This window comes from Thamnophis elegans, chromosome 3, assembly GCF_009769535.1.
Source record: "Thamnophis elegans isolate rThaEle1 chromosome 3, rThaEle1.pri, whole genome shotgun sequence".
Classification (NCBI taxonomy): Eukaryota; Metazoa; Chordata; class Lepidosauria; order Squamata; family Colubridae; genus Thamnophis; species Thamnophis elegans.
In genome coordinates, this window is record NC_045543.1 from 131135448 (window position 1) to 131207536 (window position 72089).

The following is a 72089-nucleotide window of genomic DNA, read 5'->3' on the forward strand; positions in this document are numbered from 1 at the left end:
CTGAAATGTTTTGGGCGGTATCATAATCTTCACTTAAGTCAGTCTGCTCTGTGAGGTAACCTGTCACCTATTTCTATTCCTGGAACCCACAGTGATGGTGCTTGTGTACAAATCAACTTTAGTTCCATGAGTGTCCGTGTATTCTTGAGAATATAAGCATATATATGTATGCACATATGCAGGAAGGGTTATAATTTTGTTTATACCCTGAATGACGTATTAGTGGCTAGATGACATTACTTTACAAATGTAGGTAGAAGTATCTCCTGTCCAGTCATATCTGATTCTAGAGGGAGTCATCTCAGTTTCTTAGCGGAGGGAGCCAGTGATGTCCAAAAATGCTTCCGCGTGTCAAGTGGCCAGCAGGATTTTCCTTGTTTTCTACTCACATTTTCAATTACTGCTACATTGGCAGGAACGGGAGCTCACCTCATTATGCAGCATTGGGGTCTCATAATGGGCTGTTAGTTTTCCAGCTGACAAACTCAAGTGTCTTTAACTGCTGAGCCATTGCGCCCTTCTATTTTACATGCATAGAAGTATTCAAAACAAACCACAATCTCTTTATATGAAGAGAGCTTGCAAAGATAAAAAAAATTATAATCATTTTCATTTTCTGATTTTTTTCAGGAACAGGGAAAAAAATCAGTTGTGACACCAATTGCTAGTTGTAAAGTTCTTCTAGAACAGAAGTACAGAATTTAAGAAACAATTGATGATTGTTCTATTTGTTTGTCTCTTGGCTTCAGTCTGAGAGAATAATCTTCCCTTTCCTTTTACTTGCTAGGTAACTCAAGGCAGCAAACACACTCCTCCCTGCTCCTTTCCCCCTTCACAACAACCCTGTGAAGTGGATTGGCCTGAGAGTTAGTGACTCGCCCAAGGTCACGCAGCCAGCTTTCATGACTAAGGCACATCTAGAATTCAGTGTTTTCTGATTTCTACCCTGGTGCCTTAACCACTAGACCCAACTGTACTGCCAATTCTGTCTTGTAACGTGGTTTCATGTGATGGTCCGTAATATTGCAAAATCTGCACAAGGCAGAACCCGAAAGAAGCCAAAACTGGGACCACCTCAGTATCTTTTCTTTAAAGTTAGTTTCAGGTGGGTAAAAATAAGAGGAAGTCAGGAGAATCTCAACTGGATGGCAAAGACCTCTTCACCTTTTGCCGATACCTAAACAAGACTACAGGTAGTCTTCAGCTTATGACCACAATTGAGCCAAAAATGTATGGCGCTGAGAAATTTATTAAGTGAGTTCTGCCACTTTTCTTGCCACAGTTGTTAAGTGAAGCACTTCAGCTGTTCAAAGTAATATGGTTGTTAAGTGAATCTGGGTTTTCCCATTGACTTCGCTTGTCCGAAGGTTGCACAAGGGGATCTTAGGACTTCAGGACACTGCAATCGTCATAAATACGAGCATCCGAATGTAACCACACGGCCATGGGGATGCTGCAACGGTCAAAAGTGTGAAACATGGTCCAAAGTCACTGTTTTCGGTGCCGTTGTAACGTGGAACGGTCACTAAACGAGGAGTACTGGTATTAAAAAGAAAAGCCAAGAATGATCGCCGGCCAGTATTTTGCATTTCTCCCACCCAGATTAATTGACTCCACGGGCATCCTTTTCCCTTGCTCGGCTTCTTTTGCCCCCTCGGTCGGGGCTGCTTTTCCTGCGTTTCGCAGGATGTTGTCTCCCTGGAGAACACGGCAACCTCGGTTAACAAGACCCCCGGGAGCCTCACGTTTTCCACATCCTCTCAGCAGCCCCGCTCCCTCCGGGGAAGGGCGGAGCGACACGGCCACGTCGGCCATGCAGGGCCGGCGGGCGGGCGGGCTTTGAAAAGCCGGCCTCCCTCCCTTCCCTTCTCTCTCCGCCTCTTCTGCCACATCCTCCGCCTCCGCCGCCGTCGCTGCTGGCGTCAGCCGAGGGAGTCCGCGCCGCCATATTGGAGGAGACACCGCCGAAGTCGCCCCCGCCGCCGCCGCTTTGAGTTGCCGCAACAGGCGGAACCGGCCCGCCCATCCCGTCTCTGGCCTGCCGGCGACGGCGGGCCTGCGCCCTGCCTGCGGGAACGGAGGGAGAAGGCCGCGGCCTCCCGGGGCTCCTGCCGCTTTCCTCCCGCCGAGCGGGGCCCTCAGGGGTCGCAGGCTCCGTTCTCTTGCCGCCGCCCCCGCCGCCGCCGCGCGATGACTTCGCTGACCCAGCGCAGCTCGGGCCTGGTGCAACGCCGCACGGAGGCTTCGCGCAGCGCGGCCGACAAAGACCGGGGGGCCGGCGGCGGCAATGGCGGGGGCGGCGGCGGCGGCGGGCCGGAGGAGGAAGGCCGGCGAGACGAGCAAGGGGAAGAGGAGAAGGGGGACTCCAAGGAAACGCGGCTCACGCTCATGGAAGAGGTGTTGCTGCTGGGCCTCAAGGACCGGGAGGTGAGGGACGGCGAGCGGATTATGAGGGAACAAGGGGCGGGTGGGGAGGGGAGGGGAGGGAGGTTGAAGAGGCCGTCGGGGTGGACATTCCCGGTACAGCGCCGTCCCGATGTGTTTGGACTAAAGCCTAGCTTCCGCAGCCGGCCTAGTTGGGAAGAATGGGTTTTGGAGTCTCCTGGAGCCTTAAATGGAGGGTGTGTGGGGGGGGGGTCTTGAGAGAGCCATTGAAGAGGCAAGAGATTGATATTGCAGGAGGAAAAGGAATCCTCACCCCAGAGTTATTGGGGTAGTGAAGAGAAACCATTATAGGAGGATTACTGGTTTAGTCTAGCAAGTCATCTGGAATCTGGTAGCACTTTTCCAGATTTTGTTTTACTTTTTTTTTGGGGGGGGGGCTGCAGCTCCTTCCTCTGATGTTCTACAGCAGTGGTCCCCAACCTTTTGTCCGTGCCCCACCTAAGCATCTTTAAAATCCTGATTCCCCCCTCCCCCACGCACATATAATTTTTGCTTTATTCAAAAAGTGAACTCTGCTCATATGGAGGAAGCCTAAAAAGGCTGTTAACTTGGTTTAAACCAGGTTCAGATTGCCCCCATTAAAAATCTTTTTGCCCCCCTGTGGGGTATGAACCCCACGTTGGGAACCATTGCTCTACAGTCTACACAGCCTCTAAGGAAGTCAGCTCACAAAAGCGTCTCTCTTTTAAATTTAAAAAAAGGTGCTACTTGTTTTTTTCAGGGTAAAGGCTCAGGATTTAGAAGTCCATGGGCTCTTGAGTGTTTCAGTTTGCACAACACAGTTCATTGAACTGACCCAAGTTGTTTCCTCTTTTACACTTCATTGGGCCATAGATTGGTGAAGGGCATGCTGTGCCACAAACTGGCCACATTTTAGCCATTAAGGAACCCAGATAACTTGAAGTGCCATTCTCCTTGCAAAGCTCTTCCCCTTCATTTTGCTTGTTAGAGTAAAATCCTTTAAGAGATGACTTAAAGAATTGAAGAATAATTACAATATAATGAATGTGTGTCTACATGTAGAGATATATGGGTATGCGCATGGATGGATGGATGGATGTAGAGGTATATGGGTATGCGCATGGATGGATGGATGGATGGATGGATGGATAGATAATAGATAGATAGATTGTTTTCCCGAAAATAAGACCTTCCGGGATAATAAACCCAATCGGGCTTTTAAGCACATGTGCTAAAATAAGCCCTCCCCCTAAAATAAGCCCTCCCCTCAAAATATTGCAACATAGCAGCAGCCATGGGGTGACCACGCTTGTTGCCAAACACTTATTTTGGGAAAACACAGAGAGATGGATGGATGAAAATCTAAGGAAATTAAAGAAATAGTATGATAAAAAGAATGGAGCAGTTGATGCCATTTGAAGATCAGCTAGCAGGAAAATTCACATTCTTGTTCAAGCTTTTTTTTCAAGCAGCTATAATTGTCTGGAATAGAGAAAGCAATTTAGAAATGTATTTAAAGAGAGTTTACAATGGGGATAAATGTGTTTACCATTATATTGGGGAAGGGGTTCCCAGCTCTAAGCTTTGGAAATATACTGTAACAGAAAAATTCAACAAGGGCTCTAATTAGAAAGTATTTTAGCCTCAAATTTCCTCAGAAAAGTGTTTGCTTATGTGTGCCTGAGGGAGAGGGGAAGAGAGACAGCGAGAGAGAGAGAGATGATTATTTTATATGTTTCTTATTTTAGTTGTCTTCAGGGGTGGGTTTCAGGCGGTTCGCGGCGGTCCCCGCGAACCGGTTGGTCTGCAAACCCGGAAGTAAGTAACTTCCGGGAACGCCGAAAGATCCGCCCGCCCGCGTTTCTTACCCGGTTTTGACGAGTTCTGCGCTTCCACGCATGCGCAGAACGCGTACAGCGCCTGCACAATCCTCCAGGAGCAGCTGGAGCATCGCACAGGCGCTAGTATGCATGCGTGCACTGCGCGCGTGCACGAGGAGGACGCCGACCCCGTTCCAACCGAACCGGTTGGAACGGGGCGAGAAACCCACCCCTGGTTGTCTTCCACTATTCAAAATTAACACAGTTTTTGCTCTGACATGCTAGTACAAGCCATAACACTTGAGACAATAAATTCACTATTTGTATGTCCCTTTCTTACTCAGTCTCTTTTAATTGTATAGATCCCTTAGAATTGTGAGATAGAAGTTGGCACTTTGTTACACTAATGTAATTAGTGTGCCTAAGAAAAAGAACAGAACAGTTGGAAATTATATGAACAAACTTAATCATTAAACAATTAATTACATTGCTATTTAGATATGTAGAAAATGCCACAAACCTCATATGCTTTTCTTAGAAAGGAAAGTTTTATTAAGTATATTTACAATTTATTAAAGTTATATTTGAAAAAGCAAATCTGGAACCTGTTGCATTAAACCTAACTTAATAATAATGTCTTGTTGGTATCTTTATAATACATTTTTAATGGTACAAGCTTCATGGATAAGAATCAACTTCTTGTGATGAGGTAGGGTGTAGGCTGCAGTCTTATGCTATGATATCATTTGTTGTTAGGAAATTCAATTCCACTTCAATAAAGGCAAACAGTATGTCTTGCCATGTCACCTTGATTTGAAGATGGTAAAGATTTCCAAATCTAAGCTGGAAAACTTAATTGTCTCCTCTGAGTTACAACTTTAACAATGGATAGTGTTCTGTAGCTACCAAATAATAGTCCTGCTGGAAAGAGGCAGCCATGTTTGTCAGATAAGGTACAAATTGAAGATAAAGCATTATCTTCAAAGAGCTGTTACTGTCTTGCTTAAAAGATGACTGACTCAATAATTGTTGCTGCTTACAGATATTCTCAAAAGATAGACAACTATAAACCAAGGGTATCCAAACTATATATAGTTTTCTGAGGTTTTCGCGGGTGTTAGTATGTAGGTCTCTAGTTATTCGGGTTTTCTCCCGGGTAAAATTGGAGATGTCTTGGCGACGTTTCAACGAAGTTTCATTCGTCATCTTCAGGCTTGGTGCTTCCAGGAGCAATGTGAGATCTCGGTTGTTTCTTCCTTTTAACTGCCAGTGGAGGTTTGAACTGATTGGGTGGGAGCTTGGCTGTGTCCTGATTGGGTGGAGGTGTGTCCTGAATATATATATATAATAGTTGTGGATTTCAACTCCCAGAATTCTCCCCAGAATTCTGGGAGTTGAAGTCCCCAAGTCTTAAAGTTCCCAAGTTTGGACACCCCTGCTATAAACCATTGATACTCATCTGAATTTAGATCAAATTAATGTATGATAAAGCTCCACTCTTTTTATAGTTCTCATACGAGTATTTAATTTTATTTCTGATCTGTTGTTTTGCAAGACTAGCTGCAGTACCATTAACAACAAAGATTCACAAAAGCAGTCTTAGCTGCAGAGTTTTCATCCAGGTGTGATAGAAGGATTCCTGGTGTGAACCTTCGGTACCTATGATGAGTTTAGCAGTAATTCTGAATATGGAATCAGAATGTAATGTTGTTTGATTAAAACTTCTGATATAGTATATAGTATTGATGTAGTCATGCAAGATTTTAGATATACATCTAGTGGAATGGAGAACACTTTTTGTTCTTTTGTCAACTTTTGTGCAGGCAAGATAATGTTTAACATTCTGCATCATATATATAAAGTTGTTATTACACTTTTGCCTTAAAATTAATTGCTTTGCAATTTAATATTGAATTACATTTAATATGTAAAAGTAAAGGCTCCTTCTCTTTTCTCACAGTAAATAGTATTTATAAAGCACAGTTAAATATTCTGGAGTTCATAATTTTAAAAGCATTTGTAAATGAAAATTTTCAATAGATACATATTAAAATACAGTTGCTCACTAAGCTCTCTTGGGATATAAATTTCATTATGTTTGAAGTCGCTATAGAAATTTTAACTTCCATAATGTAGAATAATCCTCAAATGGCTAATAGTAATGCAAGTAGTCGTTGACTTAGGACTGTAATTGATCTCAAAATTATAGTTGTATTTTGTTCCAGTTGTTAACAAGTCACCATGTGACTATATCCACTTTTATAACTTTGCAGGAGTTGTTAAGTAAATGCTGCAATTAACATTAACATGTTTGCAGTTCCATTGTCCGCAATGTACATGGAAGTAAATGCCAGTCATGTGACTGCAGGACACTTGCAAACAGAACTAAATATGGGTCAGTTGCTGAGCACCCAAAATGCAATCATATACCCTGGGACAAGGGGACCTGTGGAACTTAGAATCCAGGTCTTTGAGTAACCCTGAGGAGTCCATTGTAAATTTGAACATTTACTGAGCAGCTAATCATACGTTAAGGACTACTGTAATGAAAAATAAGTATCATTTAATTTATAGACTTAGTCAGCCATACACCCTTAAAACTATTGTCTATATGGTCACACACCTACCATAGGTGTGTGAAGTAACAAAATATTTTAAAGTCAGTGCTTGCATATAACCCAGAAAATAATAGAATAATCTTAATTTGCATCTAAGGCAAGCCAATCAGTATTACACTGATACTTAAATCACAGATGCTGGAAAGTAGAAACCGAATAACTCTGACGACTTGAATCATTTTGCTAGCACAACAGTCAAAAAAGATGTTATGTAAGATGGAAATGCTACCGTGGAAGTAGAATAGCATCTGGGCTAAGAGGAACATTTAGCTCTGTACAAAACCAATAGAATTTGCCCCCCCCAAAAAAAACCCAGTGTTACAGCAAATGCCTTTTTCAGAAACTCTGCTGTGACTCTACACAGATGGACAATACTGAAATCAGATTGATTATTAACTGCAAGCAAAGATAAAGAGGCTCTATTTAGTCAGCAGAAAGACTATGGCTCAGAATTATGAAACCACCTCTTACAAAATTACAGCTAAAAAAATAAAGGCTAAGAAGATAAAACTTCAGCAAATTATCAATTGAAGGTAAAGAATAGATTTAATAGATTAGACATGACACAAGTACTTGAACAACTCTAAACTACAATTTAAAGCATAATTAAAAATGAAGCAAACAAAAATATGGGGGGGAATGAGTAAAAATTGCTGTCTGGTGGAGTTTTGAAAACTGTTGCAAAAGAGACAATAAAATTTGTGTAAACTGAGTTTAAAAGAAAATCAACACAAGAGAAGAAGTTACATTTAAATATGCAATGTACAGTAATAAAAATAGCAATTGAAGAGGAAGTACAAGAAGTTTTAAAAAAGACTACAGAAATGAAAGAAAGCAAAAATTACTGGAAATGGTATAAAAGAATAAATATTAGTATATGGGAAAATTAATAAATGTGAAGTTTTATACACGGACTAAAACCAGACATTGATTGTAATTAGAAAATATTACTAGCATCAAAACTGATTTAATTGATGAAATACCAGGATATTTGTTTAAAATCCTACAGTATGATGCAGCTGAAGTGGTACTTGACGTTTTCGAGCATGTATGGAAAACAGTTAAAAAAGATAGATGTATATTCCAGTTACAAAAAACAAAAAAGGACAGCATAAAATGCTAATCCTTTATTGATTATATGTAGAGTTTTGATTCTTTCAATCACAACAAATTGTGGACCAGGCTTTTATTATATTTCATATAAAATTGAATTATTTCTTCTTGAAGTATGAAATATTCTCAATTTTCTCCATCATTACTAAAAAGCTATCAGTACTCATTTCTCTGTTAATGTTATTTCTCTGCACTAAATATTTTGTCTAGATGTGTCATAGCCTTTCTCCCACATAGAAAAATCTCCCAAATTGAAGATCCCTTGTGAATCTGTAGCTTAGGAAGATAAAAGCCTAGAATAAATTCAGTTTCTTCTCTGCCTATTTGTATTATGTGGATACTTCCTGCTGATATTATCTTAGTTTGTTAACATTAAGCAGCACAGCACAGTGACTTTTGTACTTGTTGATCTAATTTTTCTTCTAATTATTTATTCTAGCCCAGTATTATATGATATGCTTCCTGACTATCACAAGTGTGCAGATGCAATAGCTCAGTCCATTTTTATCACCTAAGTGGGGTTCAGAACAGAAGTAGTATTCAGCCCTCCCCTTCAGGACACACCTCCACCCAATCAGGACACAGCCAAGCTCCCACCCAATCAGTTCAAACCTCCACTGGCAGTTAAAATGAAGAAACAACCGAGATCTCACATTGCTCCTGGAAGCACCAAGCCTGAAGATGACGAATGAGACTTCGTCGAAACGTCACCAAGACATCTCCAATTTTACGTGGGAGAAAAACCGAATAACTAGAGACCTACATACTAACACCTGTGAAAACCTCAGAAACACACACACACACACACACACACACACACACACACACGTCACAATCCCTGGTATGCCCCAGTTATGGGAGGAAGCTAACTGCTTCCATTATCTGTCCATCGGCTCATCATAAGAGACCATCCAGACAGAAACCCAATATTTTTACTGTTGCCTTTTTGTTACATTTGTGTTGTATTTTGTGCTGATAAATAAATAAAGGGAGACTTTATTTATTTATTATATATTATATATAATAATATATATTATATATAATATATAATAAATAAATAAAGTCTCCTTAATTATAGATAGATAGATGATAGATAGATAGATAGATAGATAGATAGATAGATAGATAGATAGATAGATAGATAGATAGATAGATAGATAGATAGATGATATAAAATTCTGCAATAACATCTTGCATTTTACTATTTTGGCTTGTTTCTTTTTTACATATGCAAGAATATGTTTCTCATGTTGTAGCTTTATATTGGGTGTCAAACTCGATTTCATTGAGGACTGCATCAGAGTCGTGTTTGATCTCGAGGGGGCATGGCCAGCTTGATGTCACTCGTGTTGGGGGCGCCTGGGTGGGGGTGGGGAACCCATTTTCGGCAACCACAGCCTCCTCCAGCACTCTGCCAACAAAACAGCTTGTGAGGGGTGCGCACAGTCGGTCTGAGCTCCGTTTTCGGTTACCCCGGCCTCCTACAACACATTGCCAGCCGCCCCAGGTTGTAGATCAGTACCTGGTTGACCTGGGATGGGCCAAGGCACCGGTGGACAGTCCTTCGCTCTTTTCAGGGTAGTCCCGTGGGCCAGATCTAAGTTTGACACTCCTGTTTTATATTATAACATTTGTGTAGAAAAATGAAAGAGTAAATATAGTTTATTTTAGAGATGAATGATTTATGTAAAGGAGTTTTTCCACCCCAACAGGTTATGATTATACCTACTTAAAGTAAAACCATTTTTCTTGGTTTGTTTCAGATTAAAACTTGCCTTTAGATATCTTAGATATCTTCGGATATACAATTCAGTTTATTAATATTATTTCAGTAGTGATGTGCTAGTTGTTTCTAATACAAACAAATTCAGTTTTTTTGTGCGTTAAAGCCATTTTGAGTTCAAAATATAAACGATCACTGTTATATTTAAGATAATTTAATATTGTTGGATGTTACTGTCATGTCAGTACGTGAAAAGTTGAAATGCTTGTTCCCAAATTCAGGACTCAATATTTGTATGTACATGTTGTATCAAAGTGAAGCTTCTAATGTCTTGTCAGTTCACAGCAGGAAGTAGGACTAAAATTAGAAGATGAAACTTTGTAACATATTAATAAGTACAGGTAGCATTCCGGTTACAACAGCATTTGGGGCTGGGATTTCTGAAGCTAAGTGATGTCATGAATGATTGTAAAGTTTGATGACCGTAAAGTCTATGTGCTTATCAAGAGCAGTCCTTGCACTCCTGGCTGCCATTGTAATCCTCGAACTGTGCAGGTTGCTAAATGGGAAGAGGTGGGAGTCCCAGGCATGTAGTGAAGAGGTAAATGTGGGTGCTGCAGGAGGGTCTTTCAGGCAGACACTATGGAGCTGAAGGGATGCTGTGAGCAGGGGCTAGGAGGTACAAGTGGACTGGGTAGGGACTCAGGTGAGTGCTAGGCAGCATGAACTGGTGAGGGGGGCACTGAAGGCAGGCACGCACTAAGGCAGTGATGGCCAACCTTTTTGTCCTTACATGCCAAAATCTTGCATGTGTGACAACGTATGTGCCCATACCCATAATGCAATACACCCCGCCCTCCTGTGCATGCACACACACCCCCCCCCCCCCCGTGGTTCCCTGTCCACCCACCTTTCATGTGTGCAATCCACCCACCCCTTTTTGGGCCTAGTAGGCCTCCCTGAAGCCTCCTCCAAAAATGGGCTGCGGGGGGGGGAGCACCCCCTGTGCATATGCGTGCAACCTTCCCCCCCACTCCGCATGTGCGCGCGTTTCCCTCATGCATGACAGAGATACAAAAATCAGGCATGCCTGGTGGAGCTGGGCTGGGCAACGGCTCGCGTGCCTGCAGAGAGGGCTCCACGTGCCAACTGTGGCACATTTGCCATAGGTTCACCATCATGGCACTAAAGAGTGCAGATAACCACTAGCAAATGCAGATTAGAAGTTGTTACAGAGAGTACATATTGTAGTAGGTCTCCTCAGGATAAAAAGTGGTGAAAGCAATTTACAACCTTCCCTGCTGGCTTCCCTATTGGTTGTTGTGGAAAAGTCGCAGGGAAAGTTGCAAATGGTGATCAGGTGACTGAGGGATACTGAAACCTGTCAAAAATGGGTACCAGTTGCCGGGCACCCAAATCCTGAGCACATGGGCCATGGGGCAATGCAACAGATGGAAATTTGAGTACTAAATACCACTTGTTCAGTGCTGTTGTAACTTTGAATGACTGCTGAACAAGTGGTTGTAACCCGAGGACTGCCTGTAGTGTGTTTGCTTTCAGAACTATGGCCAAAAAAACCCCTCCCAATTGATTATGCAATTTGTTATATATTTCCCGTGTGTTGTGGAATTCTAAGTTTGCTTAAAATTAGTCTTAAAAGTTATAAAAATACTTGTGGCATTATTGAGTCAGGTCCTTTTTTTCCCTTCCGGTTTCTTCTGATTCTGAGAAAAAAAATTCTGTCATCAATCCAGATGGCTACTGTTCTGCAGTGTAAACATGCTTAACAAATATTAAATACTTAGGTTTCTTTCATTTCTATATGAATGATATGAATTAATAGGTACATTTGTTTTATGAACCAGTTTATCCCTTGCTGTGTTAATTCTTTGTCCAATTATCTGAGAGGAAATTACCTGATTGGACTTATTTCCATATTACGTTTACAGGAGAGCACTGTAAGTCACCGACCATAGGAAGAAACAAATTAAGTGGAATTCCTGGGTCTCATTATTTATCTTCTGTGTGTGCGTGTGTGCACATGTGTGTGTATACCTACCTACCTCTCGGTTTTCCCTACTTTATGTTCAAATATTAGATTTTAAAATGTGGTATGAAACATCTAACAGCAAATCATCTACAGTTACAGACTTGTGGCTTTATATTTTTTAGACATTTAGATTTTTTTATACCTTTTTGTATTGTATTACAATTGTATTGTGATTCGTAAGCAAATTAGGTGATTTATAACTTTATTCAAATTGTAATTGGGCCTTTGCTCAACTTTATGTTGCTTGGCACCTATGCCCTTTTTCAGACAGCTCTTAGCTTACTCACACACTCTCTGGTCCCCTTCCATCTAGATCAGGGGTGTCAAACTCATAGCCCGCGGCCCTAATGCGTCATGCTCTGACCACGCCCATGCCTGGTTTAGCGGAAGGAGGAAAAGTCAAGATACGTCACGTGATGACACCTTGATGAAGCGAGTTTGACACCCCTGATCTTGACTATTGTAATGCACTCTTCATGGAGCCACCCTTGAAAAGTATCCAGAAGCTTCAGCTGGTACAGAATGCGGCCAGACAAGCAATCTTGGGCACCCCAAGGACAATGCATGTAACACCTCTGTTGCATCTGCTGCATTTGCTTCTGCCCCCAATTCAAGGTGCTGGCTATGACTTTTAAAGCCCTACCATCTTTGCCCCATTACATTCGCCTGTCCCATTCGGTGAGGAAGGAAAGGTACGGTATGTTGCAGCCCCCCCCCCTTAAAGAATTTGCCTGGTGGGGTCTAGAAAGGAGCCTTCTCTGCCCATGATCCCACCCTTTGGATCCACCCATGCTCTTTCCCACCCATCATGGATCCGCCCCCTTGACCCCCTATCCATATGCGAGTTCAGAGGAGGAGGAGGAGGAGTTTGAGTCTGCAGAGGAAAGTTTGGAGCTGAGTATTGTTCAGGGTCAGGACTCAGAGAATGCCAGCCTGATGGAGCAGCCTCAACTGGGTCAATTGGATGAGCAACAGCTGAGTGAGGTGAGCCACAGCTCCAGGAAGTTGGCCAGGAGTCTCCAGACCAGGACCGAGAGCAGCTGCCACCCGTTATCAATGCGGTGGAGGTTGAGTCCACACCACCTCCTCCTGATCCTAGGACATGTAGAGGAGACTGTCACAATGCCGGTCAGCTAGGCTACTCGCAAGTAGGCTACCTCAACTCTCATGAAGAGCTTGTACCAGCATTGCCTACATAACCTTGCCCTGAGGACTTGAGTGTTGCTGGAGCAACATGCTCAGTCCCGTGCTTTGTGTTCCTGTGCTGTGCATCCTGGCCTATTTCATTCCTGGCCTGCTTTCCTTGGACTCAGTAACCCAGTGACTCTTGCTGGACTGACCTCGGAATCTGGACCTGTGCAAAAGGGGTGCTTTCTGAGGACCTGTTTGGGGGGTTTGAATAGACACCTGTCTTGCCATAAGTGGACATGGCGGGGCAGGGAGCTGGGCAAGTGAGGCAGGCCCCCACTTTCTTGACCTTGGAAGTGTCTAAATACCTTTCTCTGTTGACTTGCATGGGGCCCACGGAGGAGCATGCAGTCATGAGGCTGGTTAGGCCTTGAAGGCTCTTCCCCCGCTTTTTTAATGTTTAATTTTCATTATTCTCTCCTTGTTTTAATTGCCTACTAATATAAAATATACATACAACTTTGGATATTTTATCTCATACTTGTATACTACCCAGAGTCATTCTGTGAGGGACGTGGGTGATTTCTAAATGTGATATGCAATATAATTCAGTTAATAGAAGAGATGTACATATGTTTATTATTGAAGCATTCTTTTGAAAATATATGAGCAAGTATTAAAGTTCATAGTTTTCCAGAGTTATTTTATAGTGCTTAAAGAAAGACTATTATATTTAATATTTTCCATTCCATTTTTTTTAATGCCTCAGAACCAAAATAGCTTTGAATGTTCTTAATTAAAACTAATGATAATTTTATTTGGTAAGTAAAGATTGGTGTCCTAATTTTATTTTTTCAATTCCTTTTGTCTGGATTCGCCTTTATTTAGAAGAAAGGGCTTCCTCCATTTGTGGAAGAGCCTGTGATTTTTTATATTCATTACAAGTTGGAGTAACTTTTCAGAAGCAGAGAAATTGGTGCAGGTGAATTATGAATTATTATATCTTGTCTCTTCTTTTAGCAGTTACAGGCTAAATATGATTAGACCAGTGTTTCCCAACCTTGGCAACTTGAAGATATCTGGACTTCAACTCCCAGAATTCCCCAGCCAGCATTTGCTGGGGAGTTTAAGTCCAGACATTTTCAAGTTACCAAAGTTGGGAAGCACTGGCTTGGACATATGTTTTACACAAATATAAATATTTATAAAGCTTTCTTAATAGTTATATAATGAATAACTATGAATGGAGATATCAAAACTGCATTTTCAGTTCCAAATTAGAGAAAAGAAAAGGCTTTTTCAGCAGTATTTCTCTAATATAAAGATAATGTAGAACAAGCTAGGAAAAAAGGGGAGAAAAGTGGAAACATTTGTTATATAAGGGAGTAAGAAAATTATCTAGAACTTGTTGATGAGATTATCCTTTTTACTGTTTAATAATCTGTTTAGTTAATTTGAAACTTTAATAGAATTTGTATGCCGCCCACTCCCTAGGGCAGTGTTTTTCAACCACTGTGCCGTGGCACACTAGTGTGCCGTGACATAGTGTAAGGTGTGCCGTGGGAGAATTACTTTATATATAGTCAATATAGGCACAGAGTTAATTTTTTTTAACATTTTCTAATGGTGGTGTGCCTCGTGATTTTTTTCATGAAAAAAGTGTGCCTTTGCACAAAAAAGGTTGAAAAACACTGCCCTAGGGACTCTTTATGGGTACACATACATGCGTGGAAACCTCAATATACAAGTAATTGTGGCAAGAGTGGACTTTGTATGTATCACAGTCCCAACTTAAGAACATTCCTGTAAAATTCTCAACTCTCCAAATCCCGCCCTCATAATGGAAAGAAAAATGGAAGAAAATACTTCTTCATTAGTATTTAATTTATTTTTGTTGCAACCATTTTGTTGTATTAGAAAACAACAGAATTTTTTATCTTGGGGTTGTATATTTGTACTTATTCTTGTAATGCATTTACAAAAAAAAATCAGTTATACATTTTCTCCCCTTTAGGGTTATACATCGTTTTGGAATGATTGCATTTCATCTGGGCTCCGTGGTTGTATGTTAATTGAATTGGCACTGAGGGGGCGTCTTCAGCTTGAAGCATTTGGAATGAGACGTAAAAGTTTACTATCTAGAAAGGTAAGAGCAGTAAAGTAAACCTCTGTACTTATCTAAAATCTTTTCCCCTTACATTTTTACATATGGTAATATTTATGAATCTAGATATTTATATCAGCATTTCTAAAGACACTGCAAGAAGGCTAATGGCTAATCAACAAGTTCGGTACTTTTAATTTGCATAGCTCAAAAATTTGGGCAATCTTATAAAAGTACTTAGCATATGAAATTTGTTAAATCCAAGGTCTAGTTAGGGAATGAATCACTCAGTGTTGCTCTTTCAGTTTGATTTTATTGGCATTATATAAAGACAGTCCCCCTCCCCCCCTTCTTCCTGGAGAGATTTTGTGAAAAACACTCACTTCATTCTCTACCACAAATCTGGTTGCATGGGCAAACTGCTCTGTCAATATAACATTTGAATCACCTATGTGAAAAGCAGGTTTCAAAAAATTCCACACTACTCCACTGTTCAGAATTAAGCTTTGCACAGCAGACATATTTCTTATGTACAGCTGTGCTTAGTTGTGATTAATTTTAAATGTATTTCTTTCTCCTTTACAGAACACAGAAAATTCATAGATTTGCCAAAAATGCAGGAATGTTCCTTGAAATTCAACAGCTGTACAGTCATAACTTAGATGTACTTTTCTTTTTTTATTTTGATACTATATCCAAGGAAGACTTTATGTTTAGACAATACAGCAAATAACTTGGTTCAGAGATAACAGAGTAGAAACCTGTGGCCTTTAAATTACACCTTTGTAGATGCCTAATTATTGGCTGTGCTAGTTGGGCCTGTTGTACTTTAGCAATACTTTGGTTTCTAAAAGATTAAGTCTTTACAGTCATTTAGTATTTATGGGTTTCAACCTAGTGTTTGTTATATGAACTTTTAATTGCAGTTAGAGATTATTTTGAATTAACTATTTCCGGAAAGTTGCAAAGTACTTACTAATCTAGCAGCTCTTAATATTGTATTAAACTAGGAATGGGAAATTTGATGGAAGTGGAGTATAAACTAGGCTCTTCTTTTTCAAAAATAAGTCCTTAGTTGAAAAAGGTTGGGCAAGAATATAATCTTAAGATTTTATTTATTTTTTTACTTTTTCACTTTGGGGGAGCTTTTAAAGAACTATTCTAGGTGTATTAATTGCACCCATGATATAATTCATAATTTATTCTAATTTTTCCAGTAGCCAAAATATTGGTTATAAGATGGGCAGCTATATAAATATTTTAAATAAAACAAATGAATATTTGTGTCTGATGCCAACATTTAAGGAAATTTTTGAACTGCCAGTCACTCACCGTTAAAAACAATTTGTTTTAATTGTGATTTTAATTAACCATTGCCTTAGCGATCAAGTTTACATGTAACAAAAGTATAAAGCAGGTGTTTACACAGTATAATCAAACAATGGACAGCTATATTACAGGACTTTTCCATTATCTGTATCAGTGGTGAAATTCAATTTTTTTTACTACCAGTTCTGTGGGCGTGGCTTGGTGGGTGTGGCAGAGGAAGGATACTGCAAAATCTCCATTCCCACCCCACTCTGAGGCCAGCCAGAGGTGATATTTGCCAGTTCTCGGAGCTACTCAATGTTTCCACTACCAGTTCTCCAGAATCTGCTGAATTTCACCCCTAATCTGTATGTTACCTTTAAAATGGGTGTCCAACTTTGATGTCGAGCTTATAAGAATTATTGTAGTGTTTAAATTCAGTTACTGTTCTCATTCCTTCTTTCTTTTTAACACCCAGTACTGTTTGAAGTACCTGCAGTGTTGACTGCTTTTGGTCTGATAGTTCAAAGTTCCACCTTAAAGAGTTATTCCACTCTTCTCCAAAACAACCTGTCCTTCTGGGATCCTCAGTGGATCTGCCTCCTCCTTGGTTATCATTTACATCTGTAATCATTCATCTTTTCATGTAGACTTTCCTTGTAATGTTTGTAATGTTTCTTTCTGGCCTTAACCTACTTCCTTTATATTGAGTCTATCTATTTTTTCCACTTTCCTTGTAAGCATTTACAAATATTCTATTCATATTTGGGTTCATTTAGTATGGCCTGAATCTGTTCTGGTAAGCCCAGGAGGAAAAGTGATTCTGCAGTGGACAATAATTGTTTTAATTATAAATTGTTGAGGGACCTCAATAGTCAGCAGTATTTTTAATTAAACTAAATGCCATGCATTTTCATTAGAGTTGTAATTCTCTAGAAGTGTGTTAAATACACCATCCTTGAAGCAGGTCTCTCTCAGCTGCTGCAATTCTATTTTGTTCCAACCTCAGAACAAAGTTTGATCATTTTAAGTGTTTCACCTTGAGGATTGCAGTTAAACTTTTGTGTTGAAGCTTTAAAAAAAACATATACAAATATAGTAGTTTTGTTTTTTCTAATCAATTTTCAGTGTCTGTTCTAATCCTGATGTATGTTTAATGTATTCTAAAATACTCCCCTCACTTAATTTGGAGCTAGTTGTTTAAGTGCCTGCTAAATAGCAGCCCAAGATTGTGAACTCACTTACCTCGGTGGCTCTGGAATAAAGAACAAAATACTTGTTTTGCATTCTCTGTTTTTTTCCCTATAGCTGGAATGCTTAAAATATTTTGAATTTTATTTAGCTGGAATGCGGTCTCAAAAATCTTCAGGTATTATTGCTTTGGTTTTGAGTTTGAAGCAAAATGTTTTGTTTGGTGGGTACTTTTTCATATATCATGCATTCCATTCATGCCCTCCGTTTTATAATCCCTCAATAGTTCCAGCTGATGTTGCAGTTTGCTTTTTAAATCTCTCTGCTTGTATCCATTTTTTTGTATCCAAAAGCCCCCTCCCCCCTTTGTAGTGAGAGTACACCTTCTTGTACTGAGGGGGAAGATAAGTTCTTCCTTTCTCCGTATTTGCCATCCTGAGAAATACTCTGCCTATATCACTTGCTGCTTTTTAGAAGTTTAACTGGACTTTTAAGTGAGATTATAGAATGTGAAATTAACAACTGATCAGATACAACAGGGGTGTCAAACTCATGTCATCTTGGCAGCGTCATGTGACGTATCACAACTCCCCCCCCCCTTTGCTAAACAGGCATCGGCATGGCCAGCACGTGATGCACCCAACCAGCTGGCCGCGAGTTTGACAACCCTGAGATACAAGATATTTATTTAGGAAGAAAGATTGGCCCCATCAAGAATGTTTATGAGCTCTGTTGGGATCTCTTTGATCCTATTCACCCTGTTGGAACTGTACATCCTCTATATTTGGTGTAATAGTATGAGAATGAGAATTATAAGAATGAAAATTACCTTAGAAGACAGGAGGAAAAGCTGTAGAATAGATAGGACAACCATTATGCAAAAGGTATTGCACTCTACAGAAGGGGGGGAGGCAGCATCTTAGAAAAGACTGCCCCCCCTCCCCCATTTTTTGGGAAGTGTTGGTAATCATGATTGGTGCTTCTTTTATGGACTACCTCAAACAGTTGACACTTGTCTAATATCAAACGGAGAGTGGATTTGGCATTGAACAGATTAAGCAAGAGCCATTATCCATAGTTGCTTTTCATTCTCTTTCCAATTACTTACATATTCCTTTTAAGATCCATACAATTGTTTTTTGCATTTATCAGTAATGTTCTCTGCTTTTTTAAAATCTGCGCTGACTAGATAGCAGTGGCTTTAATTGCTTTGCTTCCTGACACCTTTTTTGTTTGATCAACACAGGGATATATCTGAAAGACTCATACTGAGTTTAATTATCCTAACCATTCCTTCCTGTGTCTCTGCATTGACATGGATTTCTGTTTCTCTGTGATTGTTAATACCACCCTCTAGTAATCTGGAATAATTATTCTTCATTTAAATTCTTCATATGATCTACAGAATTGTGTCATGAATTTCATAGCTCGCAGAAGGTACTGAGTTTTGATTGTGAAAAGTGGAAAGACACTTGTCACAGCCTGCAGTGTTTAACCCTTTAATTGTAAAAAGCCATATGGTGTTTAGCCATGTTCTCTGTACTTGATGTTAAGAAATTAAAATTTGAGGTGCTCATTTTATCTATCGTATTTCCAATCAGGTGATCTGCAAATCAGATGCTCCTACAGGGGATGTTCTACTTGACGAAGCTTTGAAGCACATTAAAGAGACTCAGCCTCCAGAAACAGTGCAAAACTGGATAGAACTGCTTAGTGGTAAGAAATTTCTGTGAAAAATTAACCTCTGAATGCTTTCAAATTTCTTTGAGCTGCCATTAATTACATACTAGTGTTTAAGGCACAATTTTTCAAATTGTGATCTTCTGTCGTTGGACCATTATAATGTGTTAAATCAGTAGTGTTAATCTTCTGAGATTTGGGGGGTAATCATTTAAAATTCCCCACAATACGATAATCCAGTAAGAAATATGTACTGCTCTGATGGGATAAGGAGTTTTATTAGGAATGTAATGCTGTGTTCCTAATATTATGGCAGTTTGGATTAGCTTTGCTCATCTGACTTGGTTAATCACTTTTTAGCTTTCAAACTATTTGAATCAGCAGATGCTCTCTTGTTTTCCACAATTTTGATTGTGTACTTTGATATAGTATCATTTTTTTTCATGCTTAGAAATTACTGTATTTTTCAGAGTATAAGACATACCGGAGTATAAGACCCACCAAGATTTTGAAGAGGCAGATTTTTTAAAAAGGTTTTGCACTCTGCAGACCTCCCAAAAACAGCCCATTTTTCGTCAAAAAAGGGCATGCATAGCCTTTAGGAGGCTTGTAGAGTACTCCTGGGGGCTGGGGGGGGGGCAAAAACAAGCAAAAAACTGCCTTTTTGTGAAAAACGGACCATTTTTTTGCTCATTTTTGCCCCCCCCCCTCAATTCCCTCCCCATTTTTTGTCAAAAGAAGGGCATGCATAACCTTTAGGAGGCTTATAGAGTGCTCCTGGGGGCTGGGGGGGACAAAAACGAGCAACAAATGGCCTGTTTTTCACTCATTTCTGCCCTTCTCAGCCCCCAGGAGCACTGTGGAAGCCTCCTAAAGGCTATGCACAACCATTTTGGTGAAGGGGCGGGCCAAAAATGCTGTATTCAGTGTATTAGACACACCCAGATTTTCACTTTCTGTTTTGAGGGGAAATGATGCGTCTTATACTCTGAAAAATACTGTAGCTATTGGGATATTATTTTTGAATCTGGTATTTTTTAGTTTCGTGAACAGAGATAGAATTCAGAAAGGAATTATAGGAATCCAGTTCAGATTGAAGAATGTCATCATGGAATTTGATAGAATTGTTCCTACAGCTCACATACAATATTCATTATTATCCTAATTTTCCAAAAAGCAAGATGAAGAAAAACAATAGTTAATTTGAAGAAAGATCCCATCTACAAACTATGTTTTCCTACCTTTAATAGTTCCCATAACCTCATTATGGAAATCAGGACTTCCTGTTTCCATCTTTATCCTTTAATTAATTTTTTTTTAAAGTTTTATCTTTGTCTAACCTGATTCAGAGAAAACATAATAACAAATTTAAATATTTAAAAAGATAAATTTATTACTAAGGAAAAAGAACAAGTAGAAATAAAACTATATAGAAGTAGTCCCCAGTTTAAGAACAAGTTCAGTTCCCAAGATTGTCCTTTAAGTCGAATTTGTATGTAAGCTGGAATAATATTATTGTATAATGTTGAATAAGTAGAATTGTGTAATGAACCTTAAACCAAACATACTTAACCTGGCACATGCTATATTCCGGTTATATTGGTATATGCTCGATTAATTCCTAATAAGTGAGAGATACCAGGTTAGAAATCCAAATTAGAGATGCACCAGTCAATACAGGCCAGAGTTCTCTTTCTTCTAAATTACTTCCAAAGACAACCCTCTCTTTTAATTTAATACCTGTTCAGGCTGTTGCATTCACACAGAATTCCTGGTATTGTGCATTTCTAATAAAAAGAAAGGATTTCTATTATTGAATTATAATTTTTAAATTATAGTTTTCTTTGCCTCTTGAAAATGAAAACCTTATTATGCTTGGGGCTAATATGTTTTCCCCCTCTATCAAGTAATAATATGCTGCTATTTTTTAAAAAAAATATTAATCCCAGTTCCAAATATGTAGTTTAGTCATATACTATAATAGAACGTTTTAATCTACTTCTGCTTCATAGTTCAGTGCAACATGGCTTCCAATTTTGTTTTTCTTCAGTCTGCTTATTAACTTTCTCCACCTTAAGTATCTTTCACAAGCAGCATAATGTTTATTCATAGTTCCAGTGAAATCAGGGGAGTTAATCCCTTGTAAATAGTAGACTTAAGTCTTAATGACATGTGTCTTTATTATTTCTTTTTATCCTTGCTGTGCGCTAAGAGGAAGGAAAAACCAGTGTTGAACATGAGACAAATGCAGAGCTTTTCTTGCTAGTATAATAAACAATGTTTTCACGGTTTCCAGAAATATGTTTTGAATAGGGATTCAGAAAGCAGAATAAGCCTTAGAAGACTGCTTCTGACTGAGGTTCCTTTCTTTTCAGTCCTCCAAACTGTAAATATTGGCTAACATTGATTACTCTGTTAATATTCATCAGGTATATTAAATGCTTGAGGAAAAGCACATTAAAATGCTATTTATATGCATATTGATGTAATTTTGGTTGGTTAAGTAACTGAAAGCAGAAAAATAACACATCACTGTTGTTTGTGGAGTGGTTGTTGGCCAAAAAAAACCAATTTGGAAAAGAAGCAGGAAGTTGCCTTAGATTGTAAGGCTCCAGCTTTGACTGTTGGAGTCATATATAGTTTTGTGATGGTTTCTAACACAGATGGTTTCAACTACTCTGTTGGCTTTCCAACCTGCTTATTTCTGTTTGTGTTGAAATTACAACTTCCAGAATCCCCAAATCAGCATGGTTTGCAGCACAAATGGAAGGGGGAGCTAGATGGAGAAAACTATTTTATACATTGTTATATTTTCCCCATAAGCACATTATTTAAAAACTGCACTTCCAAAGTTTCGCAAGTTGTATATTAAATATTTCCACAAGTATGCCAAAAATAGATTTGTAACTTACAGGTAGTCTTTGCTTAACAACGTAATGGGAACTGGCAATTACAATCGTGAAGTGTGACATTAGATGACTGTGCAACTTACATCAGCAATTACAGCATTTCTGGTTGTAGTGTTAAGCGAAATCTGTGCAGCATCATGTAATTAAGTGCCACTTGTAACTTCCTGCTAGCTTCCCCATTGAGTTTGTTTGTCAGACGCTGACAATGATGATCACAAATGATGATCATGTGACCATAGGACACTGCAACAATGTCAAGGATCTATTGTAAGTCTTTTCATATAGTGCCATTGTAACTTTGAATGGCACTGAACAAGATGTCTTTAACTATATTTGTATTTCTTTGTAAGTAATAAACTCCCAGCCATAACGTGTAAAGTACATTCTTTGGATAGAATGCAATACTACTTCCTCCAAGGTGATAAGATTTACATCTTTGTGTATTCACCCTTGAATGAGTTCCAGCCTAGCCTCCTTGGACCTTTTAGTTTGGGAGCAATAATTTGTTTTAAATTATTGGTATTCAGCATGTTCAGTCATGTGAGGAGGAGGCCCTGCTTCTAATCCCAAGTACCACATCTCAAAGTTTTGGGGGAAAAAATGCATTAAAATCTCCTCCTCACTCTAAGATACAACAGAGTTTCAGATTACTTTGATTGCATTGTGAACTCATTCATAAGGAAATTTGCAAAATATTCATACGTCTGCAAAGAACTCTGATATATGATCACATGGTAAAATAATTGTCAACTTAGAAGTAACTTGTCGTATTTTTCGGAGTATAAGATGCGCCAAGGTTTTGATGAGGCAAATTTAAAAAAATAGTTTTTGCACTCTGCAGACCTCCCAAAAATGGCCCGTTCTTTGTCAAAAAAAAAGGGCATGCATAGCCTTTAGGAGGCTTGTACAGGGCGGGGCATAACCTTTTCCTAGGGGGTCACAGCAAGATCGACAGCAGTTTACAACTTCCGCGACACCTCATTTTAAAGCACATAAAAAACTGAATTGAATGAGCTATTAAATGTTAAATTTGCTTTAAGAATGGCTGGAAAATTCGATTCGGAAGAACAAAGGATCATTGACAGAATAAAATGCATTGCCTTTCGAGAGGCTCGCGATGCTGGAGCGACGTTTATCAATCGAAAATGGATTGCAAACAAATTGAAACGTCATCCGGATTGGGTTACTGATAATTGGAACAAAACAGCCCAAGAATGTTTCACAAAATTTGGAGAAGGGCGTCCTCTGCAACTGTCCCAAGAAAGCAAAGCCATCATTGCAACTGGCAGTCGCAAACAACGAAAAGGAAACCGAAAAGTGGCCCAAGAAATCCTTCAAATTCATGGAAAACGAGTTGATCAAAGGACAATCGGCCGATATCGAGAACGAGAAGGTTTGAAGCCATTCCACGTCATTTGCAAACCATTGAAAACTCAAACACACGTTCAAGATCGGCTTTGGTTGTGCGATTGGTTGTCTGAATGGACCGAGGAAGATTTTCTTCATTTGGCGCCATCTGACGAATTCTTCGTTTATGCCATTCGAAAACCGAATTTCCAGAACGATCGAATTTGGGCTAAAGACGTCGACGACATCGCCAAACATGAACGATATCGACAAATCGTTCGCAATCCGACTTGCATCGGGATTTTCGTCATTTTCACAGCCAAGAAACTGCATTGGGTTTTGAAGGATAAAGGGGAATCCTGGGATGGCAGTTATTTCCGTGAGAAAATTTATTGGAGAATGTCATTCCATTTCTCAGTGATCCAGACAATGTCTTGGTGGTTGGTGAGGCTGTCTTTCTTCATGACAAAGCTCCTTGCATGCGTGCAAATGCGACTCAGCAATTGTTAAAGGAAAACAATGTCGAATTTTGGGGCAATGACGTCTGGCCGGGAAATTCGCCAGATCTCAATCCGGCAGAGAACACTGGGGCCATAATTAAGGATGAAGTGGAAGCTCTGATGATTCAGGAGCAAGGTCAAAATCGATATTCGGTTGAAACTTTGAGAATGAATTTGGAAACTGTGTTGAAAAATCTGGAAAATCAAACGGAACTGTTTGAAGATTTGTTGTGTTCTTATCCACCTCGTTTGAATGCTGTTCGAAGGGCTAATGGTGGTCATACTGACTATTAAATCGTGTCAATAAACTCAGTTTTTGATGGGCTTTCGAATGGTGTATGAATTATTTGTGTTGTTATTACAAGTGTTGCTGTGACCCCCTAGGAAAAGGTTATGCCCCGCCCTGTAGAGTGCTCCTGTGGCCTGGGGGGGGGAGCAAAAACGAGCAAAAAACAGGCCGTTTTTTTGTCAAAAAAGGGCATGCATAGCCTTTAGGAGGCTTATAGGGTGCTCCTGGGGGCTGGGAGGGGGGCAAAAATGAACAAAAATGGCCCATTTTTTGCTTGTTTTAGCCTTTCCCAGCCCCCAGGAGCACTCTGGGAGCCTCTTAAGGGCTATGCACAGCAATTTTTGCAAAGGGGATGGGGTTTCAGAAGGCCAAAAATGCTGTATTCAGTGTATAAGACGTACCCAGATTTTCACCCTCTTTTTTGAGGGAAAAAGTTATGGTAACTTCTTCAGAATTCATTGTAGTTTGAGGGTTTGATCACAAGGTGTCACCAATATTCCAAGAAAAATAATTAATTAAATGGTCACCCAAAAGAAAGGTCCCCTCCCCTTTCATACTTGTTTGATAAGACTTTAAGAGTGAAATCTATATATTTTCATGATATTTTGAGGGTCCTGTAAATATTTTATTAATAAGATAGGCAGTAGACTATGCCTACAATAGACTTTTAAGCAGATTCAGGAAATACCTGAGAAAAGTAATGAACTAGGCAGGGTATCAATATATAGTTTTAACTAATGGTCACGTTATTCAAGAACCAACCTTTTAAAAAAGAATCCAGTAAATGCAGTTATCTGCAAAATACTTGAAGAGAGAAGGGCATCGCTTTCTCTTTTTCTCTTACTGAATTTTAAATGTCAGTTACCTTTACAGGTAGCCCTTGTCTTATAACAGTTCATTTAGTGACCATTCAGAGTTACAATGGCACTGAAAAAAAATGATGTATGACCTTTTTTGACACTTGTTGCAGCATCTCCATAGTTAAATGATCAAAATTCAGATGCTTGGCAATTGACTCAGATTTATGACGGTTGCAGTGTTCCTGGGTCATGTGATCTCCTTTTGCACACTTCTGACAGACAAAGTCAATGGGGAAGCCAGAGTCACTTAACAACGGTGTTACTAACTTAACACCGACAGTGATTCACTCAACAACTGTGGCAAGAAGGGTTGTGTAATGGGACAAAATTCACGTAACAAAGGTTTCACTTAGCAACAAAAATATTGGGCTTAATTGTGGTCATAAGTTGAGGACTATCTGTACTTGTTGGACTTAATTGTGGTCATAAGTTGAGGACTATGTACTTTAGGGTAAGGGCAAGGCTTGCTCATTAATTTGGTTTATCTTCTAGTAGAAAGTTTCATATTTTATTCCCTACCCCCCAAAAAATGCATGTGACCTCATCCACTAGAATATTTTTGAGGTTCACTTGGACAGAGGTTCAGAGAGGGAGATTCTGCTTCTAGAGCAGGGGTGTTAAACCCGTGGCCTGTGGGCCGGATGCGTCATGTGCTAGCCCCACCTCTGCCCGGTTTAGTGAAGGGGAAGGGGTTGTGTAATCCAGAGGTGGTGAGTACATCATTATGAAACAAATCATTAAATCTTATCAGAGGGGGGTGGAAACCCATTGTTATATTTTTGGGGTGATGATGTTACCAAAATATCTGCTAAATGTTTTATGAGCCTTTTTTTCTGTTTTTGTTTTTTCCTTTCCAGGTGAGACATGGAATCCATTAAAATTACATTACCAGTTAAGAAACGTCCGCGAACGGTTAGCCAAAAACCTAGTTGAAAAGGGGGTTTTGACTACGGAGAAACAGAACTTTCTCCTCTTTGACATGACCACGCACCCCCTCACCAACAACAACATTAAGCAGCGCCTCATCAAGAAAGTTCAAGAAGCTGTGCTTGACCGATGGGTGAACGACCCCCACCGCATGGACAAGCGCTTGCTGGCTCTCATTTACTTAGCCCACGCGTCGGACGTCCTGGAGAACGCTTTTGCCCCCCTTCTGGATGAGCAGTATGACCTTGCCACAAAGAGGGTGCGGCAGCTCCTGGATTTAGACCCTGAAGTCGAATGTACGAAGGCCAACACAAATGAGGTTCTGTGGGCTGTTGTAGCAGCCTTCACGAAATAAGTACAATCAGACTGCTTAAACACTCCCCCCCCCATTTCATATAAATCGGTTAATCTTCCCTCGATGATTCATACTTTCTGTCATCTGTACCTCCCCTATTGTGATGAAAATCGGCTCCTGTTCATAAGAATGGTAGGTAATATGTTCTGGGTCCCCATGCATACACACAGCCCGGCTGCTCCCCCCTCCCCCGTGTGTGTCTACTACAGGATTCTGCTGGTGCAAGAAAGCTACTTCCTGTTCTTAAACTGGTGGGCTTGTCATATTGTCATTCTGTTTTATATCCAATTTAAGTTACTTTAGATTTCTATTGTGTAACTTCCTTTTCTTCCTCCGGAATGCTGTTGTACAAAGAGAAACCACTTCCCAGGAGAGAAGCAAGAACCTAGTTTCCAGCGGATTTAGCCCTGTAACGTGCCTCCGCAGCAGAGCATTATGGACTAAAATCATAGAAGGATTTTGACATCCCAAAGTTGAGCTACATTGAAATCTGGAGAAAGTGGTTTTTGCAGGCACCGTTAAACCATGAACCACTTGTGTGGGAAACTCATGCAGAACCAGCTTAGCTGAATGAATCTGAGATAAGCATCAAAGCAATACTTGGTGAAATATATGTTATTTTTTTATTGAAGTTTGGATGTCATTCTAAAACCTGGAATATCCCAAGATGGACTCAGTAAAGTTTGCATATTGCTGTCCCATGAAAAACTATATTAACTTTATGCTTTGGGTCCGTCTGTCCCCCTTGCAAAAATAACACACTTGAAATCTCAGATTAGTACAGAAAGGTCCAGTTGTTTCACAAAAAGCTTTTATGATGGGATACATTCCAATGTAGCCTGTACATAGTAAGAATTGTATATTAACACACAAGCACATTAAAAGATTTTAGTAAAATTCCAAATGTCAGTGGATGGTACACCTGGCATTCCATTTATTTGCTTTTTTCAGCTGCTGCCTTCCTCCCCCCCCCCCCCCCCCATTTTGGGAAGCTGGGCCTCCTATAATTGAGTGAGTGAACATGTGTGATTCTTTTCTGAACCTGCCTGGGCTTTGTGCCATCCAGGCACAATCTGCCTATGCATTGCCTTGATAGTATTTGTAGTATGATAAAACTACGTTATTATGATTTTTTTCAAAAATCTTATTTTCAGAAGAGGCTTGTGACCAGTAAAATTCTTTGTGCAGTTTTCAAGTTTTAGTTTATTCACAACCTAATACCGTACTATGTCTCATGTCATTAATCTACTTAACACTTCAAAAAAAAATCAGCTGTCAATCTTAGCAAGTATTGCATGTAAATTGTTAGCAGGTGAATACTACAGTTAAACCAATTAAGAGTTCTGTAGTAGGACACTCTACTATGTTTAATTTTTATATACAATTATGCTGATTAGCACATTATTGTAAAATATATAAACTGGCTTTTAAAGTTTATTACCTCTTTACTGTTGCTTGTCCTTGCTTCACAATGTAAATATGATTTCAACTAATTAAAAACTGGCTTTCCCCTCCCTTTTTGGTTCAAATAACAGAACACATTAATAGTGGGGCTGGTATCTAGAGGTTTTTCTTTAACACTGAAAACAGAGAATACTAAATGACGCATATAACTGTAGTTGAAAGTAAAGGGAATTCCCAATCTGTATACTAGCTTTTTACCTATGGTAAATAAACCTATGATCTTGAAAGTGCCTGAAACAGAGCAAGCATATAATTTTGTATTTTGTGTTCTTAATTCTGATTATACAGTAATCTGTCCTAACGTAGTGTCAGAAACAACTGTAATCCTTCAGAGTCGGGGGATTTCTTGCAAACGAAGGATGGATGCTTCAGCTTTTCATCTTGCAAGGATGAAACTTGTCTCTGATTCGATCAATTTCTTCTAACTGTCCAGCTTGATAAATAGAAATCTTTTTTTTAATCTGAAATTTTCTATCACTGTTCTTAGCAATAAGAAGTCACCTAAGTTTTCTGGAGTGATTCTTTAATTGAACCAGTAGGTGGCGTCTCTTCCTTCCGCAAATATTATGGTACAAGAAGCTGACAGTTGTAGACTCTACTAGAGATGAATTCCTAGCATCTAAAAAAGAGGGATTAGAATCCAATATTGTGAAATGTTTTCATTTGTTCTACAATCTCGACTTCATTGAGGGTGGCATCAGGATTGTGTTTGTCTTTTGAAGGTGCAGAGGGGGGCATGGCAGGGGTGGACATGACCAGCTTGCTGTTACTAATGTTGGGGGCACCTGTGGTGGCCTGGGGAGCGGGGACTGGAGGGGATCCTTCTGCAGTCCTCTGCCAATGAAAAGGGAGCTCAGGAGGGACGCATGCGCCTCTCTCAAGCTCCCTTTTTGCTGGCAGAGGCAATGTTCCCTCTAATTTTTTTTCAGTGTGAGCAGGAAAGTATAGTGTTTGAGCGGCACATTTTCATGCCTGAGCACCTGAATTTTTTTCACAGATGTCACCTAAGACAACAACAAAATCAGTATTATTTGAAACTCAAAGTTATGTTTATTCAAGGTACCTGCTTAATTAAAAGTGTTATATAATATCAGTATCACTTAACAACGCTCCTGCTTAGCAACCAAAATGTTGGCTCAGAAAGTCTGACATTTGAAGCACGCAAAGCTATTGTTGCAAGATAATTGCACCCCTAACCCTTTAGAAAAAAAAATCCCAGGGGTCTTCAAACCTGACAGCTTTAAGACTTGTGGACTTGAACTCCCAGAGTTCCTCCTTCAGTCATGTTGACGTCATCTGCGTGGATCTGCTCTATCTTCAGTTTTTTTCACAGGGGGCAGGGCTGCAGTTGAAGATGCCGACGAGCCCCCGCCGCTTCTAGAATAACTGCTGCCGCCTCCTCCTCCTCCAACAGCACCACCACATTTGCTGCCCAGCGCTGCAGCTGAGGTGAAGCCGCCAAAGCATGGCAGCGGCAGCGGTGCCTCCCCCTCCGCTCGGAGCACCTCAGCTGGGCTCTGGTACCCCTGTTGCCGCCTCTACCTCCGCCGCCTTCCTACTAGCTCCCATGGCCTCATGGCTCCTCAAAAGCACGGCAGAGGAGGAAGGGGGAGAGATAACGCGGGGACCAGCTCAGGTGCTCTGTGTGGAGGAGGCACCGCCGCCGCTGCCATGGGCAGGGGCGCCAGCGGGAGCTTTGGCGGCTTCACCTCAGCTGCAGCGCTGGGCAGCAAATGTGCTGTTGGAGGAGGAGGAGGCGGCAGCAGATATTCTGGTGGGCGGCTGGGCTTTGGGGATTCATTTCAGGCACACCGCCGGGCTAGGATTGGCCACCCACAAAGGACCTCCCCGGGCTTGCTTTGCTTTGCTGAACATGGGGCAACTGATGCTAGTTTGAGCGGCTGCGGCCAGCGCAAACTACCGTCAGTCGATTCGTGCTCATCAAAACAAGTCTGGGGAGGTCCTTTGCGGGTGGCCAGTTCTAACCGCCTGCAAAGGACTTCCCCACATTTGCTTTGACAGAAATCACTGTGCGGTAGTTAGAAACTGCTGCGCGGGGTTTTCTTGCCATGTGCGCGGCCATGCAGCTGCGCTCCTTAGAGGGAACACTGGGCAGAGGTACCACGGGCTGGTCCTTTGCTATTTCCAGGGTAGTCCCATGGGCCACATCTAAGCACCTTAGCACCTTGAATTTGACACCTCTGTCCTACAGTTTTGAGACATAATTACATATATATCTCACAGTTTTGAGATTTTTTGCATATCCATAATCATATAAACAATGAATAATATGCTCATTTGATAATTACCTCAGCTTTGCAAACTGTTTTCTAGCTGATGAAACGAAGTGCAAAAGTGACTGGGAACTTCTTCAGCGTCGCTTTTGGGAAAGTTTGTCCAAGAAGGACAAGAGTAACTTACTGTAATTTTGAAGAGACAAATTTTAAAAAAAGTTTTTGCACTTTGCAAACCTCCCCAAAGCAGCCCAGGTTTTGTCAAAAAAAATTGCATGCATAGCCTTTAGGAGATTTATAGAGTAAACCCCATGGATTGCAATTGTCAGTGATGTCACAACTATGGATTGCATAAAAATTGGGGGATTACAATTCCCATCATCAATTATAGTGAATGTCATTTAGGTTAATTGGTGTTGGACTGGATTAAAAATTTTTTTTTTGCTAAAGTCACCTAGAATAAGAAACCCTCATTTGCAACAATTCCAATAGGAAGGATTTGAGAATGGTTAGTTCAGATTCATAGAATACTTTTGCTTTCCTGAGGCCAAGAGGAATTCCATGCTCACATAGAAAAGCATTTTTGGTGAGCAAAGGACAGTGAGCGTGTAATTCTGAGTGTCTAAATTGTCCACTGTCTCCAATTACACAAACTGAAAGCTTTGGTGGGAGTATAAATGATTTTGGAGTATAAATGAATTCAATAAGCTTTCAGGAAATGCACTACCTTTTGCTCTAATGGTTGGTTTGTGTAGTTTTAATTGTAGTGCTAAAGCAAAGGTTATGTCTGTGATCACCATATAGTAAGTGCAAAGAATATTTCTCACCTGCATATAGTCATATAGCATTAATTATTAGAATTCATATAGTCCTCTTGTTGAAGACTTGAAGTTATTTTACAGGGGGTGTTTTTAACTAAAAGCTTTAGTTAATTAGTAATACTTAAATCATGTCAAAATATTTTTAAACATTGGAAACAAGCCAGTAGACCATTTGCGATAAGCTGAGATGTTGTTAATTGGGCTAGTTGCTAGACTCTTGAAAGCTGAAGTTGAAATGCCTGCCCAGACATGTATTTCGCAGGTGAGTGGGCTGTGTGAATGACCTTGTGAGTCTCACTAATAATGATCTAATCTTAGAGGTTCCATGATAGTTACTGAGATAGAGAACTGGTCTCTTGCGTTAAGCCCAACCCGATATATTTTAATGGTGAATATTCAGGATTTCACACACACCCTAACTCATTCCGTGAATAGATTAAGACTTGGATAAAAATATAAAACCAGCCGAACAAAAAAAATAAAAGACCCACCATAATGTATGTCATTGAATAATACCATACATCATATTTCCCAGGAGATTAGAACTAAACTGAATGTACCGTATTTTTCAGAGTATAGATGCACCGGAGTTTAAGACGTACCAAGATTTTGAAGAGGTAATTTAAAAAAAAAAAGGTTTTTGCACTCTGCAGGCCTCCCAAACCCTCTCCATGCCTCATTTTTTTTGTGAAAAACAGGGCATGCAGAGAGTTTGAGAGGCCTGCAAAGTGCTCCTGGGGGTTGGCGGGGGGACACAAAATGGGCCTGGTTTTTTTGCCCCAAAAGCGGCATGCGTAGCCTTTAGGAGGCTTGTAGAGTGCTCCTGGGGGCTGGGGGACAAAAACGAGCAAGAAACAGTCCACTTTTCACACACTTTTGCCCTCCCCAGCCCCCAACTCTAGAGTTGGGAACAACTAGCACATATGTGCAAGGGGAACCTTTATCTTTATGAACTGAAATGCTGTTCTTTTTTTTCCTAATAGGTGTCTCACTGTTACCTATTAAAGAAAAAAACCTATTCTTCCACTGCCTTTTTTTATAAATGTGAAATATTTCCCGTATTTTGTTTTTTTGCTTTTTCTCTGGCTTGAATTCCAGATCTTGCTCTCCCCAGCCTCCCAAACCTTCTGCACATCTATTTTTGTGAAGTGGGTGGGGTTTTGTGAGGCCAAAAATGCTGTATTCAGTATATCAGATGCACCCAGATTTTCACCTTTTGTGGGGAGAAGGTGCGTCTTATACTCTGAAAAATATGGTAGATGCAGTAATGTCCTATTTTCCACAAGTAGTGAGTTGAAAGTGTGTTGTTTTTGGTTAGGGTAGTTTCCTTGTGATGGCTTTTGTAATAAGGAGAAAAGCAAATCTTGTGTAAAACTGAAGTGTGATGGATCTTCAAAGCATGTTGCTTTCCAATTGTTCAAAGTGAAGCATTTTTCCTGGTTCTTCAGTTGTCTTTAGTAATAATTCAGATAAATCATAGAGGAATTTGGAATTCCTTGCGCCCAAACCACTTGCTTTTTTGCTGATCTACATTGTAGCACAAATCTGAACTAATAAAATCTGGATACTTACCCATCAGCAAGGAAAGATGCATGTTTACGTTAAACATGTTTTGTAATTTAAATGTGAATTAAAACAATTATTTAACATTTAAACCAGCCTTCCTCGACCAGGTTTCTTCTAGCTTTGAAGATTAGGATGCAAAAAGCAAGTTTATGCAGTTGATCATAGTGAAAACGACTATTAAGATCACACTGAATTTGGACAAGACAATCCTTTAACTAGAAGGGATGCCTTCAAATGAGAGCTGTGCTCCATAAACTGAATAATCGTTATATGTTTCCTTTGTTCAGGGGGCATTGGGGCAGCAAGGAAAGGGCAAGTATTGAAGAAGAACAACAGACTAAATCTGGGGCAGAAATAAAAAAAAACCAGACTCTCAAGACTAGCTTACATGAAGAGGATGGCAGAAATGGATCAGTCCAGCGACCCAGGTAGAAGGAGCTACTGTTGGGGAGAGTAGCTCCAATGTATTAACACAAGGCTTGTCCGTAGAAATTGAGAGAGAGAAAGAGAATGGTTGCCACTCAAGATTAGACCTCCACTCTTAGCCTGAATCCTTAGAGGTCCTGTAATGGGGGCAACCCAACATTTGCAGCCTACAAAGTGTTTGAGATCCTTGTTTGAGCAAAACTAATGTGGTGTTCTGCTCATTCTAAGCCTTGCTATCTTGTTGGGTTCTTGGCCCAATAGGGAACCAAGAAGATTCTCTGCAGCTTCTGGAAGGCAAGAGTTAAAATGGAAAGAAAGGGGTTTCTTCCATGGGAATGGAAGAAAATGTCTCCTTTCTAACCAAAATAATGTGAAGTTAACCCCTTTCCTCTTACTCCACCTTCCATGATTGAGAAGGGCCAATGTTTGTCTAAACAAGGAGTTTGAATATTTTCCCCAAATTTAGTGGCAGGCTCGTGTGAGGCCCATTTGGACAATCTCCAATGTTTCCTGATTGCTGCTGTTATTGAATGGGTGTCTTCCTTCAGCAGAAACCACAGGGCGACATCAAAACAAGCAACATGGCAGTCAAAAGTTTTATCTGTTTGTATGTGGCCCAGGATTATATTTGCATATAAAGGAGCAGCGTTTCAATTGTGACATGACGATTCTCGTACTGCCTGTTTCGCTTCCTCTGCAGTTGACACTGGGTATATGTGTTCTCTGTTCAATTTAAAATTAAATAAGACATTTTATATTTATTGGCAATCCAGTAAGGAAGAAAAAAAGCGCCAAACCCCGGTTGAAATGAAAGAAAGCTTTTCAAAACTAAAACGTTGGCAACACTTGGTATGAAAAGGCTCCTTTCCAAATAACAGGGAAAGAAAATACTTAGGATTTATAGCACTTTGATATTTATACGATGTTGTAAGTGGCTCATAATTTGTCCCCGGTTAAGTGAAATAGCATAGCAAACAGTGACGAGGTCCTGGAGATTTTCTCTATGAAAGTAGAAGGAAAATAAATTTCCTGGTTACAGGTAGCTCTAGACTTAACCCCACAGTTAGGAACAAAATGTCTGTTGCTTAGTAGGGTGGTGGTTAATTGTCCAATTTTGTGACTTTTTTGCCATTATTGTTAAACAAATCAACTGCAGTTGTTAAGTGAGCCACTTAAAGTGAATTATGAAGGAAATTCGGCTTCTCCAATTCACTTTGCTTGTTGGGAACATGCTGGGAAGTGTGGCTCACCAGTGGCCAGTGGAGCTGGCAGCAGATTCAGACAGTGAGGAGGTTGGGGAGGAACATGGGCCAGTCCTGGAGTCTGGGGAAGGCTCTGATGAGGGCTCTGTCGGAGGCAGAAAGGGGGTCAGAGCCGTATGCCAGTTATCAGCTGTCTTCAGAGTCAGACATAAGTGAAGTAGATGAACAGCTGGAGCCTGTTCCCAGTGGGCACATGTGCAGCGTTTCCAGACGAAGGGAACAGCTAAGGAATAAGGGTCGACTTGGTAGTAAGGCCACAGGTGGATGGTGGATGGTGAATGACTCCTCCCATAGGGAATGAAAGAGGAGCGAAAGGGAGGGTGTTTGCAGGAGACAATTAGTTCATTCCTGCATTCTTACCAGCATTGCGGTGTCTGAAAGATATCGGCCTGGCCACTCTCCAAGCCTGATAAAGTTCAATAATTGTGAACTATCTTGAAAGACTGTGGGCCAGGACTTTGCTGGAGAGGAATTCACTGTAAATTAAATAAAAGGGGTTTATCAGGACGAGGACTTGGCTTCATGCTGCTGGGGAAGCCTAGGTCAGACTTGGAGATCACATAACCCCAGGGTGCTTCAGCTGCCATAAATACACGCCAGTTGCCAAGCGCCCGACTTTTGAGCCTGTGAGCCTAGAAAAGCTGCGACATAAGTGTGATGACCGGTCATAAGTCATTTTTACAGTGCTGTTGTAACTTCAAGGATCTATAAACAAATGGTTGTGAGTCAAGGACTACCTGAATCATAAATCTTAACCTGAATCTTCTTCCTGAATTATAAAATAGATGAAAAAAAAATATAGTTGGTGTCTTGGATTCTTCATCTTACAGCCTCCAACTAAATGGATTAATTTTTAACACTGGATGCAAAGCTCCTTTTCTGGGCTGTTCCTTACTGAAATTCGAGAATTCCAAGACAGTACACACCCAGAGAAACATATTTGATTTAATTCCAGTAAAAAGAGGGGGAAAAAATGTTTGTTTCATGGTTCATCAACTTGGATCCTTAAGAAGTTTCTCCAAACGGGTTTTGCTTGGTTCCAGTTCTTGGGCTAATAAGAGACATATCCTATTTTAATGATCTGGGTAAAACCCCTTCAGCTAGTTTAAGATTATTATTATTATTATCTTCTTTTATCTTCCAGATGAAACACATCCAGCTCTTTCTAGTGTTTGTTACATAATTTAGATTTATGCCTTCATCCAATCTACTATCCTGGCCATTTCCTGCAGTGAAGGTCTTGCTTTTAGCAATCTTTAACAATTAGAAACCACTGTACATCCATCCTCCACAGCCTGTCAACAGGGGACGATAATGAAATTTTAGATTCTCTGGGAGGTTTTTTGGGCACAATGCTTCCGCTAATTTAGCTAAAAACCTCTGTCTTTTAGAAGCTGTATTGTACACCTGGCTCATGTTCAGCTTGGGTTCAGTTATGAATGTTCCCTTTGGACATACAGTGCTGGGTTAGGCTCCCTCATCCTTCATCTCAGCCTACAATCTAAATGGATTTGATGCAATCATTATTTAAAGCTTGAGTATTTGTAAGAATTGGTCATTTCTTACTCCCTTCTGGCTAGCTAGTCTGATCAGCAAGAGAAGCCGCCTTCTAAATTCCATCCTATTTGGAAGCCTAGAACAAGCATATCAGCTTAACAGATTTACAGAGTTGGAAAGGACTTTGTAGGTCATCTAGTCCAATCATCACCACCCCCAGCCAAGCAGGAGACCTTACATCATTTCTGACAAATGGCAATCCAGTCTCTTCCTGAAAGACTCCAGTGATGAAGCTCCCACAACTTCTGAAGGCAAAACTGTTCTATTGGTTGATTGTTCTCACAGTCAGAAAATTTCTCCTTATTTCTAGGTTGAATCTCTCCTCGACCAGTTTCCATCCATTCCTTGTCTAGAATTCTCAAAAAGGTCCTCCGGTGGCAGATTAGAAGAGCCCCATCCTTATTGTCTTTTCAAAGGGCTCCAAACTCTAGAAAGTGTACCCTATAAATGAAGCCAGCAGTGACCGTTGCACGTATTAGTATGACTGCCATTTGCCATTTGTTTCAATATTTTCGAGTCGGTTGGCTTTAAGCTTCTGAAGTGGTCATTTTTAGAATCGGGTGCATGGTTGGGGCAATGTGATTGGAAAAAAAAATCTTTCGCACAAACTTAAATTCTGCAGCACATAATGTGTGATGGCATTTTTGCAGACTTCATGTCTTGATGTGATTTAGCCTATTGCCCTAAGATAGATAGTGTGGTTGAACTATGATGTTTAAAATCTTGCTTATTACTCTTCACATAACCCAGATATCAAAATTAGAGATGGATGTTAATCAGAGGGTGTTTCTTAGGAATTATACATCTGCCCTCACCTTGTTAATTACAACTTAAAGGTTGTTCAAAATGGCGACTCCTGTCATTAGCAGTTCAGCAATTATTGTTACCAAGCTTTGTAGTTGAATAAAGACTTTTATTCTTTTCTCAGATCTTTTCAAGTTGTTGCAATATACTGCATTGCCTCATCTAAACTGGTTCATTGCAAAAATACTTGGATTACCTGATACTTGCACAAAGGAAGCATTGTTAACAAAGAAAGATGTTGATAAAAAATCTACCTGGAGGATACGTGTTAGGCTAATGAAGAATTATAAAGATAATACAAATAGAGGCTAATTGATTTTAATGCGGTGAGATGTCAGATTTGCCAACGGGAATTTATTTTTATTCAGGTGTAATGGAATTTGGCTGTCTACATACTGCAATGCAAGGGTGTCAAACTCAATTTCATTGAGGGCTGCATCAGGTGTGTGTTTGACCTCGGGGGCCAGGGTGGGCGTGGCCAGTTTGACACAACTCGTGTTGAGGGTGTCTTGTGTCCTGAATGCTCTGCCAGTGAAAACGAGGCCTCCTTCCACCCTCTACCCGCAAAAATGGATCTCAGGCGGGGGGGGGGGCGTGAGCTCCATTTTCACAGGTAGAGGGCGGAAGGAGGCCATCACAACTGAAAATGGAGCCCATGAGTCATTGGTGGGTTTCAAATCCCATTCCAACCGATACAGTTGGAACGGGGATGGCGGTGTCCTCATGGACATGCACATGCATCTTAGCCTCTCCGCGATGCTCCAGCTACTACGTGGAGGGTCACACAGGCGCTGTACACACCATGTGCCTGTGCAGCAGCGCAGAAGTCTTTAAACACCGGTAAGGAGCTCGGGCGGGCGGGTGGGCCCTCCAGAGCACTGTACCGTAATGGTATCCAGTGCTCCGGGCTGGATCCGGTACACACATACGAGGGCATACCGCCTGCAACCCACCACTGCTGTGAGGGCTGTATGTGGTCCTCCCGAGCTCCATTTTCTCTGGCAGAGGCACTGCAGGGTGGTCCTTTGCTGTTTCTAGACCAGCCCTGCGGGCCAGATCTAAGTACCCCATGGGCCACATCCAGCTCCCGGGCCTTGAGTTTGACACCCCTGCTGTAATGTGACAGACACCAAACTCTCCAAGAATTTGGAAATTTAGGATTTAAAAATACGTAATAGTGTTCTGACTTAGGTTACCCAAGAGCATGAAGCAAACTCCTGGCCCAACCAAAACCCCTTGTATTAATTTAAAGTATTTCAAGGGAGAATTTACAGTCACAGACCTTATCTGGCTTGGAGAGCTGCCAGGCCGATATCTGCAAAACTTGGCAAGGAGTCTTGGAGAGTCACGAGCCAATTAAGTGAACTAATTGTCTCCTGCAAACTCCACTCCCCTTTCACTCCTCTTTTATTTATCTCTTTATTACTGGGAGGGGACATTCATCGTCCACCTGTGGCCTTACTCCCAAGTTGACCCCTGTTCTTTAGCTGTTCCCTTTGTCTGCCAACTCACTGGGAACATGCTCCAGCTGTTTGTCTGCCTCACTGATTCTGAGGGCAGCTGATAACTGGCATACGGCTCCCCCACCTCTCTTCCTCCAACACAGAGCCCTCATCAGAGCCTTCCTCGGACTCCAGGACTGGTCCACGTTCCTCCCCAACCTCCTCACTGTCCGAATCTGCTACCAGCTCCGCTGGTGGGCCACAGCAAATAGTTTATATGAGCCATGGTGGCACAGTGTCATAGTACAGGCTATTTCTGCTGACTGCTGATTGCCAGCAGTTCGGCAGTTTGAATTTCACCATGTTCAAAGTTGACTCCGCCTTCCATCCTTCCGAGGTGGGTAAAATGAGGACCTAGATTGTTAGAGGCAATAGGCTGACTCTGTAAACCGCTTAGAGAGGGCTGGAAAGCACTATGAAGCGGTATATAAGTCTAACTGCTATTGCTATTGTTATATTTTGGGGGTCAAATGTGCTTTTTTTTTTGCACCCACCAGACTTCACTGATTGATGTGATTTGTCAGCCCTTTGAATTTTTAATGCTTTCTATACTAGACCTTGCCTTCCCTTCAAGCAGAAGTAACAGCTTTCCTTTTTTAATCTTCACATTTTCAAAGCACATCTCCACTTCACACCAAGAATTGTTTTTCAATATGTATTTACACTTTATGCTTGTATTTTAAAAGATGGGGCAGAGTTCTACATTCATACAGATTTCTCAGGAAGGGCAAAGCAGTCTTCTGTAACCCTGGGGTTGAAGTGTTGGAATTGGTTAATAATATATTATCAAAAAGTTTGGGGGACAGCGACCCAACCAATTTGGATGGTGTTGGACGATTAGAGGAAATGGATGTATGATGACATCTACGAAACCAAGAGAAAAAGAAGGCCCGTATTAGAAGCCTTTTTATAAGACACACTATCCCAAAGGTAAAACTAATTGTAATATTCAATGCCTTTGATTAATACTTCAATGCCTTTGATTAATACATCACTCCAGAGTGTTTAATAAAACATAATAGTATTCACACATCCTGCTAAATCAAAACCAAATCATATCATGACTTAATACAACATGTGAGCCTAGAAATTTGGTTATGATTTAGTGGGATAGGTGAATGTGTGGGGTCCTTGAAGCCCCCATTTTCATGACTCATAAAGCTGCTATTCTCTCTTACAATTGGTCAAAATCAGCATAAATCATTTATGGTACTTTCTGGCCCAAAAGTGTTCTATTCTGAAAGGGGAAACCCCCAAATAAATGTAATGCCCTTTGAAGTAATATCATCACCATCCTCTTTTCATTCCTCATAATCTCTTGTGGGGTGGAGTCTGGGTAACTGAATGGAGCTGAGTGTTTACTGGTCGGATGCCCTTCCTGTCACCAATGCAGAATTCTATTCAGCAGATATATTTTCTATATATGTCCAGAGAGAGAAATATCTGCCTCTACCTAGGATCGAACTCCCAGCCTCCTGATTGTGAGGCGAGAGCTCCACCTCTAGGCCACTGCACTGCCCACACTTTGAAATCACCATATTTTTCGGAGTATAAAATGCAGCTTCCCTCCTCTAAAAAGCGTGGAAATGTTGGTGCATCTTATACACCGAATAAAGCCATTTTTGGCCTCCCGAAGCCCCGCCTCCGCATTTCATTTTTGTGAAGAATGAGTTGTTTTTCGCAAACATTTAGGTTTACCCTTTTTTTTTTGCCTTTCCTCAGCCCCCAGCAGCTCTCTGCAGGCTTCAGCAAGACTGGGGCAAAAATGCCCCGCTTTTGCGAAAAACAGATGAAAATTGACTGTTTCTCGCAAAATCTGAGAGGTTTTTTTGCCTTCCCTCAGCCCCTAGTAGTCCTCTGCAGGCTTCAGCAGGACTGGGCAAAAATGCCCCATTTGGGCAAAAAATGAGCTGTTTTTCACAAAAACAGGTTTTTTTGCCTTTCCTCAGCCCCAGCAGTCCTCTGCGGGCTTTAGCAGGGCTGGGGCAAGGCAAAAAATGCCCCCGTTTCAAAAAACGGGCAGAAAACAGTCTGTTTTTCACAAAAAAAAGGGTTTTTTACCTTCCCTCAGCCCCCAGCAGCCCTCTGCAGTCTTCAGCAGGGCTGGGGCAAAGATGCCCTATTTGGGCAAAAAACATGCTGTTTTTCACAAAAACGGAGGCTTTTTTTTGCCTTCCCTCAGTCCCAGCAGCCCTCTGCAGGCTTTAGCAGGGCTGGGGCAAGGCAAAATCGGGCGTTTTTGCCTTGCCCTACCTAGCCCTGCTGAAGCCTATAGAGGGTTGCTGAGGGCTGAGGGAAGGCAAACACTTTTTATTTTACTTACCTCTTTGAAATCGTGGTGCGACTTATAGTCCGAAAAATATGTCCCCTACAAAAGAGGGTGGGGAGGAAGCACAATACCCCTGCCAAACCCTGTCCACCAACATTAAGTATAAAAGCTGTTTCTCACTTTATGGCTTCATGTGGTGCAAGAACCCAGCCAATTAATCAACAAAGAATGCGGTTTAGTGTAGGTGAACAAGCATAACGTCATAACTGACATTCGATTGTGCTAATGCTCTTCAGTCCTTCTGTGACTCTAATCGTAGCATGGGGAGGGCATTGTTTATTGATTGCAAACAGCTAAGAATGTTGACTTCTCAAAAACTTTGATATCTGTGAATAAGCACCTGGATGCTTACTAAAATCCCCGGTCAGAGCCCATAAATTGAATGCATTATTCATGCAATGTGCGTACGATCTCTGCCTGCCTATATATTAGAGATCTTGTCCATTAACTGGAGAAGGAATAGACTTAAAAGCTCAGTATGTGCTTTGCATGGTATTTCTTATAAAGAATGCATGCAGTCTTGAATGCGGTTGCAGCAGCGGGACACGGTCAGTATTGAACTAAATTAAACTGGGATCAAACGGCATGCGACACCTTCATTTCCATATGTTCCTGTTGCTTTGAATGTCAGATAGACTTCTCCTGGTGGAGGGTTCCCCACGCAGGTCGTTATCAAAATTTGTTTCCTCGTATCCTGAGAAGGAACTTAGACATTTACAATAATGCTCATTTTTATATATATATTTGACAAGTGAAAACTTGTCAAATATAACGCATCTGAGAATATTGGAACTGCTTTTTTGACAGTTGATTAAATAACCACAGCCAGGAGTGGACTGCTACGGGTTCGCGAGAACCCACAGCTAACATTGTGGCCGGTTTGGAGAACATCCAAATCCTATCCCTGGCTGGCCTCTCCCACCCCATCCCTCCCCTCCCAGGAGCCTCCCTGCGGCCTTTGGATGCAAGGTAAGTGCAGGGCCCGCGTGGAGGCTTGGGGAGGGGGGAAATGGGCCTTCTAGAAGTTCCAGAAGGCCGGAAACACGCCTGTTTCCAGCCTTCCAGAACTTCCAGAAGGCCCATTTCCGGAGGGCCTCCAGAGCCGGGGGAAGCAGTTTTCGCCCTCCCAGAGGCTCGAGGAAAGCCTCCAAAGCCTGGGGAAGGTGAAAACGCACCCCACCCCACCCCGCCATAGTGCGGGAGGCTGATTAGGCCACGCCCATCCTGGCTACTCCCACCCAGCAACAGGGCAGAGAACCCGTTGCTGAAATTTCTGAAGCTCACCCCTGCCACAGACCTATACTTTGGAAATCTGTGATTGAGATATGTGACACTTAGCCGCCAAATTTGATGAGGACAAATCTTTTACTTTATACCTCCAGTTAAGGGGTTTTATTTGGAAGCGTGTACTATTGATTTCTATGGATTGGATCAGTGGGCTTTAGTGCCTCTTTCTTAATAAAAACAGCGGACTGGTTCTCCTTTTCCCAGGGGAGGAATAATGAAAATAGATTTTAATGCTATCTGCAGGTCAATGAGGGGCTCTCTACTTTTAAGGATTATGCAAAGCAGACAATTATTCCCTTTGGAGCCCTTGGTGATCTCTGAGCTTAGTTGTCTGCTTGCTTAGATGGGTAATGAAAGGTTTGCAAGCAAACAATCTCAGTCAGAGATCATCAAGGACTTCATAGTTCAAGATGAGCCACTTATATTCTCTTCTATTAGAACTACAGTATCCCTTTGCCTGTTTCCTATAGACCAGTGGTAGTCAACCTGGTCCCTACTGCCCACTAGTGGGCGTTCCAGCTTTCATGGTGGGCGGTAGGGGTTTGCTGTAACTCTGCTTTATAAATTTTATAGAGTAATGTTACTTCCCTACTTTATAAATCACCATTACTGTGGAACCGATGGGCAGTTAGAAAATGTTACTACTAACAGAGATACAAAAGTGGGCGGTAGGTATTAAAAGGTTGACTCCCCTTGCTATAGACTAAGGTTGGGAACATTGCTGTTACTGTAACCTTGCTGTTGGGACGTGGTGGCTCGGTAGCTCAATGGCTAAGAGGCTGAGCTTGTCGATCAGAAAGCTCGGCAGTTCGGAGGTTCAAATCCCTAGCACTGCGTAACAGAGTGAGCTCCCATTACTTGTCCCAGCTTCTGTCAACCTAGCAGTTTGAAAGCATGTAAAAAGGCAAGTAGAAAAATAGGGACCACTTTGGTGGGAAGGTAACAGAGTCCTGTGTCCCTTTGGCATTTAGTCATGCCGGCCACATGACCCCGGAGACGTCTTCGGAGAGTGCTGGCTCTTCGGCTTTGAAACGGAGATGAGCACCGCCCCCTAGAGTCGGAGCGACTAGCACATACCATATTTTTCAGGTGTGTATAAGACACACCTTTTTCCCTCAAAAAAAGAGGCTGAACATCTGGGTGCATCTTATACACTGAATACAGCATTTTTGCCTCCTGAAACCCTGCCCCTTCATCAAAATGGCTGTGCATAGCTTTTAGAAGGCTTTCATAGAGCTCCTGGGGGCTGGGGAGGACAAAATGAGCAAAAATGGCCTTTTTTTTTGCTTAATTTTGCCCCCCCCCCCCCCAGCCACCAGGAGGACTCTATAATATTCCTAAAGCCTATCCATGCCCTTTTTTGGGACTAAAAATGGGCCCGTTTTTACAATAGCAATAGCAATAGCAGTTAGACTTATATACTGCTTCAAAGGGCTTTCAGCCCTCTCTAAGCGGTTTACAGAGTCAGCATATTGCCCCCAACAACAATCCGGGTCCTCATTTTACCCACCTCGGAAGGATGGAAGGCTGAGTCAACCCTGAGCCGGTGAGATTTGAATAGCCGAACTGCAGAACTGCAGTCAGCTGAAGTAGCCTGCAGTGCTGCATTTAACCACTGCGCCACCTCGGCTCCCACAAAAAAATAGGCTGTTTTTTGCTCATTTTTGGTCCCTCCCCCTCAGGAGCATTCTACAAGCCTCCCAAAGGCTATGCCTGGCCTTTGGGGGTGGGGAGGGGGGGGAAACAGAGCTGTTTTTCCGAAAAACGGGTCATTTTTGGGAGGTTTGCAGAGTGCAAAAACTTTTTTTTAAAAATTGCCTCTTCAAAACCTTGGTGCATCTTATACTCTGAAAAATAGAGCTAGTGGGTCTAGTCATATGTCAAAACCTGGTACCAAGGCAGTTGATGAGTGGCGTAGCAAACTGCTTGGTAAAACAAAAGGGATTTTGTGTCAATTCTCAAGCAGCTGAAGGCTACAGGGATGGTTTTTTTTAATGACTCCTGGTTTATAAAGAGACATTAAAGACACAAAGCAAGAAAGATTTTGCGGAACAGGCAGTCCTTGATTGACAATTACAATTAAGGCCAGAGGTTACTAAGCAAGACAGTTGTTAAGTGACTTGCATCCAATTTTACAACATTTTTTTTGGGCCGTGGTGGTTAAGCAAATCACTGCAGTTGCTAAGTGAATCACACTGTCATTAAATGAATCCAGCTTTGCCCATTGAGTTTGGTTGGTGGAGGCCAGCTGGGAAGGTTACAAATGGTAATCACATGACTCCAGGACCCCCAGCTATCATAAATATCTGCACGTTTCCAAGTCCCCAAATTTTGATCATGTGACTGTGGGGATGCCATGTCATTTTAAGTACGAGGACCAGTCATAAGTCTCCCCCCCCCCCGCCCCAATTGCTGTTGTTACTTTAAACAGTTGCTAAATGAATGGTTTTAAGTTGAGAAAAACCTGTAATATATGTTGGGTAAATGTTGATGCAGATAGGAAATTCAGTTTAGTTGCTGGAATTCTTATACCTGCACCATTCTTAAAAAATCTTGCCAAAGAGAGATATCTAACACAGGGGTGAAATCCTCCCAGTTTGGTTCGGTTCAGCCAAACTGGCAGGGATGATTGGCATCAGTTCTCCGAACCGGTGGAAAAAATCCCTGGTGGCTAGTGGTGAGTTCCGGATCCCTTCGCAACCGGTATGCTGCAACGGAGCTGGGTGTCCACCACATGCATGCATGCTGCGTGCGTATGTACACCCACTACCCACAATGCTCCAGGTGCTCAGCGGAGCATCGCGCAGGTGGCGTATGCTCCATGCGCGTGAGCAAATGCCCCAGTTGGGTCAAATACAGGTAAGGACGGTGGGCAGGTGAGCCCTTCAGAGCACCATACCGGAATGGTACTGTACCGGGGTACCAGCCGTAACCCACCACCTGGTGGCCCCACCCATGCCTGCCTGGTCGCCTCTTGTCTCTTCCAGCCGCTTGACCTACCCACCCACCCAATCTGAACGTTTCTCCCTCCATTCACAGAAGAGCTGCTGCAGCCTGTCCCTTTAAGGTAGACCCAGGGAGGGAGGGGGCCGGGGGGACCATAAAGGGAGCAACAGCTTCTCTGTGAACAGAGGGAGAAATGTTGCATTGTCTCTGCCACAGAATTCAATGTTAAATGCGGCAGAGACAATCCAAACATTTCTCCCTCCATTCACAGCAGAGCAGCTGCAGCCTGTCCCTTTAAGATACTTCAATCCCGGGGAGGGAGGGGGCCAGTGGGGACCATAAAGACAGCAGCAGCTCTGCTGTGAATGGACTCATGCACACATTTTTTCCTACCGGGTTCTGTGGGTGTGGCTTGGTGGTGGTGGTGGGCATGTGACTGAGCGGGCATGGCCATGAGTGACATCAAGTTGCCACGCTCACTCAGTCACAGAACCCCACCACCAAGCCACGCCCACAGAACCGGTAGTAAAAAATGAATTTCACCATTGATCTAGGGGTTATCTTGGAAAAGGAATTGTTTTTTGGTTTTAGGTAGGTACCAAGAGCCCAACAATTCTTCTGCTTGACTATGCAGTCCCAGGCTATGGCTAGGGGGGTAGAAATTGCTTCGCTCTTACCCAGTATGGGCAATTACCTTTGACACTCCAACACTGAACTCAATGTGTTATAAACTTGCCTACAGCAGAAGTTTTAAGGATGTGGCAAAGCCAGATAAGTTGCTTTAGTGCAGAAAAAGAAGTCGGAGGCATGAAAGCCGGCTGGGTGACTTTGGGCCAGTCACTCTCTTTTGGTCTTACAGGGTTGTGCGGAAAATAGGATGAAGGAGGAGGAGGAGGAAGAAGAAGAAGGAGAAAAAGGAGGAGGAGAAGGAGAGGAGGGGAGGAGGAACACCAGCTAAAGAACTGGTAGCTATTAATTCACACTGTTGTGAACAGAAAATAATAATACCCAGGAGATCCTATTAAAGAAAAAAATAATCAAACAACATATCCCCATATCTACCTATCTATTTTAGAATTTAAATTCTTTGGAATTTAAGCTTTAGAATTCATTTCCCCACCTCGTTTTAGACTTTGGATCATACTTTTCTTGAGGAGTAGAGATACTGGCTCAATCTTTACATCAAAGTCATAGGACTGGGCTCCTGGCAGGTAGATATCCATGATCTCTCCTGACTTCTCCTGCCCATCCCAGCCCTGGCAACTTATTGCATTGCTAGGAGGGATAGTAAGCATGAAATTGAGCTACCAGCACCTGTTCACCACCCTGAAAACAGCTGACAGGTGTGAGGAGGCTTGAAACAGGAGAAATCTTATTTCACATGGTCTTCCAGCTCCTATCTTGGTCTTTTACAGGTTGTTGGGAAATGGGTTTATGTTTCTTCTGAAAGATCACCATCAATTTGCCTTCAGCCTGCTTCTGAACAAGGATCTATTGCTCCTTTAGGACCAGGGGCGGCAAACTTAACACACCAAAAGAGCCATTTGGACCCGTTTCCCACAGAAAGAAAACACCGGGAGCCACAAAGGTCCTAACTGGAAGCCCCCTGTTCAATTCTGGAGCTGACCGGCAGTTCAGTTCCCCCACCATAGAGTCTCCTCCTAGCGCGGTGTACTTTTTCCTCTACTGTCATAACCAAAAGCCCTATCAATTGTGGAGACAACTGGAAAACCCTCCCCTTGCCACAGAGTCTTCTCCTGGCGCACTGTGCTTCTCTTACCGCCCCCCCCACTGGAAGTTCCTCTCAAATTGTGGTGCCACCGGTGACGGAGCTGCAGCAGAGGGAGGAAAGAGCCACATGCGGCTCCAGAGCCGCAGTTTGCTGACCCCTGTTCTAGGCAACTGTGTACAACATGCGGCTCCAGAACTGCAGTTTGCTGACCCCTGCTTTAGACAAGGGTTGTTGAGCATATGCCGAAAATATCCTAACATCTGTCAGGGGTGACATGGTTGCTTGACGCAAGCAGTGGTGGGTTTCAAAATTTTTTGAACCTACTCTGTGGGTGTGGCCTCCTTTGTGGGAGTGGCTTGATGGCCATGTGACCTGGTGGGAGTGGCTTGCCGGCCATGTGTTCTCTCTCTCTCTCTCTCTCTCCTTCCTTTTGTCTCTCTGTCCCCTTTTCCTTTTTTTCTTTCATCTCTCTCTCACTTTTTCTTTCTTTCTTTCTTTCTTTTTCTTTCTTCCTTTCTTCCTTTCTCTTTCTCTCTCTGTGTGAGACTCTCTCAGTGTGTTTGTGTATGTGTGTATGTGTGTGTGTCAGTGGTGGGTTTCAAAAATTTTTGGAACCTCTTCTGTAGGTGTGGCCTGCTTTCCGGGTCCACTGGTGGAACCTCTTCTAACCGGTTCGGTAGATTTGACGAATCGGTTCTACCGAACTGGTGCGAACTGGTAGGAACCCACCTCTGACGCAAAGGAACAGCCAACTTCTAGTTCACCATGCACTGCTGACTCGTGTTTCTCAATTGTTTTTGCATGTTTTAAAGCAGGGGTTGAAGATTTTTCTGAAAGTGCACTAAACCTAGATCTGTGATGCCAACCTATGGCACGAATATAACAGGTGGCCACTGGAGCCCTGTCTGCGGGCATGAGAGCTGTCACCCCAGCTCAGCTCCACCATGCATGAGTGCGTGCCTCCTGCTGGCCAGCTGATTTTCAGGTATCTGCCGTGGATGCAGGAGATGTGCACACATGCGTGGGGGGAGCACAAGGGGTACACTGCTCCTCCCTCCATGGCCATTTGTGGTCCCAGGAGGCTTCAGGGAGGCCTGTTACGCCCAAAACAGGGTGCGGGAGGGTTTGCACGCATATGCATGGGGGTGGGGGGAGTGTTTTGGGGGTTGCACCAGTGGTGGATTCAGCCAGTTCGCACCTATTCGGGAGAACCGGTTCTTAACTTTCTAAGAGGTTCCGAGAACCAGTTGTTGAAGAAATCTCTTTTTGTTTTTCTCCACTTACAGGGCTAATCCTGTAAGGAAGGCAGGAAAGAAACATTCTGGTGTTGTTTCTAGTTACTCTTTATTGCCCTGCTTACAGAAACTGCCTCTCCAGTTACCCTTATTACATTGTAATAGCTAAGGCAAAGTTCCCATGGACCTGAGTAATGTTGAGTTGGCCACGCCCACATGGTCACATGGCCACTAAGCCCCACCTACCCACCTGGTCATTAGGACAGAGAACTGGTTGGTAAATATTTGACTCCCACCACTAGGTTGCACACACATGCGCAGGGATGGAACATGCAGGAGGTGTCACACACACATTGCATTATGAGTTGTGGGCAGGCGCACAGGTGCTTTTGGCACACAGAAAGGTTAGCCATCACTGATCTAGATCAAAAGCAGATCAAACAAGGGCTGACGGGGTCAGGAAGTGTTGTGTCATAAGGAGGACAAAAAGAAAACCAACTTTTTCACTCTGCAGTTGACCCCTGACATCCCTGGGTTAGCTGCTGTTCATGTTGATCCAGGTTCTGAGACTAGGATCAGCCTGGAGACTTGGCAGATGGACGACAGAGGCTGCTTTTAAGAAACCAGACCCTCCTGCCGCACAGGTACCCAGGGCCAGAAGGCAAAGGACATGCTCATGCCAGCTAAAACAGCTACTATATAATTGCTGGGCTGCAAAGGTATGTGGAAACACCTTGGAATATGGGACAAAGAATGTCCATATTAGGGAATGGGTAGATAGGAAACAGCATATTCCCTGGCTTTATAATGGGCAGGGCAAGAGGCTCTCTTAATTTATTAGCAGAAAAGGAGACGGAGGAGACCCCCCAGAGGTGCTTTTTCAAAAGGCAACTGGACTTTGTTTTTCTTTAAGATGTTTCACTTCTCGTCCAAGAAGCATCTTCAGTTCTGAGAAGAGAAACATCTTCAAGCAAAGTTCAGTTGCCTTTTGAAAAAGCACCTTTGGGACAATCATAACCTAGATCATGGGTGTCGAACTCGATTTCATTGAGGGCCGCATCAGTTGTGTTGGACCTCAGAGGGCTGGGGTGGGTGGGCCAGGGTGGGTGTGGCCAGCTGGACATAATTCCTGTCAGCGCCTGTGGTGGCCCGAGTGCTTTGCAGTGAAAACAGATTCCCAGCTCCATTTGTCGGCTGCCACAGCCTCCTGCAATCCTCTGACAGTGAATGTGGCCCTCCCACGCTCCGTTTTCACTGGCAGAGGGTTGCAGGAGGCTGTGGCAACCGAAAACAGAGCTCGAGAGCCTGTTTTTGCTGGCAGAAGCCCCGCTGGTCAGTCCCTTTACTGTTTCCAGGGCGTCCCCACAGGCCAGATTTAAGTACCCCATGGGCCGGATCTGGGCCCCTGGGCCTTGAGTTGACACCCCTGATCAGTGGTGGTACTTACTTACCTTCCCTATCGGTTTGCAAATGTGAGCACACATGCACTAAGACTTCCGCGCATGCACTTTTTTGCTTAAAAAGGGCCTAAATGGGATGCCATAGAGCCGGGATGGGTGGGCAGGGGACACCTGCGATTTCCGCTACCAGTTCAGGCAAACCGGTCTCACGCCTCATCTGTTCCTTTCAACTTAACAGTTAGGCCAAAGGAAAGGCTTAGACAGGAATGTGGAAGTAGTGGCCCCAGAGGTGGGTTCCTACTGGTTTGGCTCGGTTCGGCCGAGTAGGTAGTAACTCGGCCCCCGAAGCTATAGGTACCGCCATCTTGTTTTTTTACTGCTGTGCATGCGCGCACAAAACACACACGTGCATGAAGCGCGTCCCTGAGTGAACTGGCAGTAACAGAAGCCAGAACCCAACTCTGAGTAGCCCCCATATGTTCAGTACTAGTAGTCAGTAACATTATTTACTATTCCTAGTATTCCTGGGGATTGACTGAATTGGGACTGCCATTCACAATTAATCTGGGGATCAAAAGTTCTTGTGAACCTAAGAAATGAAAATCAATCCTACCGGTGTGTTGTGTGAAGGAATTTCTAATTTCCTACATTTTTGTTTCATAGCATGAACTCCGTTAAGCTGTTATTTTTCATTCCAGAAAGTTAAATATAAATTAATCCAAAATTTACTGCCTGAAATGAAGCCATAGGGGGATAAATTTAGTATGCCATTCTGAATTGGAAGCCGATTAATAATGATCAGCTGTTTTGAAGCCAATGAAGAACCATATATCTTCTTAGTCAAAGCCTTTCAGATCTTGAATATAGCAACATTGGAGAGTTGACTGTGTTTCCACCAGATAATAAACCAATCTTCCGTAATTCATGTTTATTTAGACTAAGTGAATCCTAATGGTGATCCAGCTTATTTCTTCTGGTGTCAGGGAATAGGAAATCGCACTAAGATCTGAAATATGCCTATGTTAATATTATTGTTTTTAAAGAGATGGCTTTTCTGAAAAGTGGCTGGACTATAGATTTCATCAGCCAGGACCACATACTGGGACAAAGCTGAGAATTAAAAATCCAGCCAGCTTTACAGAGTCCAAGAATCCTCATTGCTGTGTGAGAGCAACAGTTCTTAAATTGCTTGCCAGAAGCTCATCTGAGAGTCTTCCATGAGATTAAGAATAAAGCACAGCATTTTCCCCCCCACCCTGAATTCCATGGCAGTCAACATAGTAATAACAGATAAAGGTTCCCCTCGCACATATGTGCTAGTCGTTCCTGACTCTAGGGGACGGTGCTCATCTCCGTTTCAAAGCGCTGTCCAAAGACGTCTCCATGGTCATGTGGCCGTCATGACTAAATAACAAAGGCGCATGGAATGCTGTTCCTTCCCACCAAATGTGGTCCCTATTTTTCTACTTGCATTTTACATGCTTTCGAACTGCTAGGTTGGCAGAAGCTGGGACAAGTACAGAAGCTCACTCCGTTATGCGGTACTAGGGATTCAAACCGCTGAACTGCTGACCTTTCTGATTGGCAAGCCCAGCGTCTTAGCCACTGAGCCACCTTTAAACATGGTAATAGATGGCAGTAAAGTATAGAAAGCTTTATTTGATGCCATGGAGTGGTCATCTGGATTTTTGCAGCCTCTGTCTGGTAGACCTACCAATCTTTTACAAGAATTCCATACAGCAGAAGTATCATTCATGTGTTTTGGTGGGTTCCCATCTACTCCAAAGTCCCAGCCAGCTGGAATTGTAAGGGGAAAAAAACCAGGAATACAACAAATTGTTTACCCGGGCTATAAGAGTCAGCAGATACTGTTCTCTTTCACCATGGATCAGACAAAATGAAAGTATTCTTCAAAGATAAAAAGAGGTGCTTTAGAATAGTAGAAAACTTGGTAGAATAGACACGAAGGCCTTAAAAAAGATTGTCAAGATTGAACCGCTTTGCTTCTTTCAAACCTTAGCGCTATTCAACTTGCCAATTAACTGGAGGGAGTGAAGGTGGAATGGAGTGCTGACAATTTGTGCAACAAGTTTAAGAGCCTAGAAAACCATCAAGATCACCACTGCAGGTGCTCGAGAAGGAGGTGGACTGTTCCCATAACAAAAGGACATATCATAATTGGACAATGTGGTCACCCGTGATGGGAAGACGGGAAACTATTGCTTAACTAGGCAAGCATTTGCGCTGGAAAAACAGAGCTGGTTTTGATTCTCCAGTACCAAAATTGTGTATCCAATAAAGTTTTACTTTTGGAAAATCAAAGATCCCAAGAGTGTTTGCATGTTTTGGGTGCATTAGTCAGAAAGTTTGAGCAATGATATTCAAACCATAATGTGTCTATAGCTATAAAAATCAGAATCATGCAAGCCATATATTCACTGTAACACTCCAGGGAAGTGAAAGTTGGACTCTTCAAGCAGGATAAATATTTATGCTTTTGAACTTTGAAACAACATATAAAACCATATTAAAACTATCAAATCAAACAGATTGAAACATTAAAACAACAAAGCGCCAACCCAACCTTCTAATGGGCAATTATCTAATTTTATCCCAGCGCTTAGGGGAACAGCTGGGTCTTCAAAGCTTCACAGAAGGCCATGAGGATAGAGTCCTGCACCAACTTTGAATGTTTCTAGTGACTCCTATTATTGCTAAGCACTTGATTATCCAGTCATGGGGCAGGAGGTCAAATGCCTCCTTATAATCTATCCAAACAACATTCAGGTTGGCCTTCCTTCTCTTACAGTTTTCCAGAATTGACTTGTCAATTAAGAACTGATCTTTTGTCCCTCTGATGTTTGGGGGGGGGGGTTTCCTTTCTGCTCAAATGGAATGAACTTGTTTTCAACCAGATGCTGCATCAGCTACCCTTACTAATTAGCAATTTAAAAAATTGTTGGTAAGCAGGTAATTGGTAATTGTAGTTGCCTGGTACTGCCCTCTCATTATCATGCAGGTTTTGCCAGATGTTAACTAATCTTCAATTTCACCTCCTTGTAGTACACTGTTCAACTGCTTGGCAATGAGTAGACCAACCAAAACCAGGCCGTTCATCTTCACCTGGTGTTGACTAATTCCTGATCTTCCTTGCCCTTTTCCTGGAACTGTTCTTGCAGCTGAACATTGCATCGTGTTATATGCTTTTTCCTGGCATCCTACTCAAATACGCAATAAATAAAAAAATAAAGAAGCAATCCCAATCAGCACGTCACATGTTCTGGAAATGTCAGGATCCTGGCTTCTGTGCGTTCTCCAAGGAGGGGGTGGAGGGGTGTGGGATGTTGTATTGATGATGATCCATCAAGTTTATATGAGGGCTCTTAGGAGACTTTGATCCGAAGGAAGATCTAAAAATGAAAAGCCGTCTCTTGCCTCTGCACTTCTCCAGAAAGATAAATTGATTAAAAGTGACAGGATCTTGTAAAAACCTGCTTTCCCACTCACACGAGTTCTGCTGCTCTGCAGCAGGGCTGTTTCTACCCTTTATTTTCCAAAGGGAAAAAAAAATGTAACAAGCAAATCAAGTTCTTCCATCATTCCAATCATTCCTATTCCAATCCTCTCTGGAAGCAGCAATCGCGTAAGTCCAGACCTTCATCATCTCTGACTGTTTATCAGGAAATAAGGTTGAGTTGAGCACAGGAGAGTGGCTAAAGAAACCATAATTAGACATTGGAAATGGAATATACTCCAGGTATTAAGGAAAAAACTGTCAGAAGTGTGCAATTTATCTCTTTTGGAAAAGGCAATATTTTCTACAATCGAAGGACTCAGCTATATGGGTTACTGTGGTGAAGATTTTGTGATATTTTAGAATAATAGTACTGTATTTATTAGTAAACTAGTAGCACTTGAAGGGACGCGGTGACTTAGTGCTAAGACACTGAGCTTGTCAATCAGAAAGGTCAGCAGTTCGAATCCCTAGCGCCATGTAATGGAGTGAGCTCCTGTTGCTTGTCCCAACTTCTGCCAACCTAGCAGTTCAAAAGCACGTAAAGATGCATGTAGAAAAATAGGGAACACCTTTGGTGGGAGGGTAACAGTGTTCCATGTGCCTTCAGCATTTAGTCATGCCGGCCACATGATCACGGAGACGTCTTCAGACAGCGCTGGCTCTTTGGCTTTGAAATGTAGATGAGCACCTCCCCCTAGAGTCGGGAACGACTAGCACATATGTGCAATGGGAACCTTTACCTTTAGTGACGCTTGATGAAAAAAAAATAGATTTTTTCCCTTCTCTTAATTTATATTTTTAATTTGTTTGGGGTTGTCTTCTGTTTTTTAATTTTTTTAAAAAAATGTTAATTGTGTGTGTATAATTTTGTTCTAAAATAAAAATGAGAAATTTCATTTATTTTCCCTCCCATTAAGTCCAAGCCATGGGTGGTAACTGATACACCCAGCATTTTAGCTTTCTTTGTTGTTTCTTGGAGAGCAGCTCTTAAACCACTAAAAGATTCTCCCCCACTCCAATTATTTTAAATATAATTTGTTACTAAGTTGACACAAACTCATTGATGTGCCTAAACAAATATAAGAAGGGCAGTTTGTACTATTGATGTGGAATTTAACACTTGTTTTGTAACTTGTATAACATGTTAACCTACTTTTTATCTAAACAACTTGGAGACTATTTGACTCAAGATATGAGTTTGGGTGGCTTACATTAATTTAGGCAATAAAAATAAAAGTAAATTGAAAGAGATCATAAACAGCCAACAGACAAACTCTATATAGGTAATCCTCGGCTTACGACCACAATTGACCTCAAAATGTATGTTGTTAAGTGAGACATTTGTTCAGTGACTTTTGCCCCATTTTACGACTTTTCTTGCTTCAATTGTTAAGTTAATCTCTGAAGTTGATAAATTGGTAACCTGGTTGTTAAGTGACTCAAGCCTCCCCATTGACTTTGATTGTCAGAAGGTTGCAAAAGGTGATCCCATACACAGCAACAGTTGTTAAGTGTGAACAGTTGCCAAGCATCTGAAGGCTGCAGGGAGGCCTACTAGGCCCAAAACGGGGTGCATGGCGGGCAGTGGGGGTGTCGTGCGCCACATGCACAAGGAGGGGAAGGGGTGGTGCATGCACAGGGGCATGGGGTGCACAGGGGGGGTGTTGTCGTGCACATATTGCATTATGGGTGTGCATGCGCAACAGTGGGCACATGTGCATGCGCTTTCGGCACGTGACAACAAAAAGATTAGCCACCACTAATCTAGGACAACTTGCCACAGCCAGTTCATCTCAGCTAGCTATCCACAGCCAACTCACCATGGGACAATTCGCCATGGCCAACTCGCCATGGGGCCAGCTTGCCACAGGACAAAAGTAATATCAAAGATATTGTGAAACAGAATCATTAAATAAAGGATATAAAAAAAGGGACAAAACGAAACATGAATGACAAAATTAAAATCATTTTTAAATGATGTTAAACAAATAACATTGTTGAATAGTGCTACGGAGAATTATCCCCCAGTGAATTGATTGTGGTGAGTTGGCCGTAGTAAGCTGGCCAAGATCAGTTGCGGCTAGTTATCCCATTTCATCTTAAGAAAGTAGCCATGGTTTATTGTTGTGACTCAGCAGAAGTTTGCTGCGAGTTGAGTTGGGATGCAGGAATAACAATGCAGCTGGGGCTCGTTAGTGTGGTCTTCTGCAGATAAAAGGACTGATGGTGCCACGTCCTGGTTGCAGAAGTCAACGTTCGTCGTTCGTTCATGGTTCATTGTTCATCGGTCGTGGTTTGTTTGTGAGAGGCACTTGGATAAGTGATTTGCTTTCTGTAACCCTGATTCAAAGAGACACTTGGAGAAGTGATTTGCTTTCTTTTTGTACACCTGGTTTGGCCGAAAGAGATCTTTGTTTTTGCATTCTGTTATCTTCTTGCCCGAGACTTTATTTATGTTTATTTTGGGCTCGCAGCCAGCGGAAGCCAGGACTGATAAAGTTATTTCCTTTTAAGTCTGTCTGCCTGTCGTCTTTGAACGAGCAGAGGAGGGGGGGGGTCAGAACAGTTTATAGTCCTTCCCTTGATGGACAGAAAGAAAGCCTGGGCTGTGAAGGACAGGGTTGAGTAATATCACAATTCCCAACCTGGAAGCAAACAAAGTAAAACAGAGTCAACTCAAGTTGAAGTTTGTGTATCCAAGGAAACAAGCCTTCCTTTGCCATTTTCTCCATGTTGCTGTCGAGAATGTAGACCTTTTCTAATGTTCTCCACCTTGCCTCCAGTGAAATGGCGTGCCAGGAAGAAAAAGCTGGCCCAACAGCTTTTTAAACATGCTGTTTTTTTTTTTAATGTGCAGGGAGTTTTTCTTTAAAGAAATAATAATGGAATACATAAAACACTTCCTGTCATTTGGAGGGGCCCAATCTAGGACAGGTTTTTCTACTTGATTTCTGCTGAGTATGTCATGAAGTTGTCCCCCAAAGCTTCCCGCAGAAAGTGTCCTGAATGTGCCACAATGAGAGGATCTGCCTATCACATTTAGCCGTCATTTGCTTAACTATGGGGTTCCACCACAAATGCGCGCACAACAAAAGCGCGCCTGACTAAACCGCGGTGACTAAAGCGCGGTGACAAAACCGCGTGATGAATGAGCGACTAATTAGCCCTAAAGCGCGCCGACAGAAGCGCGCTGTAACGGAATCCTAAACCTAACCCTAAACCTAACCCTAACCCTAAACCTAACCCTAAACCTAACCCTAAACCTTACCTTAAATTAAATCGCGCTTCTGTCGGTGCGCTGTTGTCAGCACGCTTTTGACATCGCGGTTTTAGCACCGCGGTGTTGTCGGCGCGCTTATGACGTTCGCGCTTTTGTCGGGTCACGAACTATGGTCATCAAATAGCTGCAAAAATAGCTGCATCAAGTAGCTGCAAAACATTTCTAAAGGGTGAGGCATCCATCCCTAGCTGGCATGGAGCATTAAGTCCCCTTTGTATGTTCAAAAGTTCATTGACTGAATGGCACTGATTCGACAATTATGGAAATTGCTTTTACAGTTAATCTTTGTCTTACAACAACAATTGGGCCCAAAATTGAGCAAGACAGCTAAGTGGATTTGCCCCATTTTACGACCTTTATTGGCACAGTTGTTAAGTGAATTGTTGCAGTTGTTAAGTTAGTAACGTGTTGTGACCTGCCAGCAGCCAGTGCAGCTGGCAGCAGATTCGGACAGTGAGGAGGTTGGGGAGGGACATGGGTCAGTCCTGGAGTCTGGGGAAGACTCTGATAAGGGCTCTGTGCCGGAGGCAGAGAGGGGGCCAGGGCTATATGCCAGTTATGAGCTGCCTTCAGAGTCAGACATCAGTGAGGCAGAAGAACAGCTGGAGCCTGTTCCCATTGTGCACATGTGCAGAGTTGTCAGACGAAGGGAACAGCTAAAGAACAGGGGTCGACTTGGGAGGAAGGCCACAGGTAGACGATGAATGGCCCCTCCGAGAGGAAATAAAAGAGGAGCAAAAGGGGAGTGGAGTTTTAGGAGACAATTAGTTCGCTTAATTGGTTCGTGACTCTCCGAGACTCCTTGCCACGTTTTGCAGATATGGGCCTGTCAGCTCTCCAAGCCAGATACGGTCTGTGACTGTAAATCCTCTTTTGAAAGACTTTGCTGGATGTGAACGAGCAGAATTCACAGTAAATTAATAAAAGGAGTTTTTTGTCAGTACAAGGAGTTTGCTTCATGCTCTTGGGAAGCCTCGGTCTGAACATAACGTGAGTGTTAAGTGAATCTGGCTTCCCCTTTTGACTTTGCTTATTAGCAGGTCACCAAAGGTGATCACACGACCCTGAGATACTGCAACTGTCATATATGTGAAAAACAAAGAAAATATGACGCTATTTTCTGTTCTGTTGTAACTTTGAACAGTCACTAAATGAATGGTTATAACTTGAAGACTACCTGTAATAACTGCTCATATCTGTCTTTAATACTTGATACACCCTCCATTTTTGTGCAAGTGAGTATTTTATCCATAAATACTCCAAATATTTTTGCTGGAGTTTGGAGGTAACATTTCCATTCCAACTCCTTCAAACAATTGGCTTAACATTTGGTCTTCTTCTTTGCAGTGACATTGCCACATCACCGCCACTGCCATGCTCCTGTGGTAGTATTACAACTACTATTACTGTATTTCTCGGAGTATAAGACTCATCTTTTTCCCCAAAAAAAGAGGATGAAAATCTGGGTGTGTCTTATACACTGAATTTTTGGCCTCCTGAAACCCTGCCCCCTTTGCAAAAATGGACATGCAGAAGGTTTGGGAGGCTTGCAAAGTGCTCCTGAGAGCTGGGCTGGGCAAAAATGAGCAAAAAACGCTCTGCATGCCCCCCCCTTTTTTGGAAAAAAGGCCCGTTTTTGTGAAAAACAGTCAGTTTTTTGCTTGTTTTTGCCCCCCCCCCAGCTCCCAGGAGCACTCTACAAGCCTCCCAAAGTTCTGCATGCCCCCCCTTTTGGAAATGACAATGTGTGCAGAGGGTTTGGGAGGCCTGCAGTGCCAAAACCTTTTTAAAAATTTAAATTAAAAATTTTACCACTTCAAAATCATGGTGCGTCTTATACTCCAGTGTGTCTTATAGTCCGGAAAATACGATATTAAAGGGAAATAAAGTGTACCCTGAAGTGGTGAGAACTGCCCATCTTCATGCTATGCTTAGCCCATGATTTACAAACCCCAAATGAGACAGAAACAAAGGTGATATCTGACGACACTTTCATACCAAACATTTCAATTTCAGTCAAACAGCATCCCAAAAGAAATGCTTTTTTAAAATAATACAATGCTAAGGTGGAGCAAGGCAGTGAAAGCCTTAAGTACAGGATCACTAGGGATAAAACCTCTATGGTGCCCCCTTTCTCTCTTTGGAGATGTAAACAGGTGTTCAGTTTGCCCCATGGTTAATCCAGGGCTGCATGGACTAGCCCAGGGATTGGCAACCTTAAACACTTAAAGAGCCATTTGGACCCCTTTCCCACAGAAAAGAAAACACCGGGAGCCACAAAACCCTTTCAATGCCTGACTATTTCCTGAGCGGCTTCAAAACTAACATATATAGTTGAATTAAACATTCTGTTTACTTCTGAAACTTTTCTTGGATTTATCCATAGTTGGCCTACTGGGGGTCGAAAAGCTCAAGGTTTAAGGTTAAGGTTTAATAGATTTGTATGCCACCCAATCCCGAAGGACTCCGGGCGGCTTACATAAAAACAATGTAAAAATATTAAAAGAGTTTAAAATATAAAGACAAAGCAAATTAAAAGAACACAACATGCACTCAATCTTAGTGGGGCTGGAACTCAATCAAAGATCAGCAGCCCCAGGCCTGCCGGAACAGCCAGGTCTTAATAGACTTTCGGAAGGCCGAGAGAGTGGGGAGGGTCCGGATCTCAGGGGGTAGATTGTTCCATAGGGCCGGGGCAGCCACAGAGAAGGCCCTCCCCCGAGGAGCTGCCAGACGACATTGTGTAGCCGACGGCACCCGGAGAAGGCCCATATATATCATATGCTGGTGGGTGTCATACATTGGTGTTTGTGATGCATATTTTGAGAGTCAGGGAGCTGCAGCAGAGGGATGAAAGAGCCACATGCAGCTCCAGAGCCGGTGTTTGCCGATACCTGGACTAGCCCAGCACTGATATTAGGATGGCAGTCCCCTCAAACCCCTCGCATGAATGAAATGCTGGCCAAGTGTGAAGCTGATTCTAATTAATCCAGATTTCTACAATGCCTCTACTCATTTTTCCCTTTCTTGGGGGAGTCCTTGTTGCCAGGGCGGTAGCCAAACAAGGGGAGGTCTTAAGGCTGCCTGGCCCACGGGATGGGATGAGAGGAAGGCATCCTCCTGAGGAAATCACAATAGACAATTCTTCTACATGCTGATGATTACCAGCTGCTCCTTCCAGCATTCTTCCAGAAGAGGCCCCACCTTAGTGCAAGACATATTGACTTAGAAAACTTTATTGTTACTTTGAATGTACACTAATCGGCATGCATTAAAATGAAATTTCAATGCATAGGGCTCTCAAAGAGTCACCACCTCCAATATACACAAGAAAAACACGACAAAAAATATAAATTAAATAAAATTATGCATTTTCCCACATATATTATATGACATGGAGAAACAACACAGTCTAGTTTTGATGTATACTTGTACATGGCCAGAAAAACGAATCTAGTGAGTTTACCAGACAGATGTGGAGACTCTAGAAAGAATGCAGAGAAGAGCAGCAAAGATGATTAAGGGACTGGAGGCTAAAACATATGAAGAAGGGTTGCAGGAACTGGGTATGTCTAGTTTAATGAAAAGAAGGACTAGGGGAGACATAATAGCAGTGTTCCAATATCTCAGGGGTTGCCACAAAGAAGAGGGAGTCAAGCTATTCTCCAAGGCACCTGAGGGCAGACGCAATGGGTGGAAACTAATCAAAGAGAGAAGCAACCTAGAACTAAGGAGAAATTTCCTGTCAGAACAATAAATCAGTAGAACAACTTGCCTCCAGAAGTTGCCAACACTGGACGTTTTAAAGAAGATGTTGGATAACCATTTTGTCTGAAGTGGTGTAAGGTTTCCTGTCTAAGCAGGGGGTTGGATTAGAAGACCTCCATGGTCCCTTCCAACTCTGTTATTCTATTTATATAAGGGATGCCATAGGGAGCAAAATGCAATGACCACAAACCAGGATTTTTGGCCTGTTAGCTTAGCGTACAACTGCCCTGCAACTGTGGTGGCGAGTCTGACCAGGTGGTCTTGGGAAATGAGGAGAGGGGCTTCCCAGCATCTTTCTCGCCTGCTAAGCAATGGAATGAAAGCCTTCGACTCTTCGCTCCCCCCTGCACCCACTTGTCCCCATGGCACATCCCCCACTTTCTTATGTGCAACCATTATTTCCAGACCCCCTAAAAGGAGGGTTTGCTTGGGGGGGGAGTGAAGGGGAGGGGAGATTCCCAGCTGGTTCCTCTTGCCATCTTGTTTTCCCAGCCCAGATTCCCCCCCCCACTTTGCCTTCAGATGTTGCAGGTGCCTCCCCTCACTGGAGGCTGAATTAGAATAGACTAGAGCTGGAAGGGACCTTGGAGGTCTTCTAGACCAGCCCCCTACTCAAACAGGAGACCCTCCTACCATCTCAAGTCAAGCGACCACCCAGTCTCTTCTTTTGAAACCTCCAGTGATGGAGCACCTTGTTAAGATCAAAGCACCCGAAGGCCAGACAAGGAATAATGGATGGAAACTGACCAAGGAGAGATTCAACCTAGAAACAAGGAGAAATTTTTTGATGGTGAGAGCAATCAACGGATGGAACAGAAGTTGCCTTCAGAAGTTGTGGGAGCTTCATCCCTGGAAGCTTTCAAGAAGAGATTGGACTGCCATCTGTCAGAAATGGTGTAGGGCAGGGGTCCCCAAACTTTAAGACGTGTGGACTTCCTGCAACCTTCGGATCTATTAGGATTCAAAGCAATAATATAATTGCTATATTATTATTGTTTTATAAATAATAAAACAAAAACAAACAACAAAACAAATAACCTTTGTATTGTATTGTAAGCTGTTCGGAGGTGCTTTGGATAGTAAAATTTGTGGCATACAAATTTAATAATTAAATAAAAAAATGATGCAAAAAAGGCCTTTCCATAGTGAATGGGAGTTGGCTTGTGCTATTAGAGTGGAACTTGCTATAAGATGCATTGAGAAATTCTGCTTTGTTTTAGTCTACAGTGGGGGTGTCCAACTTTGGCAACTTTAGGACTTGTGGACTTCAACTCCCCAAATTCCCTGGTTGGGAAATTCTGGGAATTGAAGTCCACAAGTCTTAAAGTTGTCAAGTTTGAAGACCTCTGGTGTAGGGTCTTCTGCTTGGGGTGGTGGTGGTGGGATTAGATGACCTCCAAGATCCCTTCCAACTCGGTTAACCTGTTAAAATCTGCTAAAGATGATAGTGCACAGCCGCTCCTCAGCAATGGGTCTCTTTGCTCGAGCGGGGTGGGGTGGGGTGTCGGACTAGATGACCTCCAAGATCCCTTCCAACTCGGTTAACCTGTTAAAATCTGTTAAAGGTTAGACTGCGCGGCCGCTCGTCTGCAATGAGAGAGAAGGTATCTTTGCTCTAGCAGGGGGTCGGACTAGATGACCTCCAAGGTCCCTTCCGACTCCGATACTCCACGTTCCACGTTGCAAGCCCGGAACGAAGTGCCGGCCGCCGCCGCCGCTCGTCCAGATCTCCTCCAAGACATCTAACCGCGCGGGTGTCCGGGCGGGTGGGAGAAGCCTGGCTCCGGCCTGTCACTCAAGGAAGGTTTCTCAGCCCCACCAATGAGGGCTCTTCTCTCATCCCGCCCCCCCCCCCCGCCTCCCGCCCCGGCAAGCGCCCGGCGACGGCCCCGCCCCTCTTCGCTGGTGCAGGCGGGCCGCTCTCTCGCCTTGAATGAACACCGAGGGGAAGGCAGGCGGGCGGGCGGGCGAGCCGGGAAGCGGCTGCAGGAGAAGCGAAGCGAAGTGCGAGGGGGCGTGGGGAAGGGACGGCGACGCGGAGGAGCTCGGCGGTCCCAAGCGGGGCTGCCCTTTCACCTCGCCCACCTTTCGCCCGGGAGGAGGAGGAGGAGGAAGGCTGGGCGGCCGCCACACAGCTGCCCTCCCGGCGGAGCCCAAACTGACGGGGGTCTCGCGGCTTATCCCGGCTCGGAAGGCGCGAATCTCCGGGTTCCCCCAAAGCCCCCCGCACCCCGGCCGTGAGGAGCAGGTGAACGGCCGCCGGAGCTCGGCGAAGGAATCGGGACGGGAGTCGAGGACGCCGGTAAGCGGGGCTCTTGGCGCGCCTTGGGACCTCTGGGGCTGGGAGAAGGATCGCTGGGCTGGGTCGCCCCGAGGGGGTTGCCTCCCACCGCCCCGCTGGGACTGGGGTGACTGGAGCTTCCCCCTGGGTGGCGAAAGGAGGGAGGGAGGGAAGGAAGGAAGGAAGGAGGTCCTGGCCAGGCGGGCCCCCTCCGCGCCCTCGCTTGGAATCTGCCCCGGCTGTCATTTGGGGAGTGGGGGAAGCCCGATCGAGGGCTGCCCGGCTGGACGGCGCGGTTGCCTTTTATTTCTTGAAAACTACTTTTGAGTTGCGCGCCAAAGACCCGGACGCCTCTGGGCCCCGGGCGGCGGCGGCTTCCCGGGAGGAAGGAAGGAGAAGCCCCCCGTCCCGTCTTCGGAAAGGGGTCCCTGGCTCAAGAAGATCGCGGCTCCCCTTCACCTTCTCCGGCCGAATTGGGTGGGTGGGTGGAGGTGAGGATCTCTCCCGCCGTTCCCCCGACTACGCGTTAAACTTTCGAGGTGGAAAACCCATGGTGACCCAGGGCTGCCTGGTGGATGATGGGAGATGAGGTCCGATCCAGCGGGGGTTGGACTAGATGACCTAACCGGGTCCCTTCCAGTCGTTGATCTGGAAAAAAAAAGAGCTTTCCCAGCTGGAGAAAGGCTTGGATCTCCGCGGACTCCGAAGCGACCGAAAGGCACGCTTCTGCCGGCTGCGAGTGATGGGCATTGCAGTCTGGCATCTGAGAAGGCACGCGAGATTGGGAAAAAAGGAGGCGCGACCCACTGCCCGCCCGCCTTCGGCTCCCATTCCGGCCAGGGGGTGCGAGTGGCTAGCGGCTGGCCGAGAGGAGAAGAGCAGCTGCTGCAACTTGTCAGGATCCGAGGCGAAGGCTTGGCTCCTTCCCTCCCTCCCCCTTCAGAAGGGCGGCAGCTGCCAGCGGCTCTTTGCCCTTCTTTGCCCACCCGGCTGCCAGCCAGCTGCCAGGGAAAAACTGGGTTGCCTGCTCGTTGAGCGGGGAAGGGGCTCGCTTGCGCTTCGGCTGTGCGTCTCTGCAGGGGAGAAGGGTGGGCAGAGATTTAACTGGGGCGGAACCTGCTCTCCTCTAAGCAGACTGTGGGCTTAGCTGCCAGTGCAACTGAACCCTCCCTGAGCTTGGTTGTTTTGTAAGAGACAGGCGTCTGTCGAGATCCCCAGTCATCCAGCTCATGGTTGTCCCGAAGGTGCTTTTTTCAGGAGGCAGCTGGACTTTCTTGTTATTTCCTGTTTCTTTGAAGACGTTTCCCTTCTCATCCAAGAAGCTTCTTCAGCTTTGACAAGATAGTGGGGAATGGAAGGATTTATATTCCTTGCAGGCAGCTGGTCATTTGTATTCTTTTATTTAGAGCAGGGGGTGTCCAAACCTGGGCACTTTAAGACTTGTGGACTTCAACTCCCAGAATTCCCCAGCCTGGGGAATTCTGGGAGTTGAAGTCCACAAGTCTTAAAGTGCCCAAGTTTGGACACCCCCTGATTTAGAGTCTTTGAAGCCCTTGGAGGTTAATCGGTGTCTTCAGGTTTACCTGAATAGTGTACCTGCTTCCTGTAATCTGCAATTTTCTAGTGGGCGTTTCATTGCCCTTCTAGCACCAATGAGGTTATTTCGTTTGGGTAATAGTGAAATGTCTGCAAGACACGGCCAAACCCGGAGAACAAGAGGTTGGACTAGATGACCCAACTCTATTATTCTATTCCCGTGTTGGCGAACCTATGGTACGCGTGCCAGAGGTGGCACTCAGAGCCCTCTCTGCTGACACGCCCGCCCTTTGCCCTAAGTGAGATCTCGGTGGCGTTTCTTGCATGAACTTCTGTTTCCCTGCAAACGAAATAGAAGCTCACGAAATAAAAAAAAGATCTTACCTCTCGCCACGCTGCCAGTGCTGGGATGCCCTGCCTCCTGCCAGCCAGCTGGTCTTCAGATCTCTGCCGCACATGCATGCTCATATCGACACGTCCACGCATGTCCGTGCATGTGCACGCACATGACCTTTCATTTTGGGCATGCAGTCTGCGTGTGTAGTTCGGGCACTTGGTGTTTAAAAGGTTTGCCATCACTGTTCTATTCTATTATTTTGTCTAATGCTTATTATGACAAGTAAGCATTAACGACCCTCATTTCAACCCAGAGTCCTACAAATATTCTCATTTATTGGAACTCACACTCCCTTTCTGGGACTTCTTTTAAGCTCCCTGGGATGCCAGGACTGGAAGTCCAGACTTGGGACAATCCCAGTTCACCTGCTCATTAAAAGCGCTGAATAAATCTTTAGTCCAACCCTTGTAGAAATTCTCACTCTCTATGATGATCCAAAAGGTGCCTTCTCTGAACCCAGAGGGTTTATTTCTTTCCTTTCATAGCTGTGCAGGAGATGGGCCAGTTTTAGGACTTCACCAGATACACTTGGGCGGCCAAATGAGGAGAGACCCACCAGATATCATCCAACTACTTCCCCCCCCCCTTCCTGGTGTTTCCTGCAAGTTCAGGGTCTGCTTTTTTGCGGGAGGCAGGGAATTCAACCCAGGGTTGATCCATTGGTTGCCACGGGAATTGACTGACCAGCTTGTCATCCAGTTTCACCTCCTGCGCTGAAAGAGCAGAACGGGCCCAAACAGCTTTCATGCCTAAAGCGGGACTAGAACTCACAGTCTCCTGGTTTTTAACCTGATGGCTCAACCACTAGACCACGGGTGTCAAACTCGATTTTATTGAGGGCCGTATTAGCGTTGTGTTTGACCTCAGGGTGGCCGTGGCAAGCTCAATTTCACTTGTGTCAGGGGTGCCTTTGGCGGCCCGAGCACTCTGCCAGCGGAAACGGGCTCCCAAGCTCTGTTTCCGGCTGGGACGGCCTCCTGCAGCCCTCTGCTCCTCTGCTCTGCTGGCAGAGGCACCATGGGCCGCTGTTTCCAGGGCAGCCCCGGGATCTTGAGTTTGACACCTCTGCCCTAGCCCAAACTGGCTTTCTGACATTCTATTACGGGTGCATGCAGGGTGCGTGTTTAGCAAATGAGGGAGAGGGCAGGAACTACGGATTCCATTATCTGTGAAACAGAGGTGCTCCCTTCCTGCTGGGCCTCCCAGGAAGTTGTGCAATGACGTTGAAACGCCCCTCCACTCAAGATGGAGTGGGGGGGGGCTTTGCATTTATGTGTTTATTTCTGTGCTGCAGATAAATCAGCACAGACCACAGTATATGCAGCAAGCTGCCGATGAAGTAGGTTTGGCTTATTGAAACTGGCCCTGTTATTACTACCTACTTAATGCAATGGTATGTGAGAATGACCTTGGGAAACAGGGCAAGGAGATGCAACCACGGAAATAGTCAGATAAAAAGGCAGCTGCGGTAGGAATGTAGGTGGGACAACTGGCTCAAAGGAGACCCTCCTAGTTTTGGGGCTGCAAAGAAGAGAGGAGGGGGAGAGAGAGGGAGGGAGGGAAGTGCTTCAGTCTTGCAAAATTATGCTCATGTAACCTTACAATCTAGGGATGCGGTGGCTCAGTGGCTAAGACGCTGAGCTTGTCAATCAGAAAGGTCGGCAGTTCGGCAGTTTGAATCCCTAGCATCGCGTAACGAAGTGAGCTCCCGTTACTTGTCCCAGCTTCTGCCAACCTAGCAGTTTGAAAGCATGTAAAAATGCAAGTAGAAAAATAGGGAACACCTTTGGTGGGAAAGTAACAGCATTCCGTACGCCTTCGGCATTTAGTCATTCCAGCCACATGACCACAGAGATGTCTTCAGACAGCTCTGGCTCTTCGGCTTTGAAATGGAGATGAGCACCACCCCCTAGAGTTGGGAACGACTAGCACATATGTGCGAGGGGAACCTTTACCTTTAACCTTACATGAAAGTAGAATTAGCTTATCTGCTCATGTTTCCTGTCTGGCCTACCTCCTAACGTGGAACTTTAATGAGTACATAAGATACGAGTGGTGGTGTAGTAGATTGTGCAAACACTCTAAGCCAGGTGGCCAATCCTACAAATTATATTTATGTATTTGTATCCTGCTTTTACAAATAACCATATTTTTCAGAGTATGAGATGCATCGGAGTATAAGATGCACCAAGATTTTGAAGAGGTAAATTAAAAAAAAAAGTTTTTGCACTCTGCAGACCTCACAAACCCTCTGCACGCCTCGTTTTTTGTGAAAATGCAGAGAGTTTGAGAGGCCTGCAAAGTGCTCCTGGGTGCTGGGGTGGGGGGGCAAAAATGAACAAAAAAACAGCCCTTTTTTTGGTCGTTTTTGCCCTCCCCAGCCCTCAGGAGCACTTTGCAGGCCTCCCAAACCCTCTGCATGGCCATTTTTGTGGAAGGGGCGGGGTTTCAGGAAGCAAAAAATGCCGTATTCAGTATATAAGACGCACCCAGATTTTCACCCTCTTTTGGGTGTGTGTGTGTGTAAAACGGTGCATCTTATACTCTGAAAAATACGGTAACTCAAGGTGGCAAACATATTTAATACACCATCCTTCTCCTCCTGTTTTCCCTACAACAACAACAACAACCCTGTAAGGTGAATTGGGCATGAGAAAGAAAGACTGGCCCAAGGTTCCCCAACCGGCTCTCATGGCTAAGAAGAAGGACTAAACTCACAGTCTCCCACTTTCTAGCCGGGTATTTTAACTACTAACTAGACCAAAATGGCTGTGTATAAATATACAAACTGTAATTTCCCAGTGGTGGAATGATAATGATCCTGGTTGCTGCTCTATGGACGTTTGCTTTTATTTTTTAAAATCTATTTATGAATCAGATTTGCATGCTCTCCGGCTTCCAGTGATTTTGGTTGTGGCTGTCCTGGGGCAGAGAAGGGAATGGCAGGGATTGAGAGGGTTCTTCGCGGTGACTCTGGGCACTCGGAATAGGGTTGCTTCAGCAATGACTGCTGAGTGTCTGCAGTTGTATCCGTGGGGAATGGAAAGACTCATTTTGTTGCAACTGTGGTGCGGATACGCGCATCATTAATCACATTGTGAAAAATTTCCCACAATGTGCATTGTGGGGTTCCCTAGAAAAGGGGTGTCAAACTCAAGGCCCGTGAGCCTAATGTGGCTTAGATATGGCCCTCAGGGCCTACCTGGAAACAACGAAGGACAGGGGTGCCTCTGCCAGCGAAAATGGAGCTTGCAAAGGCCACTTGTGACCCCAACGAGCTCCATTTTCACTGGTAAAGGGTTGCAGGAAGCCGTCGCAGCCGAAAACAGAGCTCGGGAGCCCGTTTTTACTGGCAGAGAGCTTGGGCCACCACAGTTGACCCTGACACCAGTGACGTCGAGCTGGCCATGCCCATCCTGGCCCCCAGAGGTCAAACACAACCCTGATGCGGCCCTCAATGAAATCAAGTTTGACACCCTTGCCCTAGAACAGCGATGGCTAATCTGTTTTGGATCGCGTACCAAAAGCGGGGGGGGGGCACAGGGGGGACATGTGCGGGTGTGCCCACACCCTTAATGCTATGCGCGCGAGATGCCTGCACGAAGATATGTCCGTGCAACTAGTGATCCCCCCCCCCGCTTTTGGCACACTTTTTTCACCCTCCCCAGACTCCAGAGGCTTTCTAGGAGCCTTGGAAGGGCAAAAACAGCCCCACCCCCACCCCCCGGAGGCCCTCCGGAGGTTTCAGGAGCTTCCGGCTCTGTTTCTCCCTTCCACAAAAGAGGATCACATGACCCAGACACAGCAACTGTCATAAATACAAGTTATCTTAGTTTTGATCTCATGACCATGGGGATGCTGCAAAGGTGGTGACTGTGAAAAATGGTCATAAGTCACTTTCTTCATTGTTGTTGGAACTTTTAACCATCGGTAAATGAACTGCTGTAAGTAGAGGACTACCTGTATTGAATTGTTGGGATATGAGGTCTGCAAGTGGCATTTCAAGTAACTTTTTGTCATATATTTGGGTTGGATTTAGTCAAAGGTCAAAGGTCTATCTATTCAGGTGTTATTGGGTTATTGGGCTGCGGCCAACCATGCACATGATCTTAAAAAAAAGGGATCAATTGTCTCCTGGGACAATGTTGTAAGTTGAGGACTGTACTTCTTGAAAAGGTCAGAAATTGCTGTTAAAACAGCTGAGACTGGATCATTCACAGGAGATGGTGATTTTTTTAAAAAATCAGGTGTCCTAATAGAATAAGAGAGTTGGAAGGGACTTTGGAGGTCTTCTAGTCCAACCCCCTGCTCAGGCAGGAAACCCTACACCACTTCAGACAAATGGTTATCCAACATCAAACTTCCAGTCTTGGAGCATTCACAACTTTTGAAGGCAAGTTGTGCCACTTGTTGATTGTTCTAACTCTCAGGAAATTTCTCCTTAGCTCTAAGTTGCTTCTCTCCTTGATTAGTTTCCACCCATTGTTTCTTCTTCTGCCCTCATGTGCTTTGGAGAATAGTTTGACTCCCTCTTCTTTGTGGCAGCCCCTGAGATATTGGAACACTGCTATCATGTCACCCCGGGTCCTTCTTTTCATCAGACTAAACATACCCAGTTCCTGCAACCGTTCTTCATATGTTTTATCCTCCAGTCCCCTAATCATCTAGTCCACCCCCCTGCTCAGGCAGGAAACCCTGCACCACCAGTTCAGCACCAGTTACATTTAAAGAGGCTGTGAATTCACCTTCCTAGACTATAAAACTTCAGTTGGGACTTGAGCTCAAATTAGTGAAGCTTCCAGTCACAGAACGGGGTGAGTTACAACACTGTCCAGATGTGCTTCTCACTTGAATGGAGCAACACAAGAGAGAAAATTACAACTCAAGACCGCATGCATAATAATAATAATAATAATAATAATAATAATAATAATAATAATAATAATAATAATAATAATAGGGGAACATAAATCTGACATCAATCTATTGATGTGATGTCTGGAAATACTTCAAAGGTTCAAACACTCTGCGTCTGACCTGATTCTTTAACAAAGAGTCCTAGAGGGACAGCCAGCAGCAAACTTGCTGAAACAAATTGTTATCAACTGGCTTGATTCTTTTATCAGAAAGGAACTGCGCTCCCATTAAAAGTGTCAGATTAGCATAGCAAAGTATTAAAGATTGTTATCACCAGTTACGGATGTTCTTATCTGGTCCATAATTTCGTTTTCCTGTCTCTGGATAACTTACATCTTTTACATTTGATGCACTTTTGACCTTGCTTTTTCAGCATTGTCCCCAAATCCATAGAAACAGTCATTAGCTTTGCCCCATTTTAAAGATTAACAAATAACAATCCACTTTTACCAGAAGGTCAAAACTTGGGCTGTGTTCTCCCCAAACGCAAGAGAAGACAACAACAAGATTAAGTTAGATTCTGAATGAATGCTTAGAAAAACTTTGTACATAGTGTTGGAAGAAATGTCTTTCTGAGTTCAGTTCCAAGTGGCAAGTGGGGAAAAAACACACTGGATTCATGGAAGTTGCCTCCAAAAATGGTTTTAATAGTGGACAGGATCACATGGATTGAGGTCCTGGGCAAAAAAAGCACATGGGTGAAAGAGTGGGAGATAGATAGATTTAGCCCTCTGTTGGGCTTTGAATTTGAGCTTGTATTCTGATTGGTTGTCAGACTCCCATGGGGCCATGCAGGGACAACCCTGTAGGCTGTCCTGAGTCCCAAGCTTGGTTGAGCCTTGCTGGGTGATGATGTAATGAAAGGGTTTTAGGATTCCTATTAGGGCTCTGCCTGAAGGAGGTAGATCTTTGTTATGTAGAATAGACTGACCCAGGCCTTAATGGCCCATTGACAGAGGTGAGGTGGGAGTGTGTGTGCTGAGTTTCTGCCTCCCTTTTAGGGGACATATTCTGCCCTTTTCAATATTTCCCAAAATATTTCATTTTTCTAGGAGAGGGGTGGGTGCTAACTTACTACAGTAGTAAATTAGTTTCATGATGGAACCAGTGAGAGAGAGAGAGGGAGGGAGGGAGGGAGGGAGGGAGGGGGAGAGAGAGGGGGAGTGAGGGAGAGGGAGAGAGAGAGGGAGGGAGGGAGGGAGGGAGGGAGGGAGGAGGGATGGGCTTCCCGGAATGTGTACAGGCAGAGACTGTCGACCATCTGTAAGAGATTTAATTTGGATTTTCGTAGTAAACAGGGAGGTAGACTCTGTGCACCTAAATACTCCTTCCAATTCTATACAGATAGCCCTTGAGTTATATCTGTAATTGAGCCTGGCAATTATGACAATAAGTTGTGATGGTTATAAAGCAGGTCACTACGTGACTGGGCCCAATTTTACGATCTTTTTCACTGTGGCCATTAAGCAATGGACCAGGTTTTGCTAGAAACCAAAAATAAATGTCAGTTTCTTGCTAATTGCAGTGATGTGACTGGGGAATCTATCTAGTAGGACTACCAGATTCTGTAATAGCTTTGTTCCCTTTGGTAAACTCGCAAGATTCGTTTCTCTCACCATCTACATGTATACATCCGAACGAGACTGTGTTGTTTCTCTGTGCCATATAATATATGTGGGTATATGCACAATTTTGTATTTATTTATTTAGTTGCTCACGTTTCTGTAGGATATATTGGAGGTGGAGAGCCAATATACATCTTTTGAGAACTGTAGGCAACAAATTTCCATTTTAATGTATGCCGATTAGTATTCTTTCAAAGTGACAATAAAGTTAGCCTAAGTGTGTTGTAAATCGAGATAAATGCAGACTGGTTGCCAAGTGCCCCAAATCACTCATTTGATTGTGAGGAGGGCATCAACCTCGGAACCAAAAACTGGGTCAGAAGTACTGTATTTTTCTGAGTATAAGACTCACCGTAGTTTTTTGGGAAGAAAATAGGAAAAAACAATTCTGCCTACCAGGTATTCATCTGGCTAGTGTCCTTAGCCTGGTCAGCTCCAGCATATTAGTTCGCTGCTTGTGAGTGCGCCTGTGTGCGCATGTGCGTTTGCTTTGCTTGCACGCACCTGATTGGGGCTGAAAAGCAACTTCTGAAGCACAGTTAGTAAAGCAGGCAAAACGCGGAAGCTGTCCTAGGTTGCCATTATGGGTTCTGCCCCTTGTGTTTTCAGCCTCCAAATCAGTGGTGGGTTGCAGGCGGTACACTCCGGTACAGGTGTACTGCAGCCTGCCTGGAGCACCGGATACTGTTCCGGTACGGTGCTCCGGAGGGCCCACCAGCCCGCCCGAGCTCCTTACCGGTCTTTTAAGTCTTTGGTACTTCCGTGCATGGCACACATAGCATCTGCGAGACACTCCACTGAGCAGCTGGAGCGTTGCGGAGGCTCGCGGAGGCACTAAGATGCATGTGCGCACTGCGTGTGTCAATGTGGACGCTGCCGTTCCCATTCCAACTGTACCGTTTGGAACGGGATCCGGAACCCCCCACTGCTCCAAATGCTCCCTTTGAGACCCATTCAAGCTGCGGTGATTGCCAAAACACATAGCCGCAGATCTCCACCTGAAAATGCGATGCGCAGAGGCCAAAAACTGGGTGTGCAGAGGCCCAAAACGCTATGCGCAGAGGCAGTGATAGGCGGCGATGTGCTCTGGCGATCTCAGCAGCCTTGAACGAATCTCAAATGGAGCGTTTGGAGGCTGAAAATTCTAAAAACGCAAGCCATTGTCTATGGCAATCTCTGCAGCCAGGAAGAGGATGTGCGGAAGCTGAAGGGTGGGGGCTGACAGGTGGGTGGGGCTACACTCGGAGTATAAGACGCAGCCAAAATTTCAGCCTCTTTTAGGGGGAAAAACTGATACGTTGAAAAATACGGTAGCTTTCTTTGGGCGGGGGAAGGGTCTGCCATAACTTTGAATGGTTGCTTAGTAACCGGTCAAAAGTCAAGGACAACCTAGTATGTCTCTGTGGTATATTCTGCAGGGATAAGGGAGCATAGCCTAGTTCATGCTGTGTTCTAATATCCCAGGGTTGCTTGTTTGTAGCTTAATCTCTTGTGCAAACCCTGCCAATTGTGATTTTTAAATAATCACAATACAGTAAATCATGGCTTAACATGAAGCATGAACCTCCTCTTGTCTGTCTGACCGGGTGAGTTCAGAGGAATAGGAAGGGCAGGACAATTTTTCGATCTGACCTACTAAAAATGTTTGCATTGAGTACATTATGAATGAGCATTATGAATGAAGTCATTTTCCCTGTCTGTCATTCCATATTTCATCCTCATAGTACCATCCAGCCATCTCTGAAGTGATACATATCCTCTCTCCTTATTTTGGTATAAAAAAGGACGAAGTAGAAAAGACTAGCAGAGGTTAATGGGAAAATGACACAAGGTTTCATGAATATGGAAAGCTTTCAAGTCTCTTTTGTAGTGTTT

At 43.4% G+C, this 72089-nt stretch overlaps 1 protein-coding gene across 1 annotated transcript; it reads left to right on the forward strand.

The window, feature by feature from the left end:
* Window positions 1-1881: 1881 nt before the first annotated feature.
* On the forward strand, window positions 1882-28024 carry GOLPH3 (golgi phosphoprotein 3). The gene is made up of 4 exons (XM_032213585.1): window positions 1882-2427; window positions 14873-15004; window positions 19063-19177; window positions 25904-28024. The coding sequence occupies exons 1-4, from the start codon at window positions 2191-2193 to the stop codon at window positions 26326-26328; spliced, it is 909 nt and encodes a 302-aa protein (XP_032069476.1). The 5' UTR covers window positions 1882-2190; the 3' UTR covers window positions 26329-28024.
* Window positions 28025-72089: the final 44065 nt, after the last annotated feature.

Excerpts from the sequence above, each read along its gene's own strand:
- GOLPH3 (XM_032213585.1), top strand. The coding sequence starts at position 2,191 with ATGACTTCGCTGACCCAGCGCAGCTCGGGCCTGGTGCAACGCCGCACG. Across the intron at positions 15,005-19,062 it reads AAAGTTTACTATCTAGAAAG|GTGATCTGCAAATCAGATGC; the intron begins GTAAGAGCAGTA and ends ATTTCCAATCAG. Across the intron at positions 19,178-25,903 it reads CTGGATAGAACTGCTTAGTG|GTGAGACATGGAATCCATTA; the intron begins GTAAGAAATTTC and ends TTTCCTTTCCAG.